Source organism: Ursus arctos, chromosome X (assembly GCF_023065955.2).
Source record: "Ursus arctos isolate Adak ecotype North America chromosome X, UrsArc2.0, whole genome shotgun sequence".
NCBI classification, from domain to species: domain Eukaryota; kingdom Metazoa; phylum Chordata; class Mammalia; order Carnivora; family Ursidae; genus Ursus; species Ursus arctos.
The window spans coordinates 103,888,763-103,960,851 of record NC_079873.1 but is presented as its reverse complement, the minus strand read 5'-3'; the positions used below and the strand labels follow the sequence as shown (position 1 = coordinate 103,960,851).

At 36.7% G+C, this 72,089-nt stretch overlaps 2 protein-coding genes across 2 annotated transcripts; both read left to right on the top strand.

Moving 5' to 3' along the window:
- The first annotated feature begins 27,013 nt into the window (after nt 1-27,013).
- On the top strand, nt 27,014-27,973 carry LOC113271003 (olfactory receptor 1020-like). Its single transcript, XM_026520669.1, has one exon. It carries the CDS (start codon nt 27,014-27,016, stop codon nt 27,971-27,973), a length of 960 nt encoding a protein of 319 aa, XP_026376454.1.
- Nucleotides 27,974-46,243: 18,270 nt separating this feature from the next.
- LOC113271002 (olfactory receptor 11L1-like) lies at nt 46,244-47,149 on the top strand. The gene has a single exon (XM_026520668.1). It carries the CDS (start codon nt 46,244-46,246, stop codon nt 47,147-47,149), a length of 906 nt encoding a protein of 301 aa, XP_026376453.1.
- The last annotated feature ends 24,940 nt before the right edge of the window (nt 47,150-72,089 follow it).

Below are 72,089 nucleotides of genomic sequence, written 5' to 3'. Positions count from 1 at the left end.
ATCTTAGATGAGGTGGAACTGGAAGTGCTGGAGCATAATCCAGTCCAAGGTCTTATCTGAATCAGAACAAACTGGAGGAATTTTGTTAAGATATAGATTCACAAGCCTTACTCCTCTACAATATACTCCCCCCCCCAGTAACCTAGGAGGAACCTAAATTAAGATCCACTTTTAAATCTGTGTGTTCACTAAAAGCTTGAGTTTTAAAACTGACTGAATACCTGGGTCACAGCAGGAGGGCTATAGGTGCTCACTGGCTGTCCCAGAGATGGGTTGGAGGTGAAGTCTGGGCAGAACAGGAAGCTGTGGCTCTAAAAGAGAATGATGTGGAGGTAGGAAATGCTGGGTGGGTAAAAATCTGTGCTTCTAGTGGAGCTGTATCCACCCATGGGAAAGGAAAAGGTCTGTGATGTCTGAATAGCATTTTCAGGATCTAGTTCCCCAAATGTGGTGCTTTGTAGCCCAAAGCCTACACCTGCAGGTCAGTGAGGTTGATGAAACCTGTCTACAGGATGAGCTTTCAAGCTCGCCTCTGTCTGAAGTACAGAAGGCCTTATCCACCCTAGACACATTGGGCTCAGTACTTGTTGCTATCTCTGGCGTTGAAAGGTATGGTTGCTCTAATTCCTAGCTCAGATAGCTCTGGCTGGGGACTGCCATGGCTCACCTGATGCTTTTTTTAGCTTTGGATGCTCAGAGTGGAAGGTGCTTAATCCAGCAGGCATTTGAATATGTGAATCTGGAGCTAAGAAGATCTTTGTGTCACCCTGGTGAACTTGGACAATTACCTTATCAAGTTATTTCATTAATAGAGTGGGGTGCCATGTTGCTGCTAGATTTTGTCATGTCCTCCTGTCCTTCTGGTCAGAATTCTCCCTGGAATTTCCTTCCTTACCGTCTCATGGCTTTCTGTCATGCAGCAGGGCTCTTCTACAGATCTTTCAACAGCATGAATCAGTAGGGAGAGAGTTAATCCCACTCACTGTGGTCTCTAAGTATTATTTTATATGCTTCCTATAGGCCTGGTGCTCTCACCTCCTGCTGTTAATCAAAAGTTTTATTATCGTTTCACTTAGCCAATATACAAAGCACTCACTCTTCCTTTCCCAGACACGTGTCACTGTCCCTAGCTCAGGGCCCCTCAAGAAGCCAGTGCTCACCTGTTGAATGATTGCATGACTTCAGTGCTTCAGCGGCCACTGGTAAAGGCCACGTTTTCATTTTCTCATAAAAACAAACTGCAATTTAGATGCACTATCACTAGGTGGAACTAGTCTGTTAGAGCAACTTGAGGCCAAGTTCAAAAATGTGAGCTCTGGGTATGTTACAGATAAATAAGCATACTGTTCAGACTTTTTCTGGAATCATAAATAAATCTCTTTCTTAAAACTGTTGAACTCCAATTTAGACAGTAGAGTAGATAATTCTTTTAAATGCAATAGGCTTCCCGGATAGAGTCTGTTATTTTCTTTATTGATCTCTTCCTTTCCCTTCATTAGTTCAACTGGAATCTTAACTTAAAGTCAAAGTCTCTTCCAACAGGTACTTTCCATTCAGACTTGGAGCTGCTTTGACGTCAAAGCTCCCCACATGCTTATCCCTCAATGGCTAGCAAAGACCAAAATGTTGATCTCAGCCACAGGCTGTCTATTCACTTTGCCTCTACTGTTTGAGCTAATTATAGGGAACAAACTCTTTGCCCCTAAGAAAGAAAAATAAGCTTCACAGAGGTGTGATGGTGTTGAAAGGGTACAAACTACCCCCTTCCCTAGTCTCTTTTCCTTAAATCAGAAAAGATACTTTCTTACTTGACACCTTCTAGATTCCCTCCTCCCATCAGCTCTCTGAACCCGCTGAGGGTTGCTGGCTTAATTTCCACAATAGCTGCAGTTAATTAGTATCCCAGGGTAACAGACTTCCCTTAGCAACAGAGGTAACAATGGCTTCAGCTTAAAATTACCTTAGCTACAGTTTTCTTCTACTGATAAAAACATATTCAACAATACTTAAACATAGGTTTTAAACAAAAAGTTAATCTGATGTCCACTCATCAACAAATATATATTTATTAAGCTCCTTTTGTGTGCAAATCACAGCACTGGCCACTGGCTACACAGCGTTGAATCAGCTATGGTTCTTTCTTTTGGGTAACTCAAAAAGAAAGAAAAAATAGGAACTAAAATAAGTCTACTACAAGATAGTATTAAATGTGTGGCTTGGTTTGAAGACCTGAGGGTGTCTGAGAAAGGTGAAGGTCTCTGGAGCTGGGGAAGTTGGGTCCTAAGCTTGAAAGCCCAACTATGGAGATTTACAGACTTGAAATCAAACCCAACTTTGCTACTAGTTGTGTGATGTCTGGCAAGTTACTTAAACTTTCTGAGCTTCAGTTTCCTTTCCTATAAACCGGGAAGACTGAAGCCCACCTCAAAGAGCTTATGTAAAGGTTAGAAATTACACAGATAAAGCACCTAGTACACTGCCTGACCAACAGTCCCTCTTTTCATTGGTAACTCAGTCTCAAAGGCTCAATAGGCTTTAGCTAGGTGAAGAAGAAAAGGATGGAATTTCCATTTGGAAAGAAGTACATCAAAATACCTAGTGCAACTGGGACAGACTGGGAAGGGAGGGCAAAGGAAATTAGTTTACAATGAGAGGCTGGGAGTAAGGGGAGATTGGATTAGAAAGATAGCTGAGATTTTGTCACAAGGACTCTCAGTTAAAATGTCAGAGCTGGAAGAGACCTTCAGAAATAATCTGACGGTCCAGGCTCTTCATTTGATTGATCACATAACTTTCCTTTCATTGGTTCTAAGTCAGAGGACTTTTTTCATTGTAAAATAAAATTTTATTTTCAATTTAAATGAAAAAGTGAATGGTTTCAAACTTCCAGGAAGTTCTCTCTCAAGAGAACTATTGGTATGAGGACAACTATACCTTTCTCAGAGACACTAACAGAGAAAGACTCCTTGACCTAGACTGGACCATGAGCCTGACTGGAGAAAAAGTGGTGAAGAATAGGTGATGGAAGAAGAGGTTGCTGCTTCTTCAGTTTCCCAAGAAATCCCAGGTTTGCATGACACCCAAAGCCACCTTTGCCTTCTGTCTAAATCAAGGAGAATGTCTGATGGCTCTTGATTATCATATTACCATTGTTATCACTGTAAATGATGATAAATATCTGCACTTGAATTTACATAGTACTTCTTGCCTTTTCAAAGAACACTGAAGTCTGTTCTCTCATTTTCTTCTCACACCAGACATGGAGTTAGTTAAGCAATCCCCACCCTCACCCCCACATACCACCTCATTATATAACTGAAGAAAATGAGGCCTAGCATTGTCTGTAATTAGAAGTAGAGCCTATGTAGGAGAAAGTGACTAGGGTTCATCTATGAGATATTTAAACTTCTGCCTCTGGGAAGACTTGTTCCTCATCACCCTTCCCTGGACATCTCTTGGATATCATAGATTCTTACCAGTAGCCTTCCTACTCCCACAGTCATCCAAAAAGCCTGGGGCCAGGCACAGTGTTTGGGCTTTTTCCACATCTAACTATTCCACAGCATATAACAAGTCCTTGACAAATTTCCAAAGAGAAAAAAACTAGGAGAAACCAAATGCCCTCCATCTGTGACTTGATGTGGCCAAGTATAGGCTCATTTCAAAGGGTGCACCTTAAAATGATCATGAAGCTCAAATCCCCAAACCCCACCACAAGTCTAACTGGTCTTTTTTTTCTCCCATAGTTAAAACAATCTTCTTAGGATATTATTATTTATGAGCAAAGGCAAGCATCATTACAATTCAGTAAATTTATAAAACCCCATTGTTACATGTTGTTATATATTTGAGGTTTTTGTTTGTTTCATACTGAGCATACCAACATTAGGTTAGGGTTAGGGTTAGGGTTAGTATTTATCTGGTTTTTCCCCATATTCGTGAGACTGTAGAACTCATAAGCTTTTAAAGAGAAATCAAACCCAAACAAAATTCCACCTTCTAGGGGTGCCTGAGTGGCTCAGTCCTTTAAGCATCCGACTCTTGATTTCTGCTCAGGTCATGATCTCCCGGTTGTCAGATTAAGCCCTGTGTTGGGCTCTGCGCTGGGCATGAAGTCTGCCTGGGATTCTCTCTCTCCCTCTCCCTCTGCCCTTCCTCCCTCCCTCTCTGAAAAAAAAATTTCACCTTCTAGAAAAGTATCAATGGAAACAATTTTCCAAATATATATAATTTTTATTATCTGGGTATCTATGAATAAATTGACATTTATTGAGTATCTACAAAGTGCCATGCACACTGCCTATATACCTCATTTGATTCTCAATCCCTGTGAAGGAGGGGTTATTATGCCCATTTTATTGGTGAGAGACTAGGGCTCAAAGATGGCAAACCATTTACCACACATTTACAGTACAGAGCCACTAAAAGGCAGATCTGGGGCTTTAATCCAGGTCTTCTCACTCCAGGGCCAATGCTTTTCTTAATATACAACAGAGTAAGTACAGGAGCTTGATCCAAAAGTAAAGTTAATTTTTAGAAAAGAACTTGGTAAGCACATATTCATGAATTAAAGAGCATCCAAATTTTGGATCCAAATCACTTGGCCACTTAAAAAATAAAGGACTTAATCAATCATAAAGAATTCCACTTAAACTTATTATCTAAAGTGATTAATAAGAATGACATTTCCCCACCAATTCCAAATGATAAAATCAGTTTGGGAACTTCCCCAATAATTTGAACTCAAAACACTAATCTTAAAAGAGAAAGCCTAGGGGCGCCTGGGTGGCTCAGTCATTAAGCGTCTGCCTTTGGCTCAGGGCGTGATCCCAGCGTTCTGGGATCGAGCCCCACATCAGGCTCCTCTGCTGGGAGCCTGCTTCTTCCTCTCCCACTCCCCCTGCTTGTGCTCCCCCTCTCACTGGCTGTCTGTCAGATAAATAAATAAAATAAAAAAAAAAAGAGAAAGCTTATGTATCAAAAGTCTTTATACTATGACACATATATAGTATGATTTTTAATTTTCAATTGCTATTAAACTGATTTTTCTTTTTAAAACAGAGTCAGAAAGCCAAAAAAAAAAACCCCCTTCAAATCCATTGAGCCCCTTGCACCTTAATTAGGAAGTTTCATTTTTCATGCCAAAGCCCATAAAACAAAACAAGCTCATTTAATTCACACCTCAGAATTGTAATTGCTCTGCTCAAGCCAATGTCTAAGTGCCTGTATTAAGGGCTTCCTACTGACCAGAAAGTGTTAATTCATCAATCCATGGAACTTCTTTTTGCACTTTTAAGCTACTGCTCATTTTCCTCTTGGTTAACATTGCCTATAGAATAGAACATGCTCAGGGGTGCCTGGGTGACTCAGTCGGTTAAGCATCTGCCTTTGGCTCAGGTCATGATCCTAGGGTCCTGAGGTCAAGCCCCACATCAGGCTCCCTGCTCACTGGGAGGCCTGATTCCTCCTCTCCCTCTGCCTGCCACTCCTATTGCTTGTGTTCTCTGTGTGTATTTGTGTCAAGAAAATAAATAAAATATTTTAAAAAAAACCCAACAGAACATGCCCAGTAAAATTTAAAATTTAAATTTCAGATAAACAACAAATAACCTTTAGGTAAATATGTCCTGTGCAATGATCAGGACAAAATTCACTGTTTATTTGAAATTAAAATTTAATAGGACATCCTGTATTTTATTTACTAAATCTGGTAAGCCTACTCTTGATTTATTGTAAATATCCCCCAGGATTTCATGTCTAAATTATTATACTTTTAAAATGCATTATTTTTTTAATAATAATTTTTTATTATATTATGTTAGTCATCATACAGTACATCCCTAGTTTTCGTTGTAAAGTTCCGTGATTCATTACTTGCGTATAACACCCAGTGCACCATGCAATACGTGCCCTCCTTACTACCCATCACCAGCCTATCCCATTCCCCCACCCCCCTCCCCTCTGAAGCCCTCAGTTTGTTTCCCAGAGTCCATAGTCTCTCGTGGTTCATTCCATTAAAACGCATTATTTGTTTTTGTGGGGTGATGTGTGTTTGTGAATGCCTCTCAAAATAAAAGTTCTAGAGCACACTCTCAATCTTGAGACAGCAAACCATCACTTTAACAATGTATCTTTTAACTGTTAAAATATATATGCTTATATATAATTTACAATTATATATTTAGTTTAGTGTGAGGCTAGCCAAGACAACTTATTCTTTTAAGATTTTATTTATTTACTTGAGAGACAGATAAAGCACAGAGGGAGAGAGAGAGGCAGACCCTGCTGAGCAGGGAACCTGAAGCAGGGCTTGATCCCAGGACCCTGGAATCATGACCTGAGCTGAGGGCAGACCCTTAACTGACTAAGCCACCCAAGTGCCCCTAGCCAAGACAATTTAAAAGAGAAAAGTAAGTGGCTGGAGGTAGGGGGAGTGTGAGGAAAAACTTTCATATACCATCTATTAAAAGGCATTATAAATCTATACTGATTTAAAAAGTTTGGCTCTGGTATGTGAGTAAATAAATTAATGCCATGGAACACAGATTGCCTAGGTTATCACAAAATAATTTCTAGAAGTATCAAGGAGTAAAATGGAAGAGGAGATTGTAAAGGTACCAGGAGAAAACATGGAAAAATTACATGCAATCTTGAAGTGGAAAAGACCTTTCTAAAGAAGATGCAAAGCCTGGAAAACAAAAAGAAAAAGTTTGATAAATCTGACTACATACAAAATGAAAAAAAATTTGGCATGGAAATACAATAAACACAGTTGAAAAGCAATTTAGAAAAACATCTTCAATACACCTGACTCACAATGGACTGTTACTTAATACATAAAGATCTCTCACAAATCAATAGATAGAAAAGAAAAGGCAAAGACAGAAAAATGAATAAAGGCCATTAATGCACAGTTTACTAAAAAGACAACTACACTTGGCCAAGAAATACACAGAAAAAGATGTTTAACCTCATAAATAATTAAGGCAACAAAAATGAAAACAATAGAGAAACATTGTTTTCCTCCATCAGGTTGGAAAAGATCGAAAGTTAAATAATGCCTAGTGTTGGTGAGAATAAAGAGATAGGCATTTGTACCTTGTATGCAGGATTATAAATTGGTGCAAACTCTTTGGAGGGCATAATTTTTCAATATATATGAATATGAAAATAGCATTTGTTCTTGACTCAAAAACTCCCATATTAAGAATTTATTTTATGAAAATATTTGCACAAGTAGGCAAAAGTATACATTATACAACAGTGTCCACCACATCATATCAATGAAAAATTGGGATTGAGCTAAATGTCTATTATTGGAGGATGGGATAAATAAATGATGTATATTCATATGTTGAAATAATATTCAGTCAAGAAATAAAAGCAATTTACATGTGCTAAAGTAGAATGCTTTCCAAGTTTAACTTGGAGATTAAAGAAAAACTACAAGAGTATATGGCATCCTTCTTTTTATGATAAAGAAAGATATATATGTAGGTGTGTTTGTATGTGCAGGGGTAGACTGCCTTCCATTGTTATACCCTTTTGTACTCTGAAAATTTTTGTATAAAGTGCATGTATTACTTTTTCAATAAAATCCCGAATCTATAAAAGATATGCATTTGGGGTCCTTTTTTTTTATTTTTAAGAGTTTGTTTATCTCATCTCTCATTTCTTCTCTTGTTCTTATCTCAAGGTCTATTTGCCAGTTATCACTGTTGTCCCAGTGGGACTCTGCGGGGAGCTGATGGTAATCGGTGGCTTGCTCCCTTTCATAACACAGTCCAGCAATCAGCAATTCAATTTCCTTGTACCAGAAAGGCCCTCACTTGTTGTTAGCATCCAGGAAAGTAACTTTCCCCAAACCCCAAAATCCCAGGGGGCAGAATGTACTCCTCAAACCGTGAAGTTTATACTGCATTTCTTAGATGGTAGCAATCAATTACACCCATGACTCTTTACTGACTCTCCAGCAGATGCTGCCCTCCTCAGTACCTTCATGAAGGTTGTTACCCCCTCCTGAAATGCTCTCCCTGGCTTAGCTGATGCTACAAATTTTACCCATCCCTCAAGACTCAAGTGCTACTTTTCCTTGACTGAAAAAGGTTGATTTTCATGATTCCTTCAGCCCTGCTAAGAACACTGTTCTCTTCTTTCTCTAACTTTGTATTTTACTTTCATAAGAAGATAATGAACAGTCCAAATAATACGTTCATAAAATATTTTCTTAAATATAACCAACATATAGGAATTAACTCTATGATGGCATCTAAACAGCACTGGTTTTAGGGTTAAGCAGAACAGTGTTCAAATTTTCCCCCCAACTTTTATAGACCTTTAGGAAAATTACTTAAACTTTCTCCATTTTAAAACTGTGGATAAAGATGCTCAACATAATTTATCATCAATGAAATGCAAATCAAAGCCACGATGAGATACCACTTCACACCTGTCAGAATGGCTAGAATCAAAGACAAGAAATAACAAGTGTTGGTGAAGATGTGGCAAAAAAGGAACACTCAAACACTGTTGGTGGGAATGTAAATTGGAATAGCCACTGTGGAAAAGAGTATGGAGAGTCCTCAAAAAAATTAAAAATAGGAAAACCATATGATCCAGTAATCCTACTAGTGGGTATTTACCCAAAGAAAATGAAAACACTAATTTGAAAAGATATAGGCACCCCTATGTTTATTGCAGCATTATTTACAATAGCCAAGATATGGAAGCAGCCCAAGTGTCCCTCAATAGATGAATGGATAAAGAAGATGTGGTATATACATGCAATGGAATATTACTCAGCCATGAAAAGAATGAAATCTTGCCATTTGCAACAACATAAATGGACTTAGAGAGTATTATGCTAAGTGAAATAAGTCAGACAAATACCATATGATATATCTTATGTGTGGATTCTAGAAAATAAATAAACAAAAAAGCAGAAGCATACTCATAAATACAGAGAACAAACTGATGGTTGCCAGAGGGGAGGGAAGTGGGGAATGGGCAAAATGGGTGAAGGGAAGTAGGAGCTATACATTTCCTGTCATGGAATGAATAAGTCACAGGGATGAAAGTCAATGGATTGTAATAGCATTTTATGGTGACAGATGGTTAGCTACACTTGTGGTCAGCAGAGCATAACATACAGACTTGTCAAATCACTATGAAACTAGTGTAACATTGTGTGTCCACTATACTTCAATAAAAATTTTTTATTTGAAAAATTGTGGATAATAATATCTACCATATAGGGACATCATTGGTATGAAATATAAAGTGACTTGCGGTATAACTGGTACATCATAAATAATCAATTACTCTTAGCCTAGGAGCATCCTCTTTTCTGACACATTTCCTTTACTATCACTGAGAAAAGACCAACAGACTTGGGGTTAATAAACCCCAGAAGGAAATTTAAAGTGTATGTTGCGGATTTCTTTCTTTACTTTCTCTGTTTTTGTTTTGTTTTCTTTTCTTATCTCTTCTCCCTTTATTATCTTAACGTCTATTTGTGTTCTAACTCTACCACTCATCATTTGTGTGATCTTGGGCTAATTGCTGAATTTTGTATAGCCCCAGTTTTCCCATCCTAAAACAGGGTTGATAATGCTGTCCTTATAGGGTTGTTGGGAAATTTCAATGAGATTATATATGTGAATGTGTAAAATGTAAAGTGGTAAAGTGCTATAGCAATTTGAAGTGTTCTTATTAAATGTTCATGTAGAGTGAGATTTTAAAGTGAACAAATCCTTTGGAGTCCCAGTGATTTATTTTGCACCTCAGATTGATGTGTCATTTCTAGTTGGTTCACAAGCCATATTTCCAGCTGTCATCCATCAACACTTTGGCCACAGACTGTTTTGGCTGCCTGTCTGTATGGAATTAGTTATTCTTCCTAGCACAGTCTAGTTTTCTCCAGACAAAACCCCTTCTTCCCAAGGACAGAGATCCCCTCACTGAGTATTTTCAACTAACAAACCCTCCTTTTTAAAAAATCTGTCGCATTCTTTCTTCCTCATTTTTCTGTCTTAGAAGTATTGACACATTTTTAAAATTCATTAATTCATTTAACTCAATTTACAAATATGTATTGGGCACCTGCTGTATGCCAGATCTAGTGGTTAAGTTTTGAGGATACAAAGGTAAGTAAGACGCATTCTCAACCACCAATGATTTCACATTTGAGTAGGAGAGAGATGTGTAAACAAATGTTTACAATTCATTTTTTTCATAAGTAACAGTAAAAATTTTTACCAGCTACAGAGACAATAGGTTCAGGGAAAACTTCCTGAAAGAGATGTCATTTACATTTTGAAGGATGAATAATATTTTAACAGACACTTAAGGAAGGGAAGGATATTCCATACAGAGGATACAGTGCATGAAGAGGTACAAAGTTATGAAGCAACACTGCTTATTTAGAGAATATATTACAAGATTATGAAGAATGACATGAAAAATGTTAGGAGATGAATCCCAGGCTAGATCATGGAAGTCACCGTAGCCATGCAAACAGGTTTGGGTAGAGGGGACCATAAGAGGGTGGGGTTTCAAATAGAGGAGAGACATAATCACTCTATAGCAGTGGTTGTCAACTTTCCTCATGTATCAGAATCATCTGGGGATCTTCAAAAATGCATAAAGATGGGGATCATGTTTCATAATTTTGCAGTGTTGGGCATGTAATGGCAGTAGGTAATCAATATAAATACATACACACATACATATAATATATATTTCTGTCTTAGTCAATTTCAGCTTCTATAAAAAGATACCATAAACTGGGTGGCTTAAACAATGGAAATTTATTTCTCATAGTACTGAAAGGTTGAAAGTCCAAGATTATGGTGCCAGCATAGTTGGGTTCTGGTGAGAGCCCTCTTCCTGGTTTGTATACTTCATGGTGGAAAGAAAACAGACAGAGAGCAAGCTCTCCTGTTTCTTCTTATAAAGGACACTAATTCCATCCATGATAACTTTGCTCTCATGACCTAATGGCCTCCCAAAGGCTCATCTCCTAATACCATCACATTGGGTGTTAGGTTTCAACATATGAATGGGGGGGCCCACAAACATTCAGTATATCTATCTATCTATATATCTACATCCATATCTATATCAAGAGTGAAGGAGGAAGGGAGGGAGGGAGGAAGCAAACGTGGTAAAATATTAGCAAAGAGTGACTGTAGGTGAAGAGTATATGGGCATTTATTGTACTTCTGTATAGGCTTGAAATTTTTCAACACAAAGAGTTGGTAATTGCACTGAATTGTATACATAGAAATGGTTAACATGGCAAATATTAAGTTATGTGTATTTTCCACAATAAAAAATTAAAGAAAAAACATACAGTTTACATGGATGAGGACAAAGACAAATAATCAAATAGACAGCTCAAGGTTGGGTATAAGAAAACGGGAGTAAATAGATAGGAACTGAAAAGGTGGGTAATAAAATCATGACAGTAACAATTATCAAGAGAATGGAATGATGAGTGGAAATTAATAATTTCCTAGTTCTTCTTGGAAACTCAGAATATCAACAATACATATACAAGATGATTTGTCATGACAGTAATTGGTGTGAAATGTCCTTGGGGTTTTCACTTGCTCATAGGTTGATGTGAGGCAAGGGTGGGACAGAGTTGCTAAATTAAATCATACAAGTTGAGCTATCAAGAATAAAACATAAATGTCTAAGAATAGAGGTTTGTGTCCAACAGTTCTTTATATGTGCCAAACCAAACATTGTGTTAACTGAAAAAGAGAAACATGTCTACCAGAGATCCATCAATATGGGGAAAGCTTTAAAAACTCATTTCATCTGACACATGGGTGAGTGTGTTGTGTCTAATCAGTGGTCCGCTTAAGAAGGGTTGCCCAGAAAAGATGAAACAGGTGGGCAGGTGAATAATCTGTGTTGCTTATCCAGAAACCAAGAAGGTAAGAGCTAGAGGCTGAATAATCCATAGCGTTCTCAAGAACCAGGCCCAAAATGTTAACAATTCAAAGTTCTCAAGAGCCTGGTTAACAGCTGTGAGGCAGGCCCACTGCAGCTGCTGCTCAGGTTTTGGCCCTACAGCCCTTTCCTTGTTGGTTCTGCCACTGTCTGCCAAAGCTTGGGTAGGACCCTGAGAATCTAGAGATTAAAAGATATAAAAGGGACATGAGAACTCCTTTCAAAATCTACAGGGCTGAGTGGCAATTATTACTATGCCCAGTTTACAGGTGAGGAAACTAGAGCTTAAAAGGTTTAGGTAACGGTTCAATAGTCACATTGCTAAGGAATGGCAGAAATGGAATTCAAACCCAGGTTATCATTCATTCAGGACTTTATGTAATATTTCCTGAGATCTGCTTATGGCAAACAGTAGGGCTACAATGGTAAACAATACATAGTCCTTGCCCTCAGAATGCTTGTGTATACCTTAAAACAATGCAATCAGGTTTAGAATATTTCACATTATGTTATATATTCATGTGCTGAAGAATGGTAGCTTAAGTGGAGCTGGACTTTAGGGTACATGGAGAGAATGATGGGAAGTGCATCTGGAAAACTGATTTGGGTCTAGAGTGTATTGGCCTCAAAATGTTATGCCCAATTGAGTGGACTTTACACTATATACAATGGATAATTCTAAGCATTTCCAAAACAGAAGAATGACATGATCAACTCCATTTAGTAAGATAACTCTAGGAGCAGGTGAAGAATGGATTTGGGAGAGCTGGGAAGAAAGACAATTAAACTCACCGTTACAATAGCCCACATAAGAGAAGATGAAGGACAGAACTAAGACAATAATAGTAGAGACATGCAAAGATGTGGATAAACAGATGTGAGAGCTTTTTGGAGGTTTGAATCAGTAAAATTTTGTGACTGACTCTACATAGGGGGTAAACACAAGGAAGCCAATACTGATACTGAATTGGTAAAATATTAGACAATGGAAATGAGGGATGCAGGAAGAAGGCTGGTAGAAGATTGAAGGAGGTAGAAGATATTTGGTTTGGGACACATTGATCTTATGATGATTCTATTATATCCAGGAGAGAATGTCCAGTAAACAGCTAGAAACAGGACTGAAGTTGAAGAGAAACTTTTGGGTTAATGTTAGGAATTTGGGATCATCAGCTCTTTTGAGTTGGTTGAAGGTATAAGAAAAGACTAAGACAATCTGTTTTGGAAAGCATAGAAGAGAGGAGAGGAGAGGAAGGGAGTGGAGGGCAAGAGAAAGGGGAGGAAGGAGGAAAGGGCAAAGGGAAGGGAAAGAAAGGGAAGAGAGAGGAAGAGAGGGGAGTTATAAACAATATGCACAGACTGTGCTGTGATACATAGTAGGTGCATAATAAGTGTAATTGTAAGTTAAATTAATATATAAATGAGTGAATGAAAGTACCTCCAAAATTAAAATTTGGGTAGAACGAGAGGAACCAGCAAAAGACTGAAAAATATTGGTGAGAGAAGTAGAACCTCCTAGAGGGAATGGAGTTGTGCACACCAAGAAAGAATAAAATTTTGAGACTGGAACTGGCTGTAGGGAGGACTAAAAAGGCCATGGGAGATTGTCTTGAAGGGCTTGGGATCTAGTCAGGGGCCTGAATTCAGTTACTCATGGTAGAAATATATGCATGATTGTTAATAAATTCCAGAAACAGCAAAGAAAGGAAACTAGGTATACAGAGAAAGCAGCAATCAATCAGAGACACTTTTTCTGAATAACATTTTGAGCTGAAACTTAAAGGAACAGAATTTTGGACTACTGAAAGGAAAGGAAAGGAAAGGGAAATGCACGTAAGCATATTGGTCAGTATGAAGACACAGAAGGTGGAATGAACTCAAAGAGTATGAAGTTGGAATATCCCTAATAGCTGGGTTAAGAAAATGCACATACACCCATACATACTCCTTGTGGCACCATTGTGGCACCACCTTGACCTGCATATGCTTGATGTTGCAGTCTGATCACCAAGAGATTGCGTTAATGGTCAGCATCCTGGTCTTCTCTTCTCCCCTCAGGCTCTGCTCCCCAACATTTACCCTAGGGACTGTGTAACAGGATCAGGATGGTGGTATCTTTTATCCCTCATGTTTTAATGCCTATACCTCATCCTGAGAAAGAATGTGATTCTTACTGGTTGAAATCTCCACTGTAGGTTTTGTAAATGTGAACAGTAAAAACCAAGGATGTCAAATCAAAAGATCTGGAGAAGAAAGTTTTGGGGGAAAAAAACTGTTTCTTTTCAAAATTCCATCTATCATTGTTTTCCACCTGTTCAGATGAAACTTTCATTAAATTTTGAGTAACACTAGGCTAGTTCATTAAAAGTAAACAACGGCTGGCACATATTCCCTTACTGCAGACTATATATAGATTTTATAAAGTTCAATAAAGTAACACATTTCATATCAGAGGCACTGATTTTAATACACTACCATTAATGAAAGATTTGCTTAAAGGTAAGGGATATGTTCAAATATTTGTTATTAAAATATTAATGTGCAGATATGGGCCTGGTTTGTTGTCTCTGCTGAGTCTCAGAAATTTCTGCATGATTTGTCAAAATACAAACTTGTACTACCTGCTTCAGTAGCATAGCTGGTTCCTTATATATCATGATTCTGTGGAACGAAGTCCATTATACAAGAAACCAAGGCTCAAATAGGTAAAATCCCGGGGTCACACAGATGGTATAATGATAGCACTGGGATTGGAATCTTCTTATGTCTGTTTTCAGAGGTTGTACTCTTTGCACTATGTATTTCTGACTTGAGATCAGCAAGAATGCCCATCAAATGAGGATTAACTTGGAGGTATAACATTCATAGGGCACTTTAAAAGATCTTGAAATTTTAAGTGGCTTGATTGACCATTTGGAACTCACTTCTGACAGAGATTGTGAGACTTAAACCTCACATATAGTGATAAAGGAAGCATGTTTTTGAATCAACCATTTGGAGACTGAAATGTGATGTTTATTTTAGCTGAGGTAAATAAAAAGCCTACATCTCTCCAGTCATAATGGAAGTCAGAAAGAAAACATGATTTTATATATGGTAGGCTATTTACTTCACATTCCATTTATTATGAATGCACTTAATCTATAAGCCCTGCATGGCTGGTACCTGATTTCCTCCTGCAATCACTTACACATTTCCTTCTTGTACAATACATTTTAAGTTCACTAGTCCCCATTGCTAGGATAATGCACTGCCTGAGCTCAGATGGCACTCCATAAATATCAAATGACTGTTTCCCTGGTTCATGTTTCTCTATTTCCCATGTCCTTCCATTCTGCCACCAGAAAGTCTCATCCACAATATGAGGGTCAGAATCATCTTGACCTCCATATGCATTTGTTTGACACTGTAAAAGCCTCCAGGGCAGAAGGTTTCCCTTCCTTCTTCCCTGTCTCCCTCCCTTCCTTCCTTCTTTCCATTTTTTTTCTTTTTTGCATAATAGTATTCCATTGTATGTTTGTACCAAAGTTTGTTTCACCACTCATCCATTGAAGGACGTTTAGGTTGTTCCTAGGTTTTCATTATTATGAACAAAACTGCTATAAACAATCATATACACTTTTTCTCTGAATGTAAGTTTTCTTTTTTTTTTAAAGAAAAATTACCAAGAGTGCAATTGTGTGGTTGTATGGTAAGTGTATGTTTAACATGATAAGAAACTTCCCATCTGTTTTCTAGAGTGGCTGTACCATTCTGCATTCCCAAGAACAATGCGTAAGAACTCCAGTTGCTCCACATCATCACCAGAACTAGTGTTCCAGGATTTTTAAAGACATTCTAATATATGTATAGTGTTATTTTATCTTGGTTTTAATTTGCATCTGCCTAATGGCTAATGATGTTAAATATCGTTTCTTATACTTATTTGCCATCTGTATGTCCTTTTCAGTGAAATGTCTACTCACGCCTTCTTCCCATTTTCTAATTGGATTGTTTTTTACCGTCAAGTTTTCAGAATTATTTCTATATCCTGGATACAAGTCCTTTATTGCATACATGAATTGCAAATATTTTCTCCTAGTCTTCAGTTTGTCTTTTTATCTTCATTACAGGGCCTTTGACAGAGAAAATGTTCTTAATTTTCATAAGAACTTATTTATCTGTTTTTTCTTTTTATACATCATGCTTTTGGTTTCCTTTCTAAGAACTTTTTCCTAAACTCAGATTATATAGGTTTTCTCCTACGTTTTCTAAAAGTTTTAAAGCTTTATGTTTGTTTTTAAAATTTTTTTTATTATATTATGTTAGTCACCGTACAGTACATCCCTGGTTTTTGATGTAAGGCTCGATGATTCATTAGTTGCATATAACACCCAGTGCACCATGCAATACGTGCCCTCCTTACTACCCATCACCGGCCTATCCCATTCCCCCACCTCCCTCCCCTCTGAAGCCCTCAGTTTGTTTCTCAGAGTCCATAGTCTCTCATGCTTCATTCCCCCTTCTGATTACCCCCCTTTCTTTATCCCTTTCTTCCCCTACTGATCTTCCTAGTTCTTATGTTCCATAGATGAGAACAGACACTTTTCCAATTTTTTTTAAGATTTTATTTATTTATTTGACAGAGATAGAGACAGCCAGCGAGAGAGGGAACACAGTCAGGGGGAGTGGGAGAGGAAGAAGCAGGCTACCAGCAGAGGAGCCTGATGTGGGGCTCAATCCCAGAATGCCAGGATCACGCCCTGAGCCGAAGGCAGACGCTTAACGACTGAGCCACCCAGGCGCCCCTAAAGCTTTATGTTTTATATTTACATCTTACACCATTTTGAATTAATCTTTGCATTAGTTGTGAGGTCGAGGTCAGGATTCATTTCTATTTTTCATTTTCTTTGCATATGGATGACCACTTGTTCCATTTGTTGAAAAGACTACAATTTATTTCTCCAAAGAATTGCTTTTACATCTTTGTCAAAGATCAAATGGCCACACTTGTGTGGGTCTATTTCTGAACTCTCTATTCCTGTCCATTGATCCAAGTGTTTATTCCTTTGCCAATGCACACCATATTCATTATTGTAGCTTTATAGTGAGTCCTAAAACTTAGTAGTGTGAGTCCTCTAACTCTGTTCTTTTTCTCAAAATCGTTTTAGCTCTTTTTTTATTTGTCCTTTCATATAAATTTTAGGATGTAGAGTTTTAGAAATTCCTGTTGTCTATAGTGATGATAACCACAAAAAACATTCTAGGATTTTCATTGCTATTGCACTTTGGGAAGAATTGCCATCTTTATTACATTGAATCCTCCAGTCCGTGCTCATGATATGTCTCACCATTTATTTATCTCTTCGTTGGTATCTTTCCTTAGCATTTTGTAGTTTTCAGCATACAAATCTTGTGCAAATTTGTTATATTAATACTTAATTTTTTCATTTTGGAGGCATTTTAATTGGTATACATATTTTTTATTTAAATTGAATTTAATTAACATATAGTGGATTATTAGTTTCAGAGGTAATTTAGTGATTCATCAGTTGCATATAACCCCCAGTGCTCATTCCATCAAGTGCTCTCCTTAATGTCCATTACCCAGTTATTCCCTGCCCCCATCTACCTCCCCTCCAGCAACCTTCAGTTTGTTGCCTAGAGTTAAGAGTCTTATGGTTTGCCTCCCTCTCTGTTTTCATCTTATTATACATATATATTTTTTATAATTTTGACTTCCAATTGTGCATTGCTTAAATTTAATTTTTAAAGATTTATTTAGTTGAGAGAGAGAGAGGGAGGGAGGGAGGGAATGAGATGGAGGGGCAGAGACAGAGGGAGAAAGAATCTCCAGCAGATTCCATGTTGTGCATGAAACCCTACACAGAGCTAGATCTTAAGACCCTGAGATCGTGACCTGAGCCAAAACCAAGAGTCAGACACTCGACTGAATGTGCCACCCAGGTGCCCTTTATTGCTTGAATTTGGAAATACAATTAAATCTTGTGTACTGACCCTATATCCTGTGACCTTGCTAAACTCATTTATTAGTTCTAGGAAGTCTTCATTTTACATTGCTGAGATTTTCTACATAGATAATCATATTGTCTAAAAATGGGGACTATTTCTTCCTTTCCAATGTACATTCTTTATTTTTCTTATCTTACACTATCAGCTAGAACTTTTAGTATGATGTTGAATAGGTGTTGTGAAAGTAGGTATCCTTGCCTTGTTCCTGATCTTAGAGGGAAAGCATTCAATTCTTCACCATTACGATGCTAGCCATAGATTTCTCATAGATGTCTCTTATCAGGTTAAGGAAATTTCCTTTTACTCCTAGTTTGCTTAGAGGTTTTTTTTTTCTATATTATTTATTTGCCAGAGAGACACAGAGAGAGAGACTGAGAGAGCACAAGCAGGGGGGACAACAGGCAGAGGGAGAAGCAGGTTCCCTGCTGAGCAAGAAGCCCAACAAGGGACTAGTTCCCAGGACCCTGGGATCATGACCTGAGCCGAAGGCAGACACTTAACTGGCCAAGCCACCAGGCATCCCTAGAGTATTTTTTTTAATCATTTATGGATGTTGTATTTCATCAAGTATTTTCTACATCTATTGCTATGATCATGTAGGTATTTTCTTCTTCAGACAGTTAAAATGGTGGATTATATTGATCAATTTGATTGATTTTTGAATATTGAACTGGCCTAGCATTCCTGGATTAACCCCTTATTGGTTGTAATGCTTTACTCATATTGCTGGTTTCAATTTTTAAATATTCCGTTGGAGTTTTTGGCCTCTATGTTCATGAGGGATATTGGTTTGAAGTTTTTTTTTTTTAACTATGTTATTTTCTTTCTTTCTTTCTTTCTTTCTTTCTTTCTTTCTTTCTTTCTTTCTCTTTCTTTTAATTTTTTTGCACTATCTTTGGTTTTGGTATCAGAGTAATGTTGTCATCATAAAGTAAGTCAGAAAGTCTTTACTGCTATATTCTGGAGTAGATTGGTATTATATCTTCTTTAATTATTTGGTAAATTTTATCTGAGCCTGCAGGTGTATTTTTCAGGAGAATTTTAACTACAAAATCAATTTCTGTAATAGTTAAAAATTATTCAAGTTATCTATTTAATCTTTAGTGAGTTTTGTTAATTTGGATTTTGAGGTGTTGGTGACTTCATCTACGTTGTTGAATTTCTATATGTAGAACTGTTTATTGTATTTCCTTATTTTCTTTTTAATATCTGCAGGATCTGTAGTAACATCCTCTCATTCCCGATATTGGAAATTTGTATTTTTTCTTTTATATCTTTTCAATATTTTTAGGCAATTATCAATTTTATTACTTATTTTCAAAGAACCAGCTTTGGCTTCATTTATTTTCTTCCTCTCTTTAAAAAAAATCTTTGGGGCACCTAGGCGGCTCAGTTGGTTAAGCGTCTTCCTCCAGCTCAGGTCATGATCCCAGGGTCCTGGGATCAAGCCACACATCGGGCTTCCTTGCTCAGCGGAGAACCTGATTCTCCCTCTCCCTCTGCCTGCAGCTCACCCTGCTTGTGCTCTCTCCCTCTTTCTCTTACTCTCTCTCTCTGTGTCAAATAAATAAATAAAATCTTTAAAAAATCATTGATTTATGCTTTTTATTATTTCCTTCCTTTTGCTTGATTTTGGTTTAATTTGCTATTCTTTTAGTAATTTCCTAAGACAAATACTTACAGAATTGATTTGAGACCTTTTTTATTTTCTAACACATGCTCTTAATGCTATAAATTTTCTTTCTAAGCACTACTTTAACTGAAATCCACAAATTTTATGTTGCATTTTCATTTTCATTCCATTTCAAATAATTTCTAATTTCCTTTGAGATTTCTTCTATGATCCTTGAATTATTTAAGTGGTTTAATTTCCAAGTGATTGGATTTTTTTCTTTTGGCTATTTTTCTGTTATCGCCTTCTAGTTTAAATCAGTTATGGTCAGAGACCATACTTTGTATGATTTCAATTCTTTTCAAATATGTTATGGTTTGCTGTATGGCCCAAGGTATGGTCTGTCTTGCTAAATGTATTCTGTTAATTGTTGAGTGGAGTGTTCTATAAATATAAATTAGTTCCAGTTGGTTGATGATATTGTTCAGTCAAATACTTTTTATTATATAATGCTCTTGATGATAGAGAATGTTGTTTATTGAGTGCTTTCTATGTTACAAGTGCTGTATAGACAATTATTTGTAATACTGATTTAAACACTGCAAGGTAAAATCCCAGTTTACAGATTAGAAAACTGACACTCAGAGATGTTGACTACCATGCCCAAGATCACATAAAAATAAAACTTTGAGAACAAAATTTGAAATAAATTCTGTCTGACTCTGAAGATCATATTCTTTTCATTATGCCATCCTACTTTTGGCTTGATATATTTACTGGTTAGCATGTTCTTTGGAGGAATGTTAAAGTATATACTTTGTCTCTCTAACCAGATTGTGAGCTTTCTGATGTTAAAGATTGTCTTCTTTTCCTTTTACATAGTGCCCTTTAAAACTTTAGTGTACAGTAAGGGCTTGATAGTTCTGACTGACAAATTGACTGACCAACAAATTGACTCACCAACAAGTCCTTTAAACATTCTCAGTGGGAACAGGATGATGGTGATCGTAGCCACTGCCATTGAAGGGGCAAGAAGTCAGATCTCAGACCTGGATTATATATTATTTCTCAATAAAGACGCTATTGGTATTTGGAGTTTGAAGATTCTTGTCATGAGAATTGCACAAGACTCTTAAACATTATAGAACATTTAGCATCCCTCACTACCTATGACTTAATATTGGTATTTCTTAACAATTATTTTCACAATCAAAAAATCTTCCACACAATTCCAAGTTTCCTTTATAAGGGAAGTATCACTCTAACTGAGAGCTACTAACAGTTCCTGCAACATACAGGTGTTCAGTAAAAGTTTGTCGTATAAAAGAAAGAGAAAGTGCACCCCTCAGGAAAAGTACTTCATAGCTTTGAGAATTATGATCAAGGATGTGTCTCTCCAGATCTCCTGGTGGGGAAGGGATGCAAATGGTGTCTACAGTCACTCCTGAAATGCCTTCATAAGATTCCTTGGATTTGTCCAAGATCACAGTTCACTGTTTCAATGACAGTCAAGATTCTATAGATAAGGAAACAACTGTGAAGATCCAAAGTCAACCATTGTGCAAAGAGCTCTCCCTGATTGTTGTATTGGGTGAAATCTGTGAAGTCTTTCTCAGACCCTGTGAAGAATCAGGCAAGTAGGGTTAAGTATGCTCTTTATAATCAGGAAACAGGAGAAGGAACACAGCACAAAATTCTAAATTTGTAGTTTTCAACTCTGGTAGTACATTACAGTCACTTCAGAAGTTTTTTTAAAAATATGATTGCCTATGCCCTACCTCAGACCAGTTAGATCAGAATCTGAGAATGGCATCTGGGTATGATACATTTTTAAGCTCCCAGGTGATTATAATGTGCAACTAATGTTGAGAACCATTAGATTTAAAGTAAGGGGATGAGTAGATTAGCAAATAAGGTTTTTAAAAAGATGATTTCAATGTGCTATGGCAGAAGATTGCTAGACTGTGGAGTCAGAAGGACCTGGGTAATATTAGTTACATATCATCTACGTGATTCTGAGAAGAGTATTTACTTTCTCTGAGCTTCACTTTCTTAATCTGTAAAATAGAAATAAATATAGTATCTACCGTATAGTCTTGTTGTAATAACATAAAATTTGTGATTGAATTTAGCACATTTCTTTATACTGACTGATTCAATAACTCTTTTAAAAACATGTAGCATGAAACTGTAACTTTTGAGCTACACAATACACATTCAGAAGCCAGGGAGAAGTTAGAGAAAATTTCATTTGGGACAGCAAATGGCCAAGATGACATCATAATTAAGGTGGGGGGGATGCTCATTTCAAGGAGAATAGTAAAACTCACCATATTCCAGGCTCCGTGAATATGGATCTTCTGCCTTCATTCACTGCAGACCAGTGAAAGAACATCTCCCAGGATCTGTCGCCAGGATAGGTGATTCCTCCATCAAGCCATAAGCACAGTAATACAAAAGGGGGAAACACATTTGGGTATCATCAAGCCTGTTCCTCACATCCTTTCAAAATGCATAGCACAGATGGAGAAACAAATTAACATCAGAATGGTCACCTGCTTCGACATTATGAAGACGAGAATGCTTTCATCTAGGCATAAATTCACAGCCCTCACAATTTGGAGGACTGTTTTACTCCATTGCCCCCATCAAATAGTTTGGGATGACACAGTACTTGATAACGCACAGGGCTGAATGCCCAGCAGGCATTGCATCTACATTATTCAAATGTCTACAGGCAGTGACAATGGATAAAGACAACCCCATTAATATATCACAACATGGGAAAGAGATACAGGTTCTCTAGATGAAAATATTTAGGCACCAGTTTGGTCTGCTGGCACAATACCTCATCATCCCTGAGCATTAATGAGTTAGCCTTTAGGTTGTTATCCTGTAACCTCCATTTCAGCAAAGGCTGCAGTTGTGATGAACAAAATGGCTCATTTTATCCTAGGCGGTGCTGATGCCCCAAGATAATTAAATCTGGGGACAATGTTCTTCAATACGTAGAGTCAGCCCATCATGCCATAGCAGACGCTCATAAACTTGTTCAAATATCACCTAATGTACCACAATTTAACTTGAAAAAAAGAGAGTAATTTCTCTATTTAAAGTCACTACAAAATCCTGCATAGCCAAGCAACAGAATTAAATGAATCTGCCCACAAAAGACTTTATAAAGTCCACTTTTTAAACAATTTCTTTGCTTTAAAATCAATAGCACAATGACAGGCACATGACAGATGTTTGATAAACATTTATTGAATGGAAAAAATAAAATAAATGCGTAGAAACAAGTCTTTCACAACTCAAACCTGGTTTAATAAAAAATGAAAAAGCATGGTACAAGGCAGCTGGCCACCACATACATCTCAGGTACAAGAGTATTTTATTAGAACACTGAATGGCAATTAGAGACTTTATTGACCACATAAAAACTAATTAAATAATTCTTTGATGTTTAAAAGTGATTTATAGTTTATAATCAGGATAAAGGGTTGAGTAAACAAGATTATATGACAGATCATAAAATGAGAAATACATTCTTACTACCATCTTCTGTATTGATCATTTATCTATAATTCCTTGAATCCCTATGTTTGGGGAAACAACTGGTATTTTAATTGTGACCAAGACTTTTTAATATGACTAAGAATGTATTTTACATAAAAAGTTTATGACACAATCTATCTCATAGTCAATTTAACTTTTCCAATTGTTCCCAAAGCATCTCAGTGGTGACTACAGGTCCCCAAACTCTCAGTATGAATCAGTGAAAAAACCCCATTGGGAATGGCCATTTTGGACGTCACAGCTACTCATCAGCCCCTGGGCTTACTTTTCTCAGCATCTCAGGAGAACAGTCAAGAAGGCAGAAACTTTGCTATATTAATGATTCTGCCAATTACACAGAAATGGCCAAGCTTGGAAGGAAGTTGGGAAAGAGAGTATAACTTGAAGCTTAGTTCCAGAGGCTTTACTGTTGTGGGCACATGAGCTTTTCTGGGCCTGTTAAGGGAACATCTGGAAAAAGCCCAACAACTGATGCTGGCCTGAAGCATTTTGGATAAGTACAGAAACAGAAAAGTGGTGAAAACTTGTGACTTCTAGAGACATTCAAAGAAGAAAGGTGGGTGATAAGGGACAGAAATGTTTGTAGATAAAAGTTTGAATGTTCCACTTACCTAGTCATTCCTAGTCAGCTTCTACTTGAGCCTTATCCCAACAGCCCTGGGTAGAATTAGGGGAACTGGGTTCTATTCCTGACCATGTCAGTAAGTGTGTGTGTACTCTGGATCTTTGTACGGCTAGCTCCACTCCATTCAGATTCCAGGTTTTATTTTTTTTTATTTTTTATTTTTTTGAATTTTTAAAAATTTATTTTTAATTGAAGCATAGTATATACAATATTATATTATTTTTAGGTGTACAATATAGTGATTTGACATTTATCTACATTACAAAATACTCACCACAATAAGTATAGTTACCATCTGTCACCGTACATTATTACAATATTATTGGCGATACCTGTTTTAATGTCAACTCCTTAGAGAGGCTTTCCCTTCCACTTTACTTAATGTTGCCCCTCCAAACCCTGAGCTCTTTTTATTTCATTAACCTGTATTGTTTTCTTCATAATTAAAAAAAATAATTAATTAATTTGTTTGTTTACTGTTCATCTCTTCCTTTAGACTGTAAAGTCCATAACATTACCCCTAGTGCCTATCACATTGCCAGGAACACACCAAGCACCCAATGAATATTAGTTGAAAAAATAAATGCATGCATGCTCAAGAACAATGTACTTAACTTCTGTATAACTTAGATTCATCATCGGTAAAATTAAGAGAAATCATTTTGGTTATTTTCAAGATTAGCATGATAACAAAGGAAGAATAGGTTTATAAATCCCTTGAAAAAACTTTAATAATCTTTAATTGTATGACTCTACATTTTGAAAAAACAGAATGGATACAATAGTAGCATTAGAATATTATAGACCAATATTTAAATATAAATTCTGCCATTTAACCAGCTATGAGATCTTGAGCAAAGCATTGGAGTGCTCCCAGACTCAGTTACCTGGTTTGTAAGATGGGAATGATAATAGTGGTTATTTCCTAGGGTTGGTAAGAAGATTAAGTAAAATAACTCATATTAACCATCCAACATAATATATGGCAGTTTTGGGGTACTTTGTTTTTGGTAGCTATTAATATAGTCAGTATAATATTTTAAAACTTAACAACCAGTACTACATATTGTGGAAACTTCAGTTCCCAAAGATGGCTATAAAGGTGACTCTAGTGGAACACCAGTTATAAGCAGGCAGCCACAGGCTGAGAGTGGCAGAAGGGCATCAGACATTTACTTACAAGTTGTGAGAGGCTAATCTAGTTTTCTCTTTCAGGGTCTGATTTGGAGCCCACAAGAAGATGGAGGTCAGTGTTGTGAAAACCAAGGTGGACTGACAGGTGCCAGGGCAGCTTTTAGGGAGGAGCAGGCTCCAAAGGAGCAATTTAACAATTGTTATAGAAGTTTTTAAAACTTAATTTGATTTTCCCATTGCATGCTTTCTGAGTATTGACTCTGACTATATTGACACTTCACAAGTATTTTCCTACATATTTCACTGGATCTTTGCAGCAATCCTGTGAGATCAGAAAAACAAGTGTTATTGTTCCCATTTTATAGATAAAAATCCTATGACTCAGAAAGGACTTGCTGAAGCCTATAGAGATAAAATAGTATGGAATCAGAATTCAAACCCAAGTGTTCTGACTCTAAATCCAATTATGTAAATCCTCTGTGCAATGCTATATATTGTCCCTCATTATCCCAGCTCTTAACAGGAAAAACTATATAAAAATAAAATACAGGTAGACAAACACTGTTACAGAAGGGAAGGGGGTGGAAGAATGGGGTAACTGGGTAATGGGTATTAAAGAGGGTGCATGTTGTGATGAGCACTGGATGTTATACGCAATTTATGAATTGTTGAACACTACATCAAAAGCTCATGATGTGCTATATGCTGGCTAACTGAACATAATAAATAAATAAATTAATTAATTAATATCTCGACTGAAAAAAGAATACAGCTAGACATTGGCAATCTCCCTGATTAACAGAAAAGATAGAAATGGCCCTAAGAAGAATTCAACATTGTGATTTCTCAAAGATCTATGGGTGAAGCAGCCCCCTATGTTTTGATAAAGACATGGATGCTATGTTTCTGAAAAAGGAGGGGTCTGAGGTTGTTATCTCTCCCAAGTAGGAGGAATACTGTAGACAGGACACCTGGGTCCCAGTTCCAGCACTTACACCACATCTCTGGGAAACTATGGGCAATTTGCTTTCCCTTTAGAGGTCCTGGTTTCTGGATTTCTCCATCTTTAAATCATTAGATAAAAGCAGTAGCTCTTACCATTTTTACTGATGCAACACACACACTGGAGAATTACAACACAATGATTAGTAACAGGAGCTCTGTTAGGAAGGAATACTTTGCGGGGGGCAAGTGGGACAATCTAAAAGAGGCTTGTGTGTGGTCTGAACAGACTTACCAGGAGATTCCCCCAATCATAATAATAGCTAATATTTACCACATGCTTATTGTGTGTTAGGTGCTTTACATGAATTATCTTATTTAATCTTCACAGTGAATTAATGAAGTAAGAAATATTTGGTAATCTTGTCTTAAAGATAAGGAAACTAAGTCTCAGAGAGATTAAATCCAGGGTCACACAGCTAGCATTTCATAGAATTGGATTCTAACCCACATATAATTGACCCTAGAGTCCTCTTACCTCTATATTATATTTTTTGATATTTCCACTCTAGTCATTCCCCTGCTGTTCCTCAAACACATAACTGATAATGAAAAAACTAGTAAGTTTCTAGAGTTGCTCCCATGTCTAAGATTTCTGTCCTGCACTTTATGCTCAAGTTAAGCTTTGGCCGAGAACAGGTTCAGTGTTAAAAAGAAAGGTGTAGAAGGAGGAAGGAAATCAGAATTATTTAAGTACCTACTCTTCTCTTGCCTTGCTAGACATTGTACATACATCCACCATCACCTTTAATTTTTACAACCAGTCTTACAAGATTGGTGTTTTGTCCCCATTTACAGAGAAGACTCAGGTTAAGATACTAGCCCAAGATCACAGAGACAATAAGTGGCAAGGTTGAGATTCAGACCCATTCTTCTGGCTCCAGATTTCATCCTCATGCCTTTAAACCTTATATCCAATAGGCTGGAGGATGGCAAGAGATGAGTAAGCCAGAGTGAAGCCATAGTTGACACACCCAGTAGGGTGTCCTAGGTAGCCAGGGCCAGACCCTGCTGGTCTCTGTTTAAGGCCTTGAGCCATACATGTTTCGCTATTGTCATGCATGTTCCCTTTGCAGACCTGTAGTGGCACAATGGGTGCAGGCAACGGCAGCAAGTTGAGTGAATTCTTCCTCGTGGGCCTCAGTGATGATCCTCAGTTTCAGCCTGTATTCTTTGCCCTCTTCTCCCTGATCTATGCAATCACATCGGTGGGAAACCTGGGCCTCCTTGCCCTCATTGTGGTCAGCCCTAGACTCCACACTCCGATGTATTTCTTCCTCAGCAACCTATCTTTTATTGACTTCTGTTATTCTTCAGTCACTGTTCCAAAAATGTTGATGGGACTTTTCTCTGGTTGCCAAACAATCTCCTTCTCTGGTTGTGTGGTACAGACAAGCTGCTTTGTGATCTTTGCTGTCACTGAGTTCTTCCTCCTGGCTTCCATGGCCTATGACCGCTATGTGGCCATCTGCAACCCTCTGCTCTACCATATCATCATGTCCCCAAGGTTTTGTTTGCAGCTAGTGGCTGCCAGCTATGCAGTGGGCCTGATGAACATGGTGCTCCTCACGAGCACAACCTTTTATCTGACCTTCTGTAAATCCCATGTCATCACTCACTATTTCTGTGATATCCCTCCCCTTTTAAAACTCTCTTGCTCTGACACGCAGATCCTCCAACTTCTCCTCTTTGCATGTGGTGGTTTTAATGTGTCTGTGTCCCTGATAATCGTCCTGGTCTCCTATGCATGTGTCTTCTTGGCTATCATCAGAATCCCCTCAGCCCAGGGAAAACACAAGACATTCTCCACTTGTGCTTCCCACCTGACTGCTGTCAGCCTGTACTATGGAACCACGGTGTTCATTTACTTGCGCCCATCCTCTGAGTACTTACTGGGCAGAGACAGGCTGGTCTCTTTATTCTACACAGTGGTCATTCCCATGCTTAACCCCATGATCTACAGTCTGAGGAATAAAGATGTGAAGGAAACATTTGGGGATGTTCTCAAGAAGGCCTCACAATTCTCCCTCCCCACACCCAGATTTCCATGATGTCAAATGCAGTAAAGAAAGGGTAGTAAAGAGAAGGAGAGAGAGGTGACATATATTTGGCCATTCACCATGTCTCAGGCATTATTCTAGGATTTTTAAATAGATTATGCCTTGAATCCTCTTCATAACTCTGGAAGTCAAGTATTATTATCTTCATTTTATAGACGAGGAACCTGAGACCCTGAGAGCTTTGGCTATTTGCCCAAGTTCACATAGCTTGTATGCAGAGGAATTTGAAATTCAAGTCAGCACCGTCTGACTCTGAAACTCCCTTTCTATTACATTACACTGTTTCACTATAAGGCAAGATGCCACCCTCTCTCTCTCTCTTTTAAAGATTTATTTATTTATTTGATAGAGAGAGCATGCATGTGGGCAAGTAGAGAGAGGGGCAGAGGGAGAAAATCTTCAAGCAGACTCTCTGCTGCGCTAGAGCCTGACTTTGGGCTTGATCTCGCAATCCATGAGACCCATGAGATCATGACCTGAGTCAAACCAAGAGTCAGATGCTTAACTTCCTGAGCCACCCAGGCGCCCCAAGATGCCACCCTCTCTCTTTATCCTGAGTCAAGGGTTTCCAAATTTTTTCCCTTTCTGGTAAATCTGGTCCCTAAAATTTGTAATAGATTCAGCCCCCTAAGACCTATTTCCTTTCCCATAGCCAATTTTCTACTTCTGGCTTTGGATCGTGTCTAATCAGGTCACTAAATTAATTGAATGCCTATTACATACAGAGCCCTATACCAGATGCGGGGTGGAGACAAATCACAAGGAAGAAAGCTGTGACTATTTATCTTTTGGCAGCTTACAACTCATTTAGGGAAGACAGAACATCCCACCCAAAAAGGAACCAAATTATGACTTTTTATTTAAATTGAACTTTATTGAGTTTTTTTCCTATGTGGTAAATGCTAAATCAGTTATTTCATAATCCTCCCAAGAACTCTATATTGTAGGTAAAATTGTTGCTCCCACTTTATGGATAAGAATGGTGTAATTAAAAATGCTTAAGTAAACCACTCAAGATCACACAGCTAATGAATTTTGAATACAGGACTTGAATCAGGCCTGCTTGTCCAAAGAGCTTGTGTTCTTGCTATATCACCTCCTGGATTACTAGGATGCCTATCAACAAGCACCAAGAAATATAAGTTGTGAGGTTGGGACTCAAGTCAACAGAAGCAGGTTGGGTTGTGTTTGTAAGAAAGCATCTAGAAAGAGGTGTGTAGTTTGAATAAAGTCTATACAGAGTGAGAAGTGGTAGGAATGGCTGAGTAAAGAAGGGAATGAGGGAAACTAGGAATCAAAGACTAAGACAGAAGAATCTAGATGCCTAGAGGGCTGGTTTGGCAGAATGGGCAAAGTTAGAAGCAAAAGATATTGATGAAATGGGGAGATAGTTGGGTAAACACAAAAGATATTAAAGAAACGGAGAGATGGTTGGGTAGGACTTACATACCTTCTCTGAAGGTCTTACTAATATCTAATCAATCCCTTGCCATCATAGGTGGGTAAGTTTCAAACAGAGCTTTGATTTCCCTAATTTGACCCAAGATGGCTTTGAGCATATGGTTGCTTAGAGTTGTGGTAAAAGTCATGTTTTATGGAGGCTAAGACCTCTATAAAACTTTATTCTGTTCTCTATCTACAGTTCACATTCCTCAAATTGGCTAGACAACTAACAAATTTTGAGTCCTTGGTCACAAGGGGTCATCAAGGGATTATTTCCTGACTGAAAACTTATGTTCGAGTTAGTTTGGGCAAGATCTAAGCAAGTGTAACCTAGTGAAGTCACTTCAAATCTAAAGGCACCCAGATATAGAGGAGGATTTTGCAGGGTGACACCAGATTGGGAATTCCTCTGTCCTAGAGCAAGCTTTTCTTTATTTTATCATTTGCCTGGACAATTGCAGTATCCTCCTAACTGGTCTTATTGTCTCCAGGCTTGTCCCTGAGTGATTTATTCTCCACACTGCCGGCTTATGAATATTCTAAACAGAAATCTGACCACATCAACTGTTCTACTTTAAATTCTTCAGTAGCTCTTAATTGTCCTGAGAATAAAGTCCAAATCCCTTAACTTACAAGGCTACCACAGTTAGAAACTTACCTCTCAGACCTTATCTTTTACAGCTCCTCTTCCCTTCCTTGCATGTCGTATCCTCCCCTTTGCACTTACAACTTTCCTCATTTACAACTCCCTTACTTTTCATCAGTGAAGAATCCTCCTCCTCATATTTTTAATCAAATGTATTTACTCATTCCTTGGAATTTTAGGACCAATGGTTGCAGCATGCAATCATCCTATACTCATATACTGCCTTATTCCATTTCCCTTTTCTTACCACCATTTGTTGCCTCCTCTATAAGATTGTATGCCTTGGCGGGGAAAACTGAGGTATCTCAGAACTATGTAACCTAGTACCTGGGACCAAGTTGGCATTCAATAAATGTTGTTTATGGGAAGAATAATGGATTCGTGTGTACTGCGTCTTTGGACTTTTCCATGGGCATATATGTCTACTTTTGAATCCTCCAAAAAGTCCAGAGATGTTTCAGTAATCCATCCCCTTTCCTTTATCAATATTCTACCTCTTCTCCAATATTTATTTCTAGTTTGATCTTTTCCTATGCCTCTGCCCCCAGCATTATAACTCATTTGCAAATCCATTGTTTTCTATTGATCTGATGTATGTGTATGTGTGTTGTATTCCTAACTAAATTAAAATCCCTTGAGGTAATGAGTCACATCTATATTTGTCTTTCCCAGTAATAGTGAGCCATGAAAAATAAGCATACATTAAATGAACAAATAGGGGCTTGTAGTACCTAGTTGATGTGGAATTGAAGACGGTTTGTGTAGAGCTTAAAGCAGGGCAGAGTTAACTAGATGTGATTTTAAGAAAGAAGTAGGGAGATAGCATTTCTTGTGGGCCTACCAAATGCTAGATCCTCAGATTATCTCATTTAGTCATCACAAAAACCTGATTTGAAAAATTTTTTAATTAAGACTTTGTTTTTGGAGTTTTCTGTTCACGGCAAAACTGAGGGAGAAGGTACAGAAAGTTCCCATATTCTCTCTGCCCTACATACACTTTCTACATTACCAACATCCACTTGAAGAGTGGTACATTTGTTACAATTGTAGAACATACATCGACACATCATAATCCAAAAGCCATAGTTTACATGAAGGTTCACTCTTAGTGTTGCACATTCTATGGGTTCAACAACCTAATTTTATCCTGATTTTTTACATGAGGAAAAGGAGTATCAGAGAAATGGTGATGTGCTCAGTCACACATACACAGCCAATATGGGATAGAGTCAGAATTTCAAACTCAAGACTGAATCTAGAGCCTCTGTGTTTAACTACTTTACCAGTTTGCATCAGGGTGATCATTTCACTTTCTTTAAATACTTGATTTGTCATGAGCACTATGACATCAAGACACTGTGTGATGAACACTGAAATGAGTGAATAGCAACACATTTTGTTTAGATTGAGTTCTCACATAACATATCTGAGGCACAACGGAAAGAAAAATAAGGAACTCAGGCAGGCAGGAAGGAAGGGAGTTAGGGAGGGAGAGAGAGAAGGAGGGAAGAAAGGGATTAAAGCAAGCAAGCAAGAAAGAAAATATCCTGAAATATCTTGCCATCTTATTCTTTCAGAAAGTGTACAGTTGGGAATGGAGGGTCACCATACCATCTGGTTTCTTCTTTGGACTCTTTCCTGAAACTAGACCCAAGAAGGAGAAAGAGAGCTTTTCCAACAGTCTCTTGCTCTGATACTTCAGAAAATACAATTTCTCATAGGAAAAGTGCCAAAACCTCTGAAAACATATTTTAAGAAAATGTCCCTTGGTAGTGTCTAGAATTTTAAAATATTTTACCAGTAGCCATGTGTTCTTCAACTTCATGAGGCTCCAGGGCCCTAGAGCCCCACTTAGCTAAAGCAAGGATTCTGAGGTCTGGCCCCTGCCTTGTTCTGTCATTGCTCACTCTACCTCCAAACCTTAGATGACTTGCAGAAAGTTCCTAAGACATGCTCACTCTAGAAGCAACTGTTTTTCTTGGTGAATTGGATGACCCCTAATTACCACTGGTCCTGCCTAGGTAATATGACCTAGTTAACTTGATGTAGTATATCTTGCTTGGGCTTTATTTTGGCTGATGTGCCTCTCCATCCAAAACTAAGCCATCTTGAGGGCAGGGCGTGGATTTACTAATAATATGTATAATAGTAATAATGACCAAGGAAGAGCACCTTTGGCTGATTGAGTGCCTACAGTCCCGGTATCTGTTGTTTTACCCACAACTTCTCATTTCGTTTTACAGATGAAGAAAATGAGGCTCTGAAAGATGAAGCAATTTGACAAAAGAAGAAATTTGACAAATCTTTACTAATAGAGAAGAAATTTTAACACACCCTCTCAGAAACTGATAAAGCAGATATATAAGAAAATATAATATTAACAAAATTATGAAGCTTGAGTTAATACATATACACAATACATACCTAATCTTGGGCCCCAAAATATAGGGTATATGTTATTTTCTTTTTTTATATAATAATATTTTTAAATTATATTATGTTAGTCACCATACAGTACATCCCTGGTTTTTGATGTAAAGTTCGATGATTCATTAGTTGCATATAACACCCAGTGCACCATGCAATATGTGCCCTCCTTAATACCCATCACCAGCCTATCCCATTCCCCCACCCCCTCCCCTCTGAAGCCCTCAGTTTGTTTCTCATTGTCCATAGTCTCTCATGCTTCATTCCCCCTTCTGATTACCCCCTCCCTTTATTCCTTTCTTCTCCTACCGATCTTCCTAGTTGTTATGTTCCATAGATGAGAGAAAGTCAAGCAGAGAAAGACAATTATCATAGGGTATACGTTATTTTCAATCACATTTACAAAACTAGAACACAAGTATCAAAGGAAGTCTCAATAAATTCCAATAAGCTAATCATATTAATAACATTCTCATAAAGATGCAATAAAATGGAAGCTAAAAAAATACTCAAAAAGTGGATGTACAGAAAAAGGAATCCTTGTGCATTGGTCATCTTGCCATATGATCCAATAATTTTGCTATTGGGGGATACTTACCCAAAGAAAATGAAAATACCAATTTGAAAAGATATATGCATCTCTATGTTTATTACAGTATTATTTTTAAAAAAACTCCATGTATTTGGACACAAATTCTTCTAAATGGAATAAAGAAAAAATTAATTGCACATAATTATTACTGAATGACATACCAAATTGTAGAGTGTACCTGATGTGATATTTCGACTGATGTGACATATTGTGTGCAACATGAAACAAAATTACTGAATATTAATATATTAAGAATTCAATTCAAAGGGCGCCTGGGTGGCACAGCAGTTAAGCGCCTGCCTTCAGCTCAGGGCGTGATCCTGGCATTATGGGATCGAGCCCTACATCAGGCTCCTCCGCTATGAGCCTGCTTCTTCCTCTCCCACTCCCCCTGCTTGTGTTCCCTCTCTCGCTGGCTGTCTCTATCTCTGTCGAATAAATAAATAAAATCTTTTTTTTAAAAAAAGAATTCAATTCAAGAAGTTAGAAAAGAACCATGAACTAAACCAGAAGAAAGTACAAGAAAAGAAATAAATATCAAAAGAAAAATTAATAAAATAGGAAACAAAAATTAAAAATGCTTAATAAAACCAAAACCTAATTTTTTAAAAAGCTTAATAAATAGGCAATACTCTGATAAGATTAAGTGAAAAAAGAATCAAGACCTGGATAACCTTTATTAGCAATGAAAATGGGAGCATTACTAAACAAATATTCATATTTTTTAAAATAATAAGAGTATGCTATAAAATTTTTTATGCCAAGCAATGTGAGAACTCTGATGACATGGACAATTCTATAGAAAAATACAAATCAACAATTTTATTCAAGAAGAAATTGAAAATTTGAGTAGGCCATTAGACATTGAAGAAATTCAATCAGTAACCAACATCTCTGCCATCAAAGGCACCAATCCCATATTCTTTTAGGCAAGTTTTATCAAACTACTAAAGAATAGACAATCTCTACATTATATAAAATATTCTGGAGAACAGAAAAAGAAGAAAAGTTGCCCAATTCATTTTATGAATTTAGTAAAACCTTGATACCAAAGCCAGGCAAGCTTGTTAGAAAGATGAAAAATTATACCCCAATCCACTTTTGATAAGTCTCAAAAGTCCTAATTAAAATGGTACTTGAACTCAACAAATGTATAAAAAAGTACAATATGATCAAATGGGCTTAATTTTAGGAATTAAGGGGTAGTCTAATTTTAGAAAATCCATTACTACAAGTTACTACTTAAGCTGATCAAAGAAAAACAATATGCTATTGTGGACATTGCTGCTATAAACATTGAGGTGCATGTGCCCCTTCAGATCACTACATTTGTATCTTTGGGGTAAATATCCAGTAGTGCAATTTCTGGGTCATAGGGTAGCTTTATTTTCAACTTTTTGAGGAACCTCCATATTGTTTTCCAGAGTGGCTGCACCAGCTTCCATTGCCGCCAACAGTGTAGGAGCGTTCCCCTTTCTCCACATGCTCACCAACATCTGTCATTTCCTGACTTGTTAATTTTAGCCCTTCTGACTGGTGTGAGGTGGCATCTCACTGTGGGTTTGATTTGTATTTCCCTGATACCAAGTGATGTTGAGCACTTTTTCATGCGTTTGTTGGCCATTTGGATGTCTTCTTTGCAGAAATGTCTGTTCATGTTTTCTGCCCATTTCTTGATTGGATTATTGTGAAATAAGTCAATCAGAGAAAGACAATTATCATATGATCTTTCTGATACGTGGAATTTGAGAAACAAGGCAGAGGATCATGCGGGAAAAGAGGAAAAAATGAAATGGAATGAAACCAGACAGGGAGACAAAACATAAGAGACTCTTAATCTCAGGAAACAAACTGAGGGTTGCTGGGGTAGAGGGGGTGGGAAGGATGGGGTGGCTGGATGATGGACGTTGAGAAGGGTATGTGCTATGGTAAGTACTGTGAATTGTGTAAGACTGATGAATCACAGACCTGTACCCCTGAAACAAATAATAAATTATATATTAATAAGAAAAAAATATGTACTCATCTCAGTAGATTTAAAAAATTAAATGAAATCCAACATCTCTCTATAGACAAAAAAAAAAAAACTCTAAACAAATCAAGAATAGAGGGAAAAGTTTAACCTGACAAAGGACATCTACCAAAACCTACAATAAACAGTATACTTAGTGTAGAAATTTTAGAAACATTTTCATCAGAGCCATGAACAATATGAGGATACCCCCTCTCCAAATTACCATTAAACATTGCATTGGAAAGATCATTGTCAAATTAATAATACAAAGAATAAAAATAGATTTAAGCATTGGAAAGGAAGAAAGTGTCATTATTCATGGACTATCTGACTGACTACACAGAAAACAAAAGAGAATTTTCAGACAAATTATTTTTACTATTTAGTGAGTTAATCAAGGTTGCTGCATAGAAGATGTTTTTTAAAAACTGATAATAAGATGTTATGAGCACCAGGGGTTATACACAACTGCTAAACTGTTGAACACTATCTGAGACTAATGTACTGTATGTTGACTAATTGAATTTAAATTTTAAAAAATCGATAATAGTCCTATAGAGTAGTTGGGGAGCCTGGGTGGCTCAGTCAGTTTAATGTTTGACTCTTGGTTTCAGATCAGGTCATGATCTCAGGGTCATAAGGTCCAGCCCTGAACTTTGCATTCAGCAGGGAGTCTGCCTGAGATTCTCTTCCTCTCCCTCTGTCTCTCCCACACGTGCTCTCTCTCTCTCTCAAACAAATAAATCTTTAGAAAAAGTCCTATATGGTAGCAAAAACAATTAGAAGATATAATTTTTACAAGTTACCATTCACTGGCTAAAATTTTAAAAAATTTATAATGTTAAGTATTGTTGAGGATGTGTGACAACTACTAAAATTTGCATACATTGTTGGTGGGAATGCAAAATGGTATAGCCTCTTTATAAAACAGACAGGCAATATTTTATAAAGTTGAACATACACTTACAACATGACCCAACAATTTCACCCTTGGAGTTTTCCCAAGAGAGATGAAAACATGTTCACACAAAGACTTGTCATGTGAATGTTTATAATTGCTTTCTTTATTACAGCTAAGACCTGGAAACAGCCATGAGCTGGTGAATGGATCAACAAACTGGTACATCCATACAAAAGAACACTAGTCAGCAATAAAAAGGAAACTACTGAAACAAACAAAAACATGAATAATTTCAAAAGCATTATGCTGAGTAAAAAGCATAAAAGACTATATACTATATAATTCCACCTATATGAAATTCTAGTAGTTATATTATTGTGTCAGGCTACATATCAGTAGTTGTCAAGGACCCATTGTGGGTGGAAGAGACTCACTTTAAGGGGCATGAGGAAACTTTCTGGAGTGGTGGAAGTGTTCTACATCTTGGATGTAGTGATGATTACACAACTGTATTCATTTGTCAAGACTCATCACATTTTAATTGGTGAATTTTATTGTTTATAAATTATACTTCAATAAAGCTAGTTAAAATAAAGCTACCATTTGCAACAACAAGCAACACTATTAAGTAACTAAGTATAAATCTAACAAAAGATGCCCATGATCCTTATGGAAAATATTGTAAGCACTACTGAAGGACATAAAAGACTTTAATAAAGGGAGATAAATATCAGTCTACATATAGGAAAGCTCGTTAACTTAAAGATGTCCACAGTCCCAAAAAGTAATCCATAAGTTCAATGAAATTCCAAAGTTGCAAAACTATTTTTTAAGGGAACTTAACAAACTCATTCTAAAATTCATATGAAAAATTAAAAGACCAAGAATATTCAAGACAATTATAAAGAAGCACAAATAAGAAAGACTTATCCTATAGATATCAAGACTTAGACAACTAGAGTAATTAAAAGAGTGTAGTATTTGTGTACAGAGAGGCAAACAGAAACTCAGACACAAATCTGAAAAAATAAGTAACCTTGATATATGACAGAACTGGCATTGTGGATCATGAGAGGAAAGGGTGGATTATGCAATAATTGGCATAAGAATAATTGCTTGTTTACACTGGAACAAATAAAATTAGTTTCCTACACTGCATTATATACACAAATAAATTCCAGATGGATTTAATAACTAAATGTTTTTTTTAAATTTTTACATTTTCAAAGAAATTTAGAATAATATATGGTATCAAGGTAGAAAAGGATTTCTTGAATAAGACACAAGCAACACAAATATTAAATGATTGATGAATCTGACCACATCAAAAAAAACCCTCTACCATTCTATGTTATAATAAACAAAGTTAATAGGCAACTGACAGACTTGGAGAAGACATCTGCAAAAAATATATACCAGACAGATACAAACTATATAAATGACCACCTTTAGTTAAAAAACAATCCTAACTAACAATGGACAAAATATTATTGGACAATGCACAGAAGAGAAAACATGCTTTTATCCTTGCTAATAATCAGGGAAATGCATATTAAGTTAGCACAGAGAAACTATTGGGTAGACATCAGATTGCCCCAAATAAAAACATCTGCTAATACCAAATGTGGGCAAGAATGTGAGGAAATAGATACTATTATACGCTGCTTGTGGGAATGTGTGTTTTTACACCCATTTTAGAGAGCAATTTGGTAGTACCTAGTGAATATGAAAATATGAGTATACTCTGAATCAACAATTCAACTCTTAGGTACCTTAAAGAAATCCAAGAAACATATTCAAGGATATTCAGTGCAACATTGTTTGTAATGACCAAAGTTTATTAATAGAAATGTCCATCCTTTTCTAGACCAAAACATTTTTAGGTTTTCAATTTATTAGAATCTTTTATCTTTTTATTAATCCATCCAGTGCAACCTCAAAACAAGAATGTGAGAAAAACAATTCCAGTTGCAGGACTCTTCATTTTAGCAAGTAAGCTATAAGGGAAAACAAACCCACAGTATTCAGTATAACAAAGAGCAAGGTAAATCAACAATAAGTAAATGAGAACTACATGTATCGACAGGGATAGGTCCAAAAAAAAAACAAACGGAGAGGAGGGGGGAAAAAGCAAGTTGCAAAAAGTTATGATGCCATTTGTGCAAAATTTAAAACATACAAAATATTACCACGTATTGTTTATGGATACATTCATATGTAGTAGAAGGATAGAAGCATAAACATGGAGGATACACATCAACTGTAGGATAATGGATGCTTCTGGGGCTCAAGAGAAATGGGGTTGGAGACAAAAGGAATTTTCACTGTACTTACAATGTTTTACTTCTTAGAAAAACAAGCTCTATAACAAAAATAAATAAATAATGGCTTATCCATATGCCAGAGCACATTGCAAATGTTACAATGAGTAAGACTGATTTGTGTATGCAGATACAGAAAGATCTCTAAGATAAATTAAAAGCTCTGTAGAATTATTATGTACTGTGCAATAACTTTTGAGTAAATATGAAAAATGTAAATGTATGTAATGCATAAGCATACAAAATTTCTTGAAGCACCAACAACAAACTGTTTACAGTAGTTGCCCCTGGGGAGAGGGACTGGTGGCCTGAAGTTGAAAGGAAGATTAGTTACACTGTTTTAATTTTTCACTATTCACAAATTATGTGTTGTTCATTAAACTGAGTTTTTGAAAAATTCACAAACTTAAAATCAAAGACCTTATGCCTTGTGTGATCTTTAGGTTAGTATTCTTTGTGTATTAAAGATTACGTAACATTTACTGGATTTTCTTTTAATAAAACTTCCCGCTGGGCCTTTGTGATGAGCAAACTGGCAATTAAGTAAAAGGTGTCACTTCGGTGAGCTGTCCAGCTGAAAGATTTTTTTCATTTCCCTCAAGGCCAAGAGCTATATCTGAGACATCTTTGTACCTCCCACCATAACTAGCACAGGCCCTTGCTTGTGTTAGTAAATTATACCCATACATTTATTCTTTCACTCATTTATTCATGCAACAAATGTTATTAGAGAACAAGTATATTTCACTGCAAAGTTTTTAAAAGAACTTTGTACTTTAAACAGCTTTCTCTGGGACGGCCAGGTATTTGGAACTGCTGTTGTTCTATGGGAAATGTGAGTTGACATTAAATAAGCAAGTCACACACGAATTTCAGGGTTATGATCCATTTGCATGTTTGCAAATATTCAGAAGAATTATTATCTGGGGCATCTGGGTAGCTCAGTTGGTTGAGTGACCAACTCTTGATTTGGGGTCAGGTCATGATCTCAGGGTCATGAGATTGACCCCCACATGGAGCTCCGGGCTGGGCATGGAGCCTGCTTAAGATGCTCTCTCTCTCTCTCTCCCTCTGCCCCTCCCCCACCTCTGCTCATGCATGCACATGCGTGCTCTCTCTCTCTCTCTCTAAAAGAAAAAAGGAGTTATTTTCTTCCACAAACTACTTTTGATAAATTCGAATGATGATGAAGGGAGAATATGGTCTTAGTGAAAATGACAATGTTGTTACTATTGTCTGAAGCCATTGCTCTCCTTTTCTGATGACCACCATCCTCTCCTGAATTCCTCTCCTCCTCCCTGGACTTCCTGCCTTGAGTATTTTCCTTTGCCTCTAATTTATCATTTGCATAGCCACCCAAAGTATATAGTTTTCTAAAATACAAATATGACTATGCCACTTCCCTATTTAAAAACTCTTTAATGGTTTCTTATTGACTTCAGGGTAAATTCCACACTCTTTAAGCAGTGTACAGGAACCTCTGTGCCTGTCTATTTCTCTGCCTCCTCTGCCATCACTCCTTAAGGGGTGCATGCTAGTCTCTCTGACTGAAACTCTCTTCACCCCCTTATTGGCTTAAAATACTTCTATTCATCTTTCAAAACCCAATGAGCTATAAAGATTAATGAAATAATAGATGAAAAAGTGCTTTGAAAAAAACATGCAAACCAAAAATCCCAATGCAGATGGCGGGCCCTCCAATAGATCTTCACTGCTACTAGTTCTTCTGCAAACTGATCCCCAAGCTCCTTTCCCTGTGCTACATCTACATGTTATACAGAGTCCTATTGTATTCATTATGTTGCAATTCCATCACTTTCTTTACACATCTGTCACTTCCACTAGTCATTGAGCTCCAAAGTCATGAGTTCAGCTTCCCAACCTTCCTTCACCTTTATATCACCAGCATTTAGAGTACTGTTGAACACAGAGGGACCCAATATTGTTTGTGAACTTCAAAACCAAATGATGACAATGATGGTAGTCTGGGGTAACAGGCAGTGATCACATCTCTGCAAGTGCTCTGTCTTATATGATGTTTACATAGCACTATAGGATGTTCACATAGACATCAAAGAAACTGGAGAGAGGACTCACCAAGTGCTATACAAAGAGGTTTTACTACCTCCAACCAACACTTTTCTGTATAGCCTAGAAAGAAGATAGAACCAGCACTAAAGAAATGTGCTCAGGAGGCCAGATGCAGTCTGTTCACCTAGGATGGAAAAATGACAAGTTAACTAGTTTAAGAAACTACCTCCAACAGCTTGTATAAGAGGACTTTTAATTTGATTTTAAAAACCAAACCATAGCAGAATCACTTAAAGTTGACTGAAGGCTTTGGGGCAAGGGGATTTAGATGTTTTCAGATTAAATTTCATGATGTAAAAAAGTAAGGGTTTTACTTCCAGCTTTAGGAATCCAGATATCTTTGAACTTAAGGACTAAACTTCTATGATCAGCAACATCATTCATGCTTCTCAAATATGATATTAGCATGGAGCATGTAAATTCTAGTTGATAAAGCCTTTCCCACACAATCATCTCATCTGAGACCCACACAACCCTGTGGAGTCAGCAGAGCAGGGATTATTGCCCCCATTCAAAGGAGAAAAAACTGGGATCCAGTAAAGATAGTGAGACACCAGATTGCACATGCAGTGGGAAAACCAGGTCTAGAACCTAGATTTTCTGTCACTAGTTCCAGTGATTTTTACATTTACCCTCCCCAAGCTATCACTTAGTGCTTTCAGTAGCCTCTGGAGGCTGGCTTAGATGGATTGTGGCTCTCTGACCCATGTGACAATGTCAGATACTCCAATATCGAATTTCACACCATTTAGTCAGCAGTCACTGAATGGAAGTTCAGGATGTCATGAGAATCAAACATTGATCTTTCAATTAAAAAACAAAACTCCCTCAGGAGCCAAGCTTAAAAATAATTGGTTTTCTTATTTGAACTGTAACTTACCAGTCCCTGCTTGCAGAAGGTTAGGAGTGCTTAAAAGATAGGTACATTGGCAAGCATTATGCTCTTCCTAAACCCAAAGGAGCTAAAAATGTTTTGGCTACAGCTACCTGAAAACTGAAAGTGCTTTTATGTGATGAACACTTAGTTCTTCCTTTTGGAAGAAGTATAGTTGCACAGAGATGAAGGGTTGGAAAGCTGTGATTTTTAAGGTCCTATTGAATCTTTCTAAAGGATATATAATAACATATCTGTCATGCTGTTGCTGGGTCTACTCCTAGTCAAACAACATAGTAGTGGTGCAGCACATAGCTACCTGTCTTAGCAACCCACTTTGGTTTCCACTAAGTATTTTGGGCTCCACATATACAGATGAAATCAGGAGACAGGCTCTGAGGAAGCAAAGAGAACATCTCTACCATGGGCTCATCATAGTCATCTAGGGATGGCTTAAGTTTCCAAACTCAAGTGGAAGGAAAACGATGAGGTAATTATCTTGATAATCACTATCAACACCTATCTTTACTCCCTCTCCTCTTCTGAAAGGCAATCTTTCATTCTTGCTTGAAGATGATGCCTCCACTTGTGTATTCCCCATGCCATCCCCTCTAACTTTCTGAGAGCCTCTTTGCTCCATCACTTATCTCTTTGCATGTCATTCATATTTTCTTCTCTCTGGACTTAGATTCTTTGCCTAAAATCTTGTTCAAGTTTTTCCTTTGCTGAAAAACAAAAGTAAGAATAAACAAATATCTTCTGTCAATCCTCTTTGACCTCTAGTGTTTTTTTGTTTTGTTTTGTTTTGACTCTCTCTCCCTCTCCTTTACTTCACCAATAGTCTTTTTGAAATAATAGCCCACATTTGTGGTTTTTACTGTTCACCTCCCCACCTCAGTACAGTCAGGATCCTTGCCCAAGTGTGCCAATATTCAGGGACCCTTCCTTACTAACAATTGTGATGGTGCCTTTCCTCCCTTGGACTCCGTGGTATCACCCTCTTGGTTTCTCCCACTTCTGTGACCCATTTAAAAAATCTTTTTTCTGGTCTTTCTTTCTCCAAAAATACATGTGCTCCTCCCTTTTCTGTCCTCAGCCTCCTACTCATTTTGCTCAAGCAATGTTTCTGAAATCAATGGTCAACACGGTCCTCAGGTTACTGGTTCTTTACTCACATTATTCCCTCTTCCTGGAATGTCTTCCCTCTCTTATCCTAAAAAGGTACTACTTTTGCTGGGCACCCACCATAGCTCTGAAATAATTTCCTTAATCCTGACCTCTAAAGCCCTTTTTTCTAAAGCAGAATTTGTTACATCTCCATCATGGAAATCTGCTTCAATTTCTTAATTTGTTGTTCAGCTTGAATGATGGCAATCTCCATATGGCTCCTATTATCCAGTTACCTGACAAAAACTCCTGGCTCATAATATAATTAGGATCTTGTAAATTTACATTTACACCAACATACATAAGATTAACTTTTTATCTCCAGGAGAAAGAGTTATAATTGAAATACAAGTACAATGTAGTAGTGAAGTAATCATTATTCTCAGTTTTTTCATCTGAAAAATCAATTGAGACAAATTAAAGACCTACTCCCAAATACCTAATAAGATAGTTGGGAAGATTAAAAATGATGATGGATCTAAAAGTTCTTTGAAAGATATTAAGCTCCCGACATGTAAATTACTAAATTGAAGGTAAGTCTTTCTTCAGGTACTTACGTATTACACATTAAGGGCGGGGCACTAAAGGGAGATTAAAAGAGAGCAAAAAGTATAAAAGCGTGCTATAATGGAAGGAGCAGAACTGAAAAATGAGACCTGGGTATCCATTCCTACTCTGTTACTGACTAGATCTGAGATGCTAAAAAAGGCACTTTACCTGCCTGGATCTTCTTTTTCAGTTACAAAATTAAAGTGTTGGTCAGATGATATTTTGAAAGTCCTTTCTGTCTTTAATAATCCATGGAAGGAAGTGGGAGAGACTTAACACTTATCATATGGTTCTTCCTTAGAACTGTTATTTTCAAATACCCCCCAACTCTCTTGCCCTTCTTTTCTTCCATTGTTTTCATTTGGCCAAATTCCAAACCTGATTGAAACCAACTATTTGCCTACTCCACCCTGGAAGCTAAACATTGCCAGAGAATATCATTCAAGAAAGCAGTTTGGTTTCACCTTCTTAAATTTATGATCTCAAAGATCAAATTGTCAGTCAATACTGCCTGACAATCATAGTATTTGTTCTAGTAAGATAGCCTTTTTATTTCCAGATATGACTATTTTACAGTTTTTCCTCCCTCAAACTTCCCATATGTCCTTCTCTCCCCTCACTTTTACATCCTACTTCTTTGAGAAAACAGAAACCACTAGGAACAAACTGCTGCATCTTCCTACAATTAAATGTACCAACTTAACTATGAAGCCGTCCATTTTATCTAGCCTTCTTGTTAAAATAATGAAGTGTTCCTGTCTTTACCAAAGATTAACCCCTCCTCTTGTGCACTGTATCCCATACCCTCCCACTTTCTAAAAGATTTCACTCCCAAAATTTGTTCCTTATTTACTTGCTCATCATCAATATCCACTCTATGCTGGATCATTTTCATTAGCATACAAAAGATAGGGTCAATGCTCATTTCTCTATAGTTACCACTCAATTTCTCTGCTCTCCTTCAGTCTCCACCCCTCCACTGACTCTGTTAGTCGTGTAACCAAATACAAGAGACTATTCCCTGTCTTCTCTTAATCTCACAACTGTTTTTGTCACACTCGATTCTCTTGAAACATGGCTTCTACTATTCTATTTCCTCTTGGTTTTCATTCTACCTTATCGACTCCTCTTTTTCCATCTACTTCTCTTGTCCTATATCAGGTCTAAGAGAAAAAATAAGGTCTTAAATATCAGTGTAAGGCATTTTTGTATATCCATAATTTCTCTGTAGGTCAGCTTGCCCATTATCATGGATTTGAATATTATCTATATTCTGATAATTCCTGAATTTATATTCCATCCTAGCCCTTGACTCTCAAATCCAACTGTCAGCTTGTCCTCTCCACTCAGAATTCTCAAACATCTCAAACTTATTATCTCCAAATTGATCTTGTGTTTACCCTAAACTTTTCCCCCACATTATCACCATCTAAGTAAATGAAACCAGTTACTCAAACCAGAAACTCGGTGGTTATCTTTGATATTTCACCTTTTAGCACTCCTCACATTGAATTTATTAGTAAGTCCTAGTATTTCTACTTCCAAAATGTATCTTGAACCTGTCTTCTGTCCATTTTTTGTGCAACCACTTTATCCAGGATTACTATCATGCCACTGAAATTGTCTCTTAACTGTCTCATTCTCATTCCTTAAATTTTCCTTTTAACTCATTTATTAAACAGAACCAAAAGTGATTTTAAGCTCTAAATTTGATTACAATGCTGCTTAACACCCTCCAATGAATTCCTATAGTATTTGAGTTTATTTTTATTTATTTATTTTTAAGTAATCACCACACCCAATGTGGGGCTCAAACTCACAACCCTCTGATCAAGAGTTGCATGCTCTTCCAACTGAGCCAGCCAGGGGCCCGCCTGCAGTATTTAAAATTTTTGTGCCACAGCATGGCCTACAAGGACCTAAATGATCTGGGCCTTTCCAATTTTTCCTACATCCCTCTTCTTCATTTCTCTGTCTCTTTGCCTTTCTGTTTATTTTCTCTCTCTCCAACTCCCCCTCTACCATATGTTAGGGGTTTTTTTTCAGTTTACTTCAGTTTTTCTAACACATTAAATAATTCCCTCAAGTCCTGTTCCCTCTGCCTAGAATACTCTACTACCCCCACTCTCAACTCTTACATGACTATCTCCTTCTCATTTTTTTAAGTCTCGATTTTTCATGCTTTTATTGACCACAGCAACCAAAATAACCCTCTCCCAAACACACATACATATAACATATTTCCTATTTTGGGTCCTTGTTTTTTACATTCATTGTAGACAACTTAAAATTATTTTATGAGTCTCTTTCCTTGGTTTTAGTCTTTCTTTCCCACTAAAATTTTAAGTCCATGAGACTTAGAGAGTATTCCTGACTTGCTAAAAAATTCTTGACTTTTTCCTTATTTTACTCTAAGCATCTTTCAAAGAGTTTTGCACATAGTAGGCATTTAATATTGTTGAATATCTAATATGGACCAGTGATTGTGAAAAACATGTAAAACAGAATCAATATGCTATTCTACAGATGAGGAAACTGACTGTGAGATAAGTGATGTGACTTATTCAAAGGTACACGGCCATTAAGTAGCAGAGCTGGAATTTGAATTCAGGTATGACTCTTTTTACTATAACCATCATCTTACCATCAGTAGTTCACTTTCACTCCACTATTCCTCTTCTACTAACATTTAGAGAACTTGTTATCAAATAAGTTTTAAGGATTAGACATCCTTCAACATAATGCATTTCAATTCATGTGATTTAATTGGTATGGAATTTCTAAAACAAGAAACAGATTTGATCATAGACCTTATACAATTTATACATAAGTGATTTAGAATACTCACTGCTGATGAAAACAACACTAGCAGCTTTAGAAACAAGCAGAATAAGATCTCCAAGGATAGAACATTTTCCCTGTTTTTTTAAAATAAATATCAGGAAATATGTGCATATTTATGTCACAGTCACAGTTTCAAGGGCCTATACATTCTATATATAATGGGGTAATTGAAGTAATGGATGAATTTTCCAAATGGCTCCTGGGGGGACTGTGGTCAAATTTATTAATTAAGATTAAGAATCTTGAACTTCCAGAAAGAAGCCAATTATGATTGATATGTATGATGCCTCTAAGCAGTTTGATACTTTGTCTAAAAATAGTATTTGACCAATGGTCATTCTTTTTGTTTTTGTTTTTAGATCTAAGTCATGGCTAACCCTGAAGAAGAAAATATGACTCAAATTACAGAATTTATCCTTTTGGGTTTTGGGGATCTCCATGGCCTTCAGTTTCTTCTTTTTGGGGTATTTCTGGTCATCTATGTGATGACTCTCATGGGGAACATTGTAATCCTAATTGTGGTGTCAGCTGATCACTCCCTTCACACCCCCATGTATTTCTTTCTTGGCCACTTCTCCTTCCTAGAGATTGGCTACACCACTACCATTGAGCCCATGATGCTGAGGACATTGTTATCAGCTCATGTGCCTATTTCCTTCCCAAGCTGTGCTTGCCAGTTTTATTTTTTTGCTGCTCTGGTGGCCACTGAATGCTTCTTCCTGGCTGTAATGTCTTATGATCGCTATATAGCCATCTGTAACCCATTGTATTACTCCAGCATAATAGACTACTGGGGTTGCTTACAGCTAGCTGGTGCCTCTTGGGTAGCTGGATTTCTGGCACCCATCCTTCTCATGGTCCTCATTTTTCGGTTAACGTTCTGTGCTGCCAATGAGATTGACCACTTCTTCTGTGATTTGAAGCCCATCATGAAACTGGCTTGCACTGATACTCACGTAGCTGAGATTACCTCTTTTATATGTACCTTTTTATTTGCCGCCGGCCCCTTCATGTTAACTCTAACATCTTACACTTACATCATCTCCACCATTCTGAGGATTCCTTCTACCACAGGGAAGCAGAGGGCCTTCTCCACCTGTTCCTCCCATCTAACAGTGGTCAGTTTATATTATGGGATGCTGGGCATTGTCTATGGCTTCCCTTCAGAGCCTCAGCATGAAGACTTATTGAAGTCACTTTCCCTTCTGTATACAGTGCTTACCCCTGCCCTCAACCCTATTATTTACACCCTAAGGAACAAGGATGTAAAGGTAGCTCTGAGAAAATTGGTACAATGAGGAATGTATACCTCACCGAAAGAAAGCTTGATTTTTCTAGTGGTTCTTGGCACTTTCTGAAAACCCTGACAAAGTGGAAATTTTTCTACAGTGTCAAGAATAGTTACTGTGAAATTGTTGGGTTTTCCTTTGTTCCATCAAATTTCCCCACATTAATGAACAGGAAGTATGTTACACTTTCATTTGTTGAACATTTTGTAGGTACCAGGCACTGTGCTAAGTTCTTTGCAAGGATTATTGTGCTAAATTTCCACAGCAACACTCTGAGGTGGCTACTGTTATTATCCCCATTTTACAGATATCGCAGCTGAATCCCAGAGATTAATTCACTTGGTCAAAACCATCCAGTCAAACAATGATACCAGAATATGAATTTGAACCCAAGGTCTGGTGGCACCAAATCCACGATCTTTTCACTAATTCAGGGGAACCCAGAATCTTGGACTGCCTAAAATGGTTATCTTGGACCATAGAAGACATTACTGCAGATGACTTTTCTTAGGAAAACATGAGTTAGATGTGAAGTGAGAGGTAGAAAAGTAATGTAATGCAATCTAAATCTAAATCTGTCTCTTTTTCCCACCTAAAATCTTGATAAAAATCATGAAATAAACATGTCATGGGATTAAAATTTATTTTAGTTTTTCATTTCAAGATTATTGATAAAAATAAAAGATTAAAATCAACCTAACTGGTTCAATAAATTAAATCACATCCACACAATGAAATGCAGTACATCCATAAACAAACAAAAATAGCATAAAGGAATGAGTCAGCTCTGCATATGCTAATATGGAAAGCTTTCCATGATATATTGTAAGTACAAAAAGCAAGGTATAGCGTGGTGCGTGGTGTGTATCGTATGACACCATTTATGTAACAATAGATGAAAGAAATAATAGTTATACTTAATTGTAGATGTATAGACTATTCTAGGAAGGTGCATATGAATTCAGTGGTATCAATTTCTTCTTGGAAGAGAAATTAAAGGGAATAGCAGTGTACTTTTTGAGGTAGGGATTATATAAATTATTGAAATGGCATCAAAGTTTAACAAATCATTGTAAATAATACAAAAAGCAGAATTCTTAAACAGCCCACTTTTATATATCAGCATGGAAGCACCTCTAGACATGTAGGAAGCTTCTCTTCTCTTACAGGTAAGTTGTACACTCTCTAAGGGCAAAGACCTTGTCATTACTACTGTATTCCCTCACAGTGCCCTAAATACCAAAAAAGTGTGAGTAACATAGATGTTTACCATTTGTTACTATCATCCAAGACAGGGGGGCTCAACATCCACTGAACATAACAATTCTTAACAACTTAATGTATTTCTATCTCTATAATGGAAAACCAAAGGGGGGAAAGTACAAGCTGTGTATCTAATGTTCTTCTCATTCTTCTATGGCAGTGCAATCATAAAGGCTGGCAAGGGGTTAGACATGAAATGAGAATGGTTTCCTAGGCTCTTACACTGTCACCAGAGTGATCTTCCTGCAATGAAAATTTGTCCACATCCCTCCTGTGTTTAATCAGCCTTTGCCACAAGGATCCCCAATTAAGAACAGAATAAAGGTCTCATACTTTTTATAACTCCATGACTTTGCACATGGTGCTTCTCCTTTTACCTCTGCCTCACCTCTTCCAGGTTTCTTCTCTCATTTTCACTCTTCAAACCCAAGTCAAATATCAAAAATCAAGTGTTGCAAATTCTGTGAAGCATACCCTGATCCTTCATCACCCCTGTAAAGTCAGGCTTTCTTTTTCCCTATGTTACTAAAGCACTTTGCATATATTTCTATTTTAGCATTGATTATATGATACAGTAATTCTTTGCATATGTCTTTCTCTCCATTTAATGAGTTCCTTAAAGACAAAGAATATGTCCTATTTATTTCTGTCTCTACCTTACCTTCACCTCCAATTCTTCCCAGCACCTAGAACAGGGCCTGACATAGAATAAGTATTCAAATAAACATTTTAAAATAAATATGATTATTAAATGACTAAAGTCACGCAGTTAATTAGGGGATGGTTATACTTTTGTTTGACTCCTAGTAAATTGTTCGTCTATTATATAATACTGATATTTGTTCACCTGCCTAAAGTAGAGTCTGAACTATATAATGTCTTAAGGGTACTTCTAGTTCTTACGATCAGAGATTTGTCTTGGGGCAAATTTGACAGTAGAATTTGTGGTAAGGACTGAAGAATCTTGAGCATTTCCTCTAGGATCAGAAACCAGCATTGTCTTGAGTCAATGAAAAGGCAGCCTAAATTATTTATTTATTCGTATTTTAAGCACATTTGTTAAATATAAACTTATCAATATGTTAAGTAGAAATTTAAATGTAAACACCCACTATATATATATATGGAATATATATATGGAATATATATATGGAATACATATATGGAATATATGTATGGAATATATATATAGAATATATGTATGGAATATATATATATGGAATATATATGGAATATATGTATGGAATATATATATGGAATATATGTATGGAATATATATATATGGAATATATATGGAATATATGTATGGAATATATATATGGAATATATATATATGTATGGAATATATATACATGGAATATATATACATGGAATATATATATATATGGAATATATATACATGGAATATATATATATATATATGGAATATATATATATGGAATATATATATATGGAATATATATATATGGAATATATATATATATGGAATATATATATATATATATGAATGACACAGGGGCACAAAAGGAATATGAATTTTCCTTGAAAACTCTTCATCTAAACATTGGACCACCTACACTGTCCCAGACATATAGCCTGCACCCAGTAAAAATTTGTTCAACTGAACCAGGCCAAGGGAAGATTGAGTGGCCTGAATTTCTGGGAATAGGACTGGCCTCTGTTGAGAAGATCATCATTTTCTAATACCCATGTTCCTAAATCTGGAGTAATAGGCCTTGGACATTTGTAAGTTGTAGAATAAATTGAAGGAAAAAAGAAACGTGAAGAGGAGGGAATATCTTCACTTGGAAAATTTAAGAATCATTGATTCTTCCACAACACCAGCTGCCATCTGCCAATGAGAAAGCAACATATCCGTGGAGAGTGGCAATTAGAGCTAATTGGGTTTCTTCTTTTTAATAACCTGAAACAGGGCCCCATTGAGATCAGGGAAGGAAATCTATTAAAGGCAAGCTGTTCTCTGTATATCACTTAATTCAAAGTACTTAAGGAAGCTGATTATATGCCATGCTCTCCAAGGATAACTGAAGCTCAAAATGGTGGTTTGTGTAAGTTTAAGGACTTGATTCTTAAATCAGAATGCAAATAAGAAATCCTTTGAGAAAAGCCTGAATTAGTGTATGAAAGCAATGCCTTGAGAAAGGGTAGATACTTTTGCACAGGAGACAGTTCAATTTGGCCTATATGAAGACAGGCATCTGGATAAAAGTGAGAAATTTAGGTAAATATTCAGCTTTAGGGGCACTGCTTATGCAAAATTTTCAGGTACCTCTTTGTATTTTTCACTACCTGAAAAATTACAGTATTCAATTATGCTTAAAGAGTGGCCTCACCACTCAGACAAACTAGCTTGTGAGTCCTGGCTCTGTGACCATAAATAAGTAAATTAGCCTTGCTGATCTTTAAATCCCTCATGTGTAAAATAGAAATACTAGTATCTATCTTACCTCACTAGGCTGTTATAAGGATTAAAAGAGATAATGCATGTAAAACCCTTGCACATAAGAGATATTCAATACATGTTAATTAATTTATTAGTAGTTATGATGATGATCATAATGCTGATGTTGTCATCGGGCCCTTTCCCACTTCGATATAGTAAAGAAATATTGACTAAGGAGGTATCTAATTACTATATAGGAGTCTGACCACTGAAAAGAGAAGCTAGAGGCCAAGCCTCTGAGGCTTCTCAGTTTTACCAGAGCCTCACTTTACTATCATCTCTGGCAGATAAAATACAGTCTATTTCATATATTAGTTGATTGAGCAGCTTTTGGAAGTTTTGAATTCTGCTGTCCAACATCTGGCTTTTAATGGCAGCCCAAGCAATAAGACCAGACTGACTCCACCTTATTCTTTTTGCCAGAACCATATTTCTTTCTTTCTTTACTTAATTGCCACGTTTCTCTTACTAAAATCCTTCTGACAACGAGTAAAGTGCAGAGAAACAAAGGGGGTGCTAACAAAAGGTAGAACACAGAAAATATAGTCAATGGTACTGTAACAGCATTGCATAGTAACAGATGGTAGCTACACTGGTGGTGCGCACAGCATAACTTATAGAGTTGTTGATTCACTATATTGCACACTTGAAACTAATGTTAATACTGTTTGTCAACTATACTAAAAAATGAGGGTGTCTGATAGGAGACGAAGGCAGGCTAAGGGAGAATGGACCTGTTAAACTACTAAGAGTATGATCACAACTTCATCATATGTTGTTAGTCTATGTTCTCTGGCCACATATGGGATCCTCTTTCAGTTTCTTGCATCTGTAAATTCTTTTCTGCTTCAGAGTGGTTGAGTGTGCTATTTCCTCTGCCTAAAATGTTGTCTCTGAAAACCTGATATAGTTAGCTCCTTCCTATCCTCTGTACTCTCTAAGTTGACACCAAAGAGACAATGTCTGGCCATCCCTTCTAAATTAACTTCCCTGCCAATACCATCACCTCCATCTAGTTAGGTTCCATTTCAATATATCATCATTTTTCTTAGCACCTAGGAAAGTAGTAATAATGTAATCATTTATATACTTATATTTTTCCTGTCTGTGTCCCAGAACTTCTGTGCCTGCCTCATAGTAAGCACTCATACATATTTGATGAATAAATGAACTAATGCTTTTAGAATTCTCGCCCCTTGGTTAGTCAATGGGTGGGTATTCAATGGTTATACCTTTGATAGATGGATAACTAAGGAGGGTTTGAAACATATCCAAAAATTGTTTTATATTCCTCCTATCAAAAGATAGAATTGGTGTCATCTCCCTAATCTCAAAGGGATTATGCTAGTTTGGACCAATGGAGCATGACTAGCGCATGTGGGCACAATAGTAGCACCCAGAATCTAAAGAGTGACTTCCAAGGCTGGGTCATAAAAAGTGATGCGGCTTTTGCCTTGTTTTCTGTAAATTTGCTTTGGGGGCACTTAGATAATGTGCGAAATTCAACAATCCTGAGGCCACCATTCTGTGAAAAAGACCAAGTCACATGGAGAGGCCATGTAGAGGTGTTCTGGTTGGAAGTTCCTGGGAGACAGAAGTGATATCTATATAAAATCTGTAGCATCTATTTCATATCTTTAAATTCTTCAATAGTCTGCCAACTGAGAAGGAAGATCTATGTCCCCTCCTTTTAAATATGGAATAGCAATGACATCTTGGACCAATATAGCATAACCAGAGCACTAAAAGAGGGTGACTGTGACAAACAGCATCAATTGGAGACATGCAAGCAAAAATGCCTCTAGCTGTCTGGTCCCCTCTAGTCATAAAGTTTTCCAAGTTGAGGACCCAGACATCATGAGCTATCCCTGCTGTGACCTGTCCAAATTCTTAACCCACAGAATTCATGAGTATAATTCAATTGTTGTTTTATTTCACTAATTCTTCAGGTACTTTGTTATGGAGGAATAGTAACTAGAATAGTGGCCTTGGCATTCATGTCATTTTAGTATGAAAAAAGTAAGTTCAGAAAATTCAGCTATATGGTAAAATGCCTCTTGACTGATATTGGATTTTTTAAATATATATTATACCATTTAATACTTTCCTACACTTGTTTGAAGGCCTGTTTCCGTGAAGAGAAGCTTCCTCGAGCCTTCCAAGCAGAGAGGAATACATCATCCCTCCTGGATGTTACCACTGTGTCGAAGATACCCCTCTATTAGTGCTCTTGTCAGACTTGTTGGACATATTCTCTCTCCCTTCCAAAAATATCCAGTCTATATCATTCAGTTAATACATTTTTGGTGATTAAACAAATGTTTCTAATGATCATTTTAATCTGGTCTGACTTCGATCTCCTCTACATGCCAGGTTTTACCATGTACCAGGTTGGCACAAACCTCCAACAGAATTGGAATATAGATGAGGGTCTGAGCCATCTGTGCTGTTCTGTTTAAGATCATCTGAGGCTTCAACATCCAGATTTCACCATTAGTATTTTATAGATTCATTTCCCACAGTTCTGCTTCCTACAGAAGTAAACACATGGAGAGATGATCACAGTAATGAGGAAGCCAAGGCTACAGCTAAAAGCAACAATAACTATGATAAAAATAACTGCAACTAATAATTAAATTTTACTGTGCTCCAATCAGTGTACTAATGTTTTATATACATGAAATCGTAACATGAAATCTATAGCAGCCATACAAGACAGACACAATTATTATCACCATTTTACAGATGAGGAAATTGAAGTTTAGAAAGAGAAAATGCCAAAATTTCACTGCTAGCATGTTGTAGCATCCAGTCTATCTGACTCTAAAGCTTAGTCTACTGACAAGTATTCCCATCAATATGCTAGCTTCCTGGGGATTTTTAAGGAGATTTATTTTTAATGGCAAAAGAAAAGAAACCCGAGTATGGAATTTATTATTTATTTATTTATTTATTTATTTATTTATTTATTTATTTATATTATGTTCAGTTAACCACCTTATAGTACATCATTAGTTTCTGATGTAGTGTTCAATGATTCACTAGTTGTGTATAACACCCAGTGTTCATCACCACGAGTGCCCTCCTTAATGCCTATCACCTGGTTATCCCATCCCTCCACTCCCCTCCCCTCTGAAACCCTCAGTTTGTTTCCAGGAGTTCATAGTCTCTCATGGTTTGTCTGCCTCTCTGATTTCCCCACCTTCAGTTTTCCCTCCCTTCTTCTATAGTCCTCCGCTCTATTCTTTATGTTCCACATATGAGTGAAACCATATGATAGTTGTCTTTCTCTGCTTGACTTATTTCACCTAGCATAATCCCCTCCAGTTCCATCCGATGCAAATGGTGGGTATTCATCCTTTCTGTCGGCTGAGTACTATTCCGTTGCACGTATGTACCACATCTTCTTTATCCATTCATCAGTTGAAGGGCATCTCGGCTCCTTCCACAGTTTGGCTATTGTGGACACTGCTGCTATGAACGTTGGGGTGCATGTGCCCCTTCTTTTCACTACATCTGTGTCTTTGCGGTAAATATCTAGTAGTGCAATTCCTGGGTTGTAGGGTAGCTCTATTTTTAACATCTTGAGGAACCTCCGTACTATTTTCCAGAGTGGCTGTACCAGCTTGCATTCCCACCAACAGTGTGAGAGGGTTCCCCTTTCTCCACATTCTCACCAACATTTGTTGTTTCCTGTCTTGTTAATTTTTACCATTCTAACTGGTGTAAGGTGGTATCTCATTGTGGTTTTGATCTGTATTCTCCTGATGGCTAGTGATGTTGAACATTTTTTCATGTGTCTGTTAGCCATTTGTATGTCTTCTTTGGAGAAGTGTCTTTTCATGTCTTCTGCCCATTTTTTGGCTGGACCAAGTCTGGAATTTAAAGGCATTTCAGGCAATAACTTTATTGAGTGAAGGGAAGGATGTGCTGAGGGTTAGGCTGGAACACGGTTTTCTTTTTGGTATGAATCTATCGCCGTAAAGACAGCTGTGCAGATGACTGTATTAGTCATTTAATAGGATCAGGGGCAGGGAGGTGGATGTATGTGTGTTGAATTCAGTCATTTTCCCTTACCTTGTGACCCACTTGCCCCTGGAGTTCCAGATAGTGAGATTCAGAACCCATTTCTTCCCTTATGTTGCCATTATTAGCCATGCTTTTCTCCTCTGTTCCTACCTGAAATCCCTTGGGAGGTGGCACCGAGTACCCAGTGAGGTTGGCAGAAGGCTGCATGAGAAAGGGCTGGCTCTTGATGGACACTTGCAGTTGAAAGGGCAGTATGAGTGGCAGCCAGAAATAGTTATTAGGTAAAAAACCCCAGATTTTATCTTCTAAGGATAACAAGTGCTTGATGAAGGTGATGATTAATGCCAACTCCATATCTGCACTGTTGACATGGATACAGATGAGGGATATACAAGAGCTAAGAAACTCAGGAAAGAAACTAAGAATGTAGTTTAACTGTGTGGAAGTAATACTAATTACAGGCATTAATGTGAACTGTTTACAATTTATGCCTAATTGCCACCCAGCACAATAACAATTATGCATATCATTAAATATGTGTCAGATTAATTTTGTTGTAAATTTTGATTATAACAGCAAACTCTATATGTGTATACTCTGTCTTCATAATTTGTTGCTCAGATTGCTCACAATTTAGGAAAAAATGAGACATAATATTGGCTAAGAGGCCAAGAGTAGGGAAGTTGCAGAGGTGGCTGCCTGGGGTTGAATATTTACTATGGGTAGTGCACAAAGTGGATAACCAACAAATGCATAAATCCCTGCAGCTTAACTTCACCAGAGCCCTGCAGACAGCTCCACAATCTTTTATTCATTTATTGTTGATTCTTTGGCTTTATTTATGCCCACGGCATGTCCCAAAGCTTTTCTGATCTTTTTGGCCTCTCAACTTATCCCTCCTCTCTTGACTCTTGCTCAATAGGCAAGGATCACCTCATCCTGGACTTCACGGAGCAGGGCTGGCTGGTGCTTCCCTACTCTGCCTCCCAAATTTCTTTCATGTTGCAATCCCCTTCTCCCATGGGCCTCTGGCCTCTGACAAATAGGTGTGCCCTTACACCTGTGCTCTGGACCCTTCCCCTCCCACCTCCTCAAAGACTGGTTTCCTGCCCCATCATTTCATTAGGTCTTCAACCTCTTTCTGTTTTGTTTGTTTGTTTTTTTTACCATGCACAAGTAGGCAATCAGTAAATCTTTGTTGGAATTTCCTTCAGACACACATGGAACATCCTCCCTCTCTCTTTCTCTCTCACACACATACAACTGTCCTTGCTATTTCTCCAGCTACCACCATTTTCTCTCCTTCCTCTAATTTAATCTTGTACTTATTGTACATTTTATGTATCCAATTAGGTTAGAAATTCATTGAGAGAAAGGAGTTTCTGTGTTATTATTTTCTGATTTTTTAGCACAGCTTGAAGCACTCAAAAAATCCTAAATGATCCTCACTCATGGATCTTCACACACATTATTCTGTAGAAGGATGGGGATGTCTAGCACTTTCTTCTCCAGCTTGCTCTTAGCCTGAGTAAGATAATAGAAAGCATGTGTCTTTGGCATCAGACAGACTTGAGTTCCACTCTAGGTTCTGCCACTCAGTGATTAAGAGATCTTGGGCAACTTGCTTCATCTTTCTCAGGTCCAATTACCTCATCCAAAAAATGGGAATAATAATAGTGCCTATCTTACAGGGTTGTTGTGAGGATGAAATGACAAGCTGATGAAAAGAGCCTGAAACACACTTGTAATGATTCTTCTCAGGCAGAAACTTTTTGCTCCAGTGGTTCACTCACACTGATGATTTGTTCCTTCTACTTTTGTAATAATGAGCCAGGATTTCAACAACCTCAAGCCTTACATATTATCCATATTCATCTTGCCTTCTTTGCACTAGATCAGTAGTTCTCATTCCAATGAGACCTAATACTCTCTCCTGATAACAAATATTTTGTGACTCCCCCTTCACTATCCTGAAATGACGTTCATAGATAATATAACCTACCTACATACATAACTTCAAAAAAATCAATGTAGTGACCTAACTGAAATATGAATGAGAAATGAAAGGAAAGTAATTCATAATAAAATGATATTTATTTCAATATATAAATGCAAGGGCATGACTACATCAGACAACATAATGAAATACATGATTGCACCAACTTAAAATGAATAAGTTCATATTTAAGAAAAGCAAAAGGATTGGATGTCATTGCATATAAGAAAGGAAAAGATAAATAACAGGAAAACAGTAGGATAAAAGCTACTGTTGAGATAAGACAAAATTCAGATAATTATAAACACTTTTTCTCACCTATATTATTAAGACTCACTGAAATATTTTGAACTGTGTGGAATACAGGATAATTGTTTATTATACAACATTATCCCATGCATTTCAGAACAGCTAGCATCACTGGCCTCCATCCACTAAATGTCAGTGGCACCTCCCAAACATTGTGATAACCAAAATGTCCCCACAATTTTCCAAACACATCCTGATAGATGGAACTCCGTTAGTTAGGAACCAGTACTCTAGAACATGCCAAGTAAGGAAAAAGCAAATATGGCAAGGGCCATGAAACTTACTTTCCTAGGATGTGGGAATCTCCATGGGTTGGAGTTCTTTGTCTTTGCAATGTGACCTCTTTGGGATTCTGAGACACAAGGGCAAGATTCTGATAGTGATATCAAACAACTACAGCCTTTGCTCCCTTATGTGCTACTCTAGTCCTACTGTATCCTTTTGAATATCTGTTACCAATTCAGCACTATCTCACAGATTCTGCCCATTATTTTGTCCCATGAAGTAATTTCTTTCTCAAGAGAGGTCAACCATCCCACACATAGCAGTAGCTTGGTAACAATTGAACGTTGCCCAATGGCCATAATGTCTTTGGCTACCACTTAAGTTTCTACCAACTTCAAACACTCTCACCTCCAGTCACTTTGACACCAAGCCTTTGACATCCTGCTAGTAAACGTTTTATGGCTTATACGTTTTCTTAATTCCATCTTGACCATTTTTACAGTGCCAAATATTTATTTTATTTTGTTTAAATAGTAATATGTCCAAAATGTACTCTGTTTTATTAAAGGTGGTACTGAGCATTATTATTTCTTTGATGTTTTATGGTTACTGTTCAATTGAAATTATTCATTTAATAACTATATTTTCACAAAATTTTATCATAAAAATCTTCATAATTGTCAGAACTTTGAACATATTTTAAAATGAACATCTAAAATTCCACAACCTAAATTCTACCATTAACATTTTACTACACTTGCTTTATCAGATATGCATCAGACTCCCTCTCCAACCAGCAATCCATCTTACTGTTTGTCACATTTCAAAGGAACTTGCAAACAATACACTCATCCCTAAATTCTTCAGAATGTATATCAATAATTAGAGTTAAATATTTGACTATAGATTTTCTTTTGATGTGAATTTTATATACAATGAAGTGCAAAAGCCTTAAATCCACATTTGAAGAGTTTTTACAAATGCATAAATGTGTGCAACTTCAATACCTCAAAAAATATAAAACATTACCATTATCCCAGAATGCTCTCATTCCCTAACCCAGTCAATCTTTGTGCGATCCCCCCAAAGGCAACACTGTTCTGATTTTTTCCTATAATAGGTTAATTTTGTCAGCCCTGGAACTTCATATGCACGTAATAACACAGAAAGTACTTTTGTATCTGAAGTCTTTTTTCACACAAAATAATTTTTTAAATTTTTTATTATTTTTTAAAAGATTTATTTATTTATTTGAGGGGCGGACCATGTGTGAGTGGTGGGGGAGGGGCAGAGGGAGACAGAATCTCCAGCAGACTCCCTGCTGAGCGTGCAACCTGACATGGGGCTCTGTCCCACAACACTGAGATCATAAGCCATCCAGGCATCCCCAAAATAATGTTTCTTAGATTCATCTTTATTGTTCCATGTAGTCTGTAGTTTGTTTCTTATTATTGTAATGTTTAATTTTATGAATTTTTATGAATATGGCAAAGTTTATCCATTCTCATATTGATAGACCCCTGGGCTGTTTCCAGTTTTTGGCTATTATGGTTAAATTTTTCTTTTTATTTTATTATGTTTTTACTTTTAATTCCACTATAGTTAACATATGTGTTATATTAGTTTCAGGGGTACAATGTAGTGATTCAACAATTCTATACATTACTCAGTGTCATCTTGATAAGTGTACTCTTAATCCCCATCATCTATTTCACCCATTCCCTACCCAACTCCCCTCTGGTAACCATCAGTTTGTTCTCTATAGTTAAGAGTCTGTTACTTGGTTTCTCTCTTTTTTTTCCTTTGTTCATTCATTTTGTTTCTTAAATTCCACTTCTGAGTGAGATCATACGGTATTTGTCTTTCTCTGACTGACATATTTCACTTAGCATTATACCCTCTAGCTCCATTCATGCTGCTGCAAATGGCAAGATTCCATTCTTTTTATGGTTGAATAATATTCCATTATATAGATATAGATATAGATATAGATATAGATATAGATATAGATATATATCACCTCATCTTTATCTATCTATATCTATATCAATATCTAATCTACCACCTCTTCTTTATCCATTCATTTACCAATGGACACTTGGGCTGCTTCTATAATTTGGCTATTATAAATAGTGCTGCAATAAACATAGGGGTGCATGTATCCTTTCAAAATTGGTGTTTGTGTTCTTTGGGAAATACCCAGTAGTATAATTACTGGATCATAGGGTAGTTCTTTTTTTAATTTTTTGAGAAAACTTCATTTTCCACAGTAGCTGCCCCAGTTTGCATTCCCACCAACAGTGCAAGAAGGTTCCTTATTCTTCACATCCTCACCAACACTTCTTGTTTCTTGTCTTCTTGATTTTAGCCATTCTGACAGGCATGAGGTCATATCTCATTGTGGTTTTGATTCACATTTCCCTATGATCAGTGATGTTGATCATCTTTTCATATGTCTGTTTTCCACCTGTGTGTCTTCTTTGGAGAAATGTCTGTTCATGTTTTCTGTCCATTTTTAATTGGATTATTTATTTTTTTGGCATTGAGTTCTATCAAGTCACAGTATATTTTGGATACTAACCCTTTATCAGATATGTTATTTGTAAATATCTTCTCCCATTCAGTAGGTTGTCTTTTGGTTTTGTTGATTGTTTCCTTTGTTGTGTAGAAGCTTTTTGTTTTGATGTAGTCCCAATAGTTTTTTGTTTTGTTTTGTTTTTGTTTCCCTTGCCTCAGGAGACATATCAAGAAAAATGTTGTTATGGCCTATGTCAGAGAAATTACTGCCTGTGCCCTCTTCTAGGATTTTTATGGTTTCAGGGTCACATTTAGGCCTGTAATCCATTATAAGTTTATTTTTGTGTACAGTGTAAGACAGTGGTCCAGTTTCCTTCTTTTGCATGTAGCTGTCCAGTTTTCCCAACATCATTTATTGAAAAGACTGTCTTTTTTCCCAATGCATATTCTTGCATCTTTCGTCAAACACTAATTGACTATATAATCATGGGTTTGTTTCTGGGCTTTCAATCCTGTTCCATTGATCTATGTGTATATTTTTGTCCAGTACCATACTGTTTTGATTACTACAGCTTTGTAGTATAACTTGAAATCTGGAATTATGATATCTTATTGTGGTTAAATCTTCTATGAATGTTCATGAAAAGTTTTTAGGTGGACATATATTTTTGTTTATGTAGAGTAAATATGTAGGAGTGCAATTGCTTGGTCCTAGGATAATTTGGTTTAATAAGAAATTGCAGGACCATTTTCTAAAGTTGTATAATTTTATACTTCCACCCAAATGTAGCAAAGTTTTGATTGCTCACATCACTGCCCACATTTGGTGTTGACAGTCTTCTTAATTTTATCTGTTCAGGTGGGTGTGTATTGATTATCTCATAGTTATAATTTGCCTTTTTCAGGTGACTAATGATACTGAGTACTTTTTCATTGTGTATTGGCCATTCATATATTTTCTTTGTAAAATATCTGTTCAAAGCTTTTATCCCCCTTAAAAATAATTTAAAATAAGTTTAGATTTATAGAAGACTTGCAGGAATCCTATGGAGAATTTCTGTATTATCGTCATGCATCCTCCTCTAATGTTAACACATTCTATAACCATGATGCATTTACCAAAATTAACATTGGCACATTACTATTAATTAAACTACAGACTTTATTAGGATTCCACAGTTTTTGCACTGATGTTCTTTTTCTGTCGTAGGATCAAATGCAGAATGCCATATTGTATTTGTCATAGCTCCTTAGCTCCTCCAATCTGTGGCAGGTTCTTTGTCTTTCCTTGTCTTTCATAATCCTGGCACTTTTGAAGAATGTTGGTTAATTATTTTGTACAATATCCCTTAATTTGGCCATGTCTGATGTTTTCTCAAGATTAGACTGGGGTTATATGTTAAGGAGAATACCACAGAGGCAAAGTGCCCTTCTCAGCACATGATATCAGGGGGTGCATGATCTATCACTGGTGATGTTAGCTTTGGCCACTTGGTCAAGGTGGTGTCTTCTTGATTTTTTACTGTGAAGTTAACACACATACTCAGTATATGCATACATACTCAGTTATAGTTCATAGTCTTTCTGATATAAGCAAGTCACTTAGTCTACCCCATATTTAAATGGAGGAAAATTAGGACGCTTGGGTGGCTCAGTTGGTTTGGCGTCTGCCTTCAATTCAGGTCATGAACCCAGGGTCCTATGATCGAGCCCTGCATTAGGCTCCCTGCTCAGCAGTGACTCTGCTTCTCCCTCTCCCTCTGCCTCCCTTGTGCTCTCTTTCTCTCTCTCTCTCTAATAAATAAATAAAATCTTTTTTTTAAATGGAGGAGGATTAAACTCTACCTCCTAGAGGGAGGACTACCAAAAAATTTGTAAACATATCTTAACGACAGAAATTTATAATATTTGAAGGACATGCAAATATCCTATTTCCCCTTAAAGTTTCATTCACTAAGCTTGACATTTATCAGTGGATCTTGCCTACAGAAATTCTTGCATTGTTCTGTTGGTGATTTCCTATTTCTTTCATTCTTTCTACTATTGTTGGAATTCTTCTGTAATAAGAATTATTCAATTATTTATTTATATTAGTATGGGCTCTCTTATTCTTTGAGTTAAAGTACAATAATATCATTATTTAGTTTGTTGCTCTAATTTGTCCAACCTCAGCCATTGGGAACTCTTTCAGGTTGGTTTCTATATTCTTTTGACATAGTCCTATTCTTTTGGGGGGTTTTAAAGCACTTCCTGGCACTACAAGATATTCCAATTTCATCTTCCATTTTCCCTGCCTTAGCCCTAGAATCATCCATTTCAAGAAGCCCTGGTTGTTTTTATTGGAGAACGATGTTTAGAAAACAAGATCTGTGCCTAGGTGTGCTTGTTCCTACTGGGCTGTTATTACTTTTAGGCCTCCTTGGTGAACAGAATTAGAAATTTATGCATATACACACATATCTATATTTTAGTCTACATCTGTGTATATGTTAAAATAAACATGAATTTATACTGAAAACTCTGACTCTAATCCAACATGATATGGTTTATTTTATTATTCCTCCTGTGGTAGGGAGAATAACCAAAGATGTCCACTCCTAATCTCTGAAACTTGTGAATGTGTTACCTTACATGGAACAGGATAATTAAGGTTGCAAACGGAATTAAGGTTTTTCATCAGGTGACCTTAAATATGGGTATTATCCTGAGTTATATGCATGGGCCCAATATAATCAAATGAGTCCTTAAAGGTGGAAGAGGGAGGCCAAAGGGGGAGTCAGAGAGAAATGTGATTATGCGAGAAAGACACGGAGAGATGCAACATTGCCGGCTTTGAAGACTGAGGAAGGGTACCATGAGCCAAGGAATATGAGTGGCCTCAAGAAGTGGGAAAAGGCAAGGAAGCAGATTATCCCCTATAGCCACCAGAAAGGAATGCAGCCTGCTAACACCTTCATTTCAGCTCATGTTGGAATTTTAGTTTATAAAATTTTAATATAATAAATTTGCATTATTTTAAGCCACTAAGGTTGTGATCATTTATTGTGGCAGTAATAGAAAACTAGTACACTCTCAGTGCTTATTTGTAACTTCTTTCTCTGGTAGAGAAATCTGGCTCTCACTGTCCATAATATGCTGGCTTTTTTTTTTTCTACCCAGTATAGGTCATAATATAGTTTCAGAATTGCTTAACCATACTGCTGTAAGAAATGTATTTACCAACTAGAGTACAATGTTTGTGTACAGGTCTTTTTTCCTTTATCTTTAAAACAGTACCTAGACAAACCATTTTTCCAAAATTATTAAGTCAGCTCCTTTCCTCTCTACCTCCTCCAGTGAAGTTATATCATATTTGTAATAGAGTTAGATTCATTTGCCATAGTCTTCATTCTATCCTGGGTTCCCCAGACATCTGGTTGAGTTTTTTAAGTCTGCATACAATAAGTCACTCTCATGGGGTACAATTATATAGGTTTTGACAAATGCATAGTCATGCACCCACAAGTACAATACTATAGACTATTTCCATCACCCTGAAAATTCTCTTATATGACCACTTTGTAGTCAACTGCTGGATCCCCTCCCAGCTCCTAGAAACCACAGATCTGTTTTATGCCCCTATATATTTACCTTTTCCAGAGTACCATATAAATGGATTTATACACTAACAACCTTTGTAGTCATGTTGCGTTCACTTAGCAAAATGCAGTTAAGATTCATCCATGTCATTGCATGAATCAATCCTTTGTTGCTTTCGATTACTGAGTAAAGTTCCATGGTACTCCATTCACCAGTTGAAAGACATCTAGATTGTTTCCAGTTTGGGGAGATAATGAATAAAGTACTTCACACCTTCATGCACAGGAGTGTGATTGCTGGATCATATTGTAACATTATGTTTAACTTTGTAAGAAACTACCAGACAGTTTTCCAAGAAGATGCACAACTTTTGTCCATTTTTAAATTGCTTTTTTGTCCACTTATTATTGAATCGTAGTTGTATTTTGGTAATTTGTATTCTGGATAGTAGCATTTGAAATATATATAGTATTTTCTTCCAGTATGTAACTTTTCTATTTGTAACAATGTACTTTGATGAGCACTAGTTTTTAATTTTGATGGAATCTATCTTTATCAATTTTATATTTTTATTGATCTCTGTGACCTGTATAAGAAACTTTTGCCTACATACTTAATAACAAAGTTATCCTCTCATATTTTCTTCTAAAATCTTTATGGTTTTAACTTTACCATTAAGCCTATGATCCACTTGGAATTAATTTTTATGTATGCTATGACAAAAAGTTTGAGATTTATTGTTTTTACACATGGATTTTTGTGTATGCTTTCACAAAAGATTTGAGATTTGTTTTTCATTTTTTTCCCCATATGGATGTCTAGTTATTCTAATACCATTTGTTAAAAAGCAATTCAAAGCACAACAGAACAAAAATAATTCTTTTCTCTCACCAGATTCCTTGGGCACTTTTGTCAAAAATCACATGACTGTATAAGTTTGGGTATGTTTCAGCATTCTCTGTTCTATTCAAATGACGTATCTGTCATTCTTAAGATGAGTACCACACTATCTTAATTATTGTACCTTAATATTAAGTCTTTAAATCAAGTGATGTATGTTCTTCAGCTATGTTCCTTTTAACATTGCTTTAGTTTTTCTAGGTCTTTTGATTTTTTCATATTAACTTTAATTTTTTCAATTTCTATAACAAGATCTGCTGATATTTTGATTGTGGTTGTGTTGAATCTGTAAATCAAATTTGGGAGAAATTATTTCTTAACAGAGTCTTCTACCATAAACATGGTGTATTTGCCTCATTTATTTAGTATTTCTTCGATTTTTCTTAAGAATTCTTATACTTTTTAGTGTAGAGGTCTGCATATTTTTGTTAAATTTACTGAAACTATTACTGCAAATAGAATTGCTTTTTAATATCATTTTCCAAAGGCTTTTTTTTGGGGGGGTGCTGTACAAAAATGCAGTTGATGTTTATATAGTAATATTGTATCCTGTGGCATTGATAAATTCCAGGGGGATAGACATATAAATCGATGAAACAAAACTGAGAACCCAGAAATAGACCTGTGCAAATATGCCAACTGATTTTTGACAAAAGTACAAAAGTAATTCAATGGAAGAAAGATAACCTTTTCAGGAAGTGGTGTTGAAACAATTGGATATCAGAAGGCAAAAAAAAAAAATTGACCTAAACCTCACACCTTATACAAAATTTAAATCAAAAAGAATCATGGATATAAATATATAAATACTATATATAAAACTATAAAAACCTTGAGGAAATAATGATAGGAGAAAGTCTTCAGAATCTAAGTTCAAGCAAATCATTCTTAGACTTGACAATAAAAATATGACCCATAAAAGGAAAAATTGATAAATTGGACAGTATCAAAATTTTAAAATTTGATCTGCAAAAGTCACTGTTAAGGGGATGCAAAACACAGCACAGATCAGGAGTAACCATGTGCAAACCATATATCAAATAACTCGTATCTAGAACTTAAAAAGAATTCCCCAAACACAACAGTTATGAAAATCAATCTAATTACAAAATGTGCAAAAACCACAAGCAGTTATTTCACCAAAGAGGATACAGAGATGACAAAAAAAGCATATGTAAGATGTTGGATATCATTAACCATTGGGGACTCCCAAATTAAAACCATGGGTTACCATTACACAGCTATCAGAATGGCCAGAATAAAATATAGCGATAACATCAAGTGGTGATGGGAATGCAGAGGAACTTGACCACTCATACATTGGCAAGAGGAATGTAAAGGGGCCTAACAACTCTGGCAAACAAGCAATTTCTTATAAAACTAAGCATGCATCTACCGTATAAGCCAGCAGCTGCATTTTGGGGCATTTATAACATAGAAGCAAGAAGCTCAGTTTACACAAAAAGCTAAACATAACAATTTTTAGTAGCTTTTTAAATAATAGTAAAAAATTAAAAGCAATCAAGATGCTCATTAATGGGTGTATGGATAAACAAATTGTGGTGCCTCCATACCATGGTGTACTACTCAGTGATAAAAAAAGCAAACTATAGAAACATGCAACAACTTGAGCAACTATTCAGGGAATTATGCTGAATGAAATAAGCCAACCATGAGAAGTCACATATAGTTATGATTCTATGTAACATTTTTGAAATGACAGAATGGAGAACAGATCAGTGGTTGCCAGAGGTCAAGGATGGGGAAAAGGGTACAGAAGTGAGTATGGCATCAGGAAGGATCCTACCGAGACAGAACTGTTTTGTATTAATGTCAATATCCTGGTTTTGATATTGTTTTATAGTTTTGCAAGCTGTTACCATGAGGTACATGGGAAAGTGGGTAAAGAGTATATTGGATTTTGTCATATTATTATTATTATTTTATTATTATTATTATTTAGAGAGATAGAATGTGTGAATGGGAGGGGCAGAGAGAAGGGGAGAGAACCTTAAGCAGGCTCCAGCTCAGAGCAGAGCCTGATGTGGGGCTTGATCTCATGACCCTGAGTTCGTGACCTGAGCAAAAATCAAGAGTTGAATGCTTAACTGACTGAGCCACCTAGATGCCACAGGACATCTTGACTGGATTTGTTTTTTTGGGTGTTGAGTTTGAGAAGGTCTTTATAGATCTTGGATACCAGCCCTTTATCTGTAATGTTATTCTTCTCCCACTCTGTGGGTTGCCTCTTAGTATTGTTGACTGTTTCCTTTGCTGTGCAAAAGCGTTTTATCTCGATGAAGTCCCAAAAGTTCATTTTTGCTTTTGTTTCTTTTGCCTTTAGAGGTGTGTCTTGAAAGAAATTGCTGTGGCCGATGTCAAAGAGGTTACTGCCTATGTTCTCCTCTAGAATTTTGATGGATTCCTGTCTCACATTGAGGTCTTTCATCCATTTTGAGTTTATCTTTGTGTATGGTGTAAGAGAATGGTCCAGTTTCATTCTTGTGCATGTGGCTGTCCAGTTTTCCCAGCACCACTTATTGAAGAGACTGTCTTTTTTCCATTGGATATTTTTTTCTGATTTGTCAAAGATTACTTGACCATAGAGTTGAGGGTCCATTCCTGGGGTCTCTATTCTGTTCCATTGATCTATGTGTCTGTTTTTGTGCCAGTACCATACTATCTTGATGACTACAGCTTTGTAATATAGCTTGAAGTCAGGCATTGCAATGCCAACAGCTTTGGTTTTCTTTTTCAACATTCCCTTGGCAATTCAGGATCTTTTCTGGTTCCATACAAATTTTAGGATTGTTTGTTCCAGTTCTGTGAAAAATGTCGATGGTATTTTGATAGGGATAGCATTGAAAGTGTAGATTGCTCTGGGCGGCATATACATTTTCACTATGTTCATCTTCCAATCCATGAACATGGAATGTTTTCCATCTCTTTGTGTCTTCCTGAATTTCTTTCATAGGTGTTCTGTAGTTTCTAGATAGATCCTTTGCCTCTTTGGTTAGGTTTATTCCTAGATATCTTATGGGTTTTGGTGCTATTTAAATGGAATTGATTCCTTAATTTCTCTTTCTTCAGTCACATTGTTAGAGTATAGAAATGCTACTGGTTTCTGTGCATTAATTTTGTATCCTGCCACATTGCTGAATTGCTGTTTGAGTTCTAGTAATTTGGGGGTGAGGTCTTTTGGGTTTTCCACATAACATACCATGTCATCTGCAAAGAGAAAGAGTTTGACATCTTCTTTGCCAATTCGAATGTCTTTTATTTCTTTTTGTTGTCTGATTGCTGTTGCTAGGACTTCTAGTACTATGTTGAACAAAAATGGTGAGAGTGGGCATCCCCGTTGTGTTCCTGACCTTAAGGGAAAAGCTCTCAGTTTTTCCCCGTTGAGAATGATATTCGTTGTGGGCTTTTCATAGATGGCTTTTATGATATTGAGGTATGTTCTCTCTATCCCTGTATTTTGAAGAGTTTTAATCAGGAAAGGATGCTGTATTTTGTCAAATGCTTTTTTCTGCATCAATTGAGAGGATCATGTTTCTTGTTTCTTCTTTTGTTCATGCGATCTATCATGTTGATTGATTTGTGAATGTTGAACCACCTTTGCACCCCAGGAATAAACCCCACCGGGTCGTGGTGAATAATCCTTTTAATGTACTGTTGGATCCTATTGGCTAGGACCTTGTTGAGTATTTTGGCATCCATGTTCATCAGGGATATTGGTCTATAATTCTCCTTTTTGATGGGGTCTTTGTCTGGTTTTGGGATCAGGGTAATGCTGGCCTCATAGAACAAGTTTGGAAGTTTTCCTTCCATTTCTGTTTTTTGGGACAGCTTCAGTAGTATAGGTATCATTTCTTCTTTAAATGTTTGGTAGAATTCCCCTGGAAAGCCATCTGGCCTGGAGTCTTGTTTTTTGGGAGGTTTTTCATTACTATTTCAATTTCCTTGCTGGTTTGATGAAATACAATTTATAAATTGTTTTTTCATTTATGGATCATACCTTTGGCATTGTGTCTAAGAAATCATAGTCTAACCCAAAACTATGAAGATTTTCTCATAATTTTTTTCTATAAATTTTGCAATTCAGAGCTTTAAATTTTGGTCTAGGATGTACTTCGAGTTAATTTTTGTGTGTGATGTGAGGTGTCTACTCTTTCTATTCCTACACAATTAAGTACTTTTCATCATGAAAGGATGATTGATTTTGTCAAATGATTTTACTGTGTCTATTGAAATGGACCTGTAGCTTTTGTCCTTTAATTGATGGTTTATTGCATTGATTTTTGCATGTTAAACCAACCATTCATTTCTGGGATAAATTCTCCTTGGTCATGACTTATAATCCTTTTTATGTGCTACTGGATTCAGTTTGCTACTATTTTCTTGTGGATTTTTACATCTAGATTTATTAGAAATATTTGCCTGCAGGTTTGTTTCTTTATGATGTCTTTGCTTGATTTGGTATCAGGTTAATATTGACCTCACAGAATGAGTTGGGAGGTGTTCCTTTGTCTTCATTTTTTTTGGAAGCATTCTGAAGGATTTGATGTTATTTTTTTGAAAAAGTTTGGTAGATGATTGGTTAAGGAAAATGTGGTATATCTATACACAATGGAATATTATTCAGCCATCAGAAAGGATGAATACTTCCATTTACATTGATGTGGTTGGAACTGGAGGGTATTATGTTGAGTGAATTAAGTCAATCAGAGAAAGACAATTTTCATATGATTTCACTCATATGTGGAATATAAGAAACAGGGCAGAGGACCACAGGGGAAGAAAACTGAATGGGAAGTCATCAGAGAGGGAGAAAAACCATGAGAAATTCCTTTTTTCTTTTTATAATAATTTTTTATTATGTTATATTAGTCACCATACAGTATATCCTTAGTTTTTGATGTAATGTTCCATGATTCATTATTTGCATATAACACCAGTGCTCCATGCAATATGTGCCCTCCTTAATACCCATCACCAGCCTATCCCAGTCCCCCACCCCCCTCCCATCTGAAGCCCTCAGTTTGTTTCCCAGAGTGTCTCATGGTTCATTCCCCCTTCTGTTTACCCCCCCCTTCATTCTTCCCTTCCTTCTCCTACCAATCTCCCTGCTATTTCTTATGTTCCATAAATGAGTGAAACCATATGATAGTTGTCTTTCTCTGCTTGACTTATTTCGCTTAGCATAATCTCCTCCAGTCCCATCCATGTTGCTGTGAATGGTGGGTAATCATTCTTTCTGATGGCTGAGTAATATTCCATTGCATATATGGATCACATCTTCTTGATCCAGTCATCTGTTGAAGGGCATCCATGAGAAATTCCTAACTATAGGAAACAAACAGGGTTGCTGGAGGGGAGGTGGGTGAGGGGGTGAGGTAATTGGGTGATGGGCATTAAGGAGGGGATGTGGAGTGATGAGCACTGGGTATTATACACAACTGATAATTTATTGAACACTACATCTGAAACTAATGATGTACTATAAGTTGGCTAATTGAATTTTTAAAAAGCATGTTTGGTATAATTCACCAGTAAAGCCATCTCTTTCTGAGCTTTCCTTTCTTTGGAAATTTTTATTACTAATTCAATCTCTTTATTTGTTATATGTCTGTTTAGATCTTCTATTTCTTCATAAGTCAGTTTTGGTAATCCGTTTCTGGAAACTTGTCCATTTCATTCAGATTATCTAACTTGTTTACATACACATTTCATAGTATTCACTTATAATCTTTTTTATTTCGGTAAGGTTTTTGTTTTCCCCTTCTGGCTTCATTCAAGATTCCCTCTTTGTCTTTGCTTTCTGCAGTCAGAATATGATATGCCTCTGTGTGTGCATGTGTATGTGTTTACACTTTATCTTGCTTGGTGTTTTCCAAACTTCCTGGATCTGTGATTTGGTATCTTCAAATTTTGGAAAGTTTGTAGTCATTAATGCTTCAAATATTTCCTCTGCCCTGTATTCTCTTTCTTTTCTTTCTGGTATTCTAGACACATGTATATTACTCCTTTTGATATTGAACCATAATTTTTCCATATATATTTTTTTCTTTCTCCCCCTCTCCCTGACAGAATCACTAGAGGATTTTTCCTGATCTTCATTTTGAGAATATTATGGGATTCCTGGAGGAAAAATCCACAAAAGTGTGGGGAGATCCCCCTATGTTTGTAGCTCCCAGAAGTTTTTCACTCTTACACTAGTCCACCCTTAACCTCCAACAACTTTTCATAATATTAGTGAATTAAGCAATTCTGCTGCTGATGGCTTTTAGCAGGTCTCCTCCAGGTAAACAGTTCTGATGCATCTGTCACTCCAGATTTTGAGATGTTTGCTTGCCCTGCTATCTCAATCCTCTGAGTCCAAGAAAAGTAATTAATTTTCTGTTTGTCCAGCATTTTCTTTTTCTTTTTTAAAAAGATTTTATTTATTTACTTGACAGAGAGAGATAGAGTACAAGCAGGCAGAGTGGTAGACAGAGGGAGAGGGAGAAACAGACTCCTCGCTGAACAGGGAGCCCGATGCTGGGCTCGATCCCAGGACCCTGGGATCATGACCTGAGCTGGAGGCAGTTGCTTAACCAACTGAGCCACCTAGGGGCCCCTGGCATCTTCTTATTGTAAGGATGGGAAGACAACTGCCAAGCTTGTTACATGTTAAGGCTGTTAGGAATTTCCTGTATTTTTTGATTGAGAGAAAAAAACTTTTATATTTACTACTATCTTTATCCTTTTCAATAATCTTTATTTCTTCCAGAGTATCTGAGTTTCCAACCAGTATTATTTCCATTTTGTTTATAGAAATTCCTTTAGCAGTTCTTGTAGTGTCTACTGATGACTACATTCCTTAGTTTTCTTATGTGTGGAAACATTTTTATTTTTGCCTTCATTCTTCAGGAATATTTTTACTTGATATAGAATTCTTGGTTGATTGTTTGATTTTGTGTTTAGTTTTTAAAGATGTCATCCTAATATCATCTGGTCTCCACAGCTTCTGATTAGAAATCCATGGTCATTTGAATTATTCATCTTTTTGTAATGTGTCATTTTTCTCTGGTGGCTTCCAAGATATTTTTTTCCTATCTTTGGCTTTCAGCAGCCTGTGATATACCTAGGAGTTGTTTTCTTTGTATTTATTCTGCTTTTGGTTCATTGAACATTTTGAATCTGTAAATTTATGCCTTTTGTCAAACTGTGAGAATTTTTGGATATTATATTTCCCCAAATATAGCTTCTGCATCTTCAGCTGACACTCCATATAATTAAGACTCTGTTCACTTTTACTGAATTTTTCTCTCTCCTTCATATTGGATACTATCTATCTATCAATAAGTTTACTATTTCTTGTCTATGTTATTGTACTTCAGTGAGTTTTTATATTTCAACCATTGTGTTGTTAAGTTCTGGAACTTCCATTTAGTTCTTTTCAATACTTTTTTATAATTTATAATTATAATGAGATTTTTTTCATTCTTTGTAAGTATATTTTCCTTTTTGTCATTGAGCATGAATATAATACTTTTTAAAAAATCTTTTTCTGATGATCTAACCTCTGCATCATCTTAAACTTGGCCCACTTTATTATTTTTTCTCTTGTTCCTAGGTCACATTTTTTTTGGTAGTGTGTCAAGTAATTTTAGATTGTATTGTAG

Coding starts and splice junctions, on each gene's coding strand:
- LOC113271003 (XM_026520669.1), top strand. CDS start 27,014: ATGGGTGCAGGCAACGGCAGCAAGTTGAGTGAATTCTTCCTCGTGGGC.
- LOC113271002 (XM_026520668.1), top strand. CDS start 46,244: ATGACTCAAATTACAGAATTTATCCTTTTGGGTTTTGGGGATCTCCAT.